Source organism: Martes martes (assembly GCF_963455335.1).
Source record: "Martes martes genome assembly, chromosome: 6".
NCBI classification, from domain to species: Eukaryota; Metazoa; Chordata; class Mammalia; order Carnivora; family Mustelidae; genus Martes; species Martes martes.
This window is the reverse complement of record NC_137893.1, coordinates 77,363,728-77,435,816: the sequence shown is the minus strand read 5'-3', so window position 1 is coordinate 77,435,816 and position 72,089 is coordinate 77,363,728. Positions and strand designations below refer to the sequence as shown.

General features: G+C 38.7%; 1 protein-coding gene across 1 annotated transcript; it reads left to right on the top strand.

Moving 5' to 3' along the window:
• Positions 1–46,925: 46,925 nt before the first annotated feature.
• PKIB (cAMP-dependent protein kinase inhibitor beta) lies at positions 46,926–71,408 on the top strand (the record flags this gene model as incomplete). Its single annotated transcript, XM_080806474.1, has 3 exons — positions 46,926–47,010; positions 64,600–64,776; positions 70,187–71,408. 3 exons carry the CDS (start codon positions 46,926–46,928, stop codon positions 70,252–70,254), a joined length of 330 nt encoding a protein of 109 aa, XP_080662600.1. The 3' UTR covers positions 70,255–71,408.
• Positions 71,409–72,089: the final 681 nt, after the last annotated feature.

The window sequence follows — 72,089 nt, the reverse complement described above, 5'->3', positions numbered from 1 at the left end:
CTCTTCTGTAATCAGCTAGCTTTAGGGAAGTCCTCATGAGACAGTAGGTATGGACTGAGAGAGATTAAGTTATGTAGCCGGAGTATGGGCCATGGGCATTTACGTCACTTCATCCTGTAATTTATTTATGCCTTCAGGCCTGCTTGAATCTGTTCCCATATATGCCTCTTCCGGCTGATACTGGAGTGCTGCTGCGCATGCCCAGGTTTATGGCTTGCTGGGTTAGCAACCATGTGATAAGTAGCTCAGGTGTCTTGGCAGTTTGGTAGCCCATGATAAGGTGTTCGTTTTCTTCCAAGGCCGCATAGTAAGCCAAAAGCTGTTTCTCAAAAGGAGAGTAGGTATCTGCAGAGGAAGGGAGGGCTTTATTTCAAAAGCCCCAGGGTTTGCATTATAATTCACTAACAGGGTTTGCCACAACTCCAGACAACATCCCTGCCTGCCACTGGCACTCATAGGCTCTGAGAAAGATCAACCATATGATTTTTTGTCAGTACAACACGTTCTCAGGGGGAGTTGGCCTCCCCTTCATTCAGAGTGTTCTAGGTCTGTAAAATAGGTCAAGGCTAGGGATTGACTAAGAGATCGTGACTCTGTTTTGATGACTAAAGAGAGATGTCTGTTCATTAGTCCTAGAACACTTAGGCTTATATAGATCAAGTATTAGATAGCCCATCCATTGACTAGGGGTACCATGATCACATACCCAATGCCATCGGTTTCTCTCTGCAAGTCAGACTATTCTTAAGTATAGTTTTGGCTTTGCTGTCCATAATGGTAACCACATCTACTTTGTCTTTGATGACTAAGTGCCGCCACCTGCCCCTGGCATCCAATTTTCCTCATTGTATTTAGGGAATCCAGTTCAATGGCAGCAATTCTCACTGTAATTTCTGACCTATAAGAGTGACCCCAGATTTCTTATTTTTTTATTTTTATTTTTTAAAGATTTTATTTATTTATTTGACAGACAGAGATCACACGTAGGCAGAGAGGCAGGCAGAGAGAGAGGAGGAAGCAGGCTCTCTGCGGAGCAGAAAGCCCGATGTGGGGCTTGATCCCAGGACCCTGAGATCATGATCTGAGCTGAAGGCAGAGGCTTTAACCCACTGAGCCACCCAGGCGCCCCGAACCCAGATTTCTTCAAGGATACTGCAGCTCCCCTCTCAAATGTATTTCTCACATCATAGTGAAAGGTGTGTCCTTTGGGTTCTCCTTGGGGAGGTAAGCAGGTATTACATAATAAGACACTTTAACAATTATTCTATAGTATGCCAAGGCAATCAGTTCTGGCCTTTTGATTTCATTCAATGTTGGTTCATGTTTCAACCAACCAACCAAAATGTTAGACTTTTTTCTAACCCTTGAACTAAAACATTGAATCCAGAATCTCTGCTTAGGGAACCCATATCAATAAACTCATTCAGATCCAACTTTATGTTTTCTGCCACAGTTACCCAACAAGTTAGAAAAACCATGCTTCTTATTTGGTATGTAGCTTGCTTTCTCACAGGCCACACTTTGTACCTTGCCCTTCGGATTCTGCTGCAACACGAGTCTAGTTATTGGTTGGTCTAGAAACAAAGAGGGGTGGCAGGGGTAGGGCCTGAGGGGAATCAGCAGTGTCTTGCAAGGCATCTACTTCAGGAGAAACTATTATAAGACTTCCAAGCAAAGCAGGGGTGGACCTCTTTAGACAGAAGTGGAAGAATGACTTCTACTGACAAAGATGACTCAGCACAATTTAAGGGTTTGACATCCTCAACTCCATTGAAATTTCTCATATGTCTGTATTGCAATTTTCAGAATCCCATTCTTTCCCAATCGTACCCTCACTTTAACAGATGCTCTGCAAGGTTCGGATTTGTATTGTAACTTAGCAATTTACAGGATGAGATCTGGGTTTGAAATCTCGGCCCTACAGCTACAGAAGACAAGTGTTTCCCTCTGGAAAGAGAAGCTTTCAGGTAATTTATGCAGCACTTGAATTGGAACTTTCAAGCCCTAAACTCATCCCTGTCTTTCCCTCCTAGTTCTTGCCAAAGAGAGGATTATATGATTATAGTTTATGAGATTATGGAGGCTGGCTAGACAAGTCCGAAATTCATAGGTCAGGTTGGCAGGCTAGAAACTCTCTGGCAGAACCTGAAGTTTCAGTCTATAAGTGGAATTTCTTCTTCCTCAGGGAAACCGCTGTTCTGCTCTTCGAACTGATTAGGTCAGGCCCACCTAGATCACGAGGATAATCTCCTTTATTTAAATCAATTGATTATAGATGCTAATTACATCTACAGAATTTTTTAAAAAAAGCACCTAGATTACTGTTTGAATTGAATTGACTAGGGACTATAGCCTACAGTAGTGAACATGTAAGACTGACAATTCTAATAGCTCAATTTTGTCCCTGATGACTTGTAGTCATCACACTTATAGGCAGATATAAATGTTGTGTCCATAAAGATTACGGCTAATTACCCACGCACAGGCCCTAGGACTTGGTTTCTTGAAAAACTTCTAGATAATAGTTTGCTTTTTAGTCATTTATTTTTCTTAAAAATAGTCATTTATTTTTCCTTCAAAATATAATGAAGTATTGCAGCTACATTATGATCTTTGGTAGCACGATGTAGTCCTTTTTTTTCTTCCCCAAAGAGAGGTAGCTGTAGTGACTTTTCCTCAACAGATTTTCTCACCTTCCAGAAAATCATCTTATTTGAAGTCTGTGTCTATTAGTGTCTTTAAATTGTAGACACTTTAAGTAGTGTCAGTGCTATTAAAACATCCTTAAGTGGGTCAGTCTTGATCTTTGGGTCCAGGAGTCTTTTCCATTGTGTTCATTTATTGCTGCCTATTGAGGGCTGATTCTTTTAACAGGTTTGGAATTTAGTTTTGTTTATCTAGGAATTCTAGAACTTGAAAATTCCAGAAAGCTGGCCCCTGCGTAGTTGAGTGTTTAAAACGTACTTCAGAAAAAGAAGGTTGATATGTGACTAAAATTCTGTCTCTTCTGAGGGAACCCTTTCCGTCCCGCAATTCCTAAAAAAACGTTTGGTTATCAGTCACAAAACAAAGTGACAGGTCCTCTTGGATTGTTTTTTTCCAGGTGACTACAACCTTTAGCCAAGCTTGTGTGACTTGTTTATTGGAATAATGATGTGTGTTAGGCCACTCTGGATTTTTGCATATGCTTTAGTGCCCAAAAGGTAGGAAATAAATTGCTCTGACAGGATTTCAGTTGCAATCTACGGCTGTGAGATTTTTGTAGGAAACCTTGAGGCCAGCTTATCTGATGCATTGCAATTCAAACTGAGGGATGGCAGGGGAGTCAGCAGGGGTGTAGGAAGGAATGGGAGTAGGAGGAGTCTGGTTTCAAAACATGTACTTTTCCCTCCACATTAAATTCCCTATGCCATTTAGTACAACTGAATAGGATTGTTTGAAGAAAAAAAATTGGGGTGGGGGGTGCTTCCTGGTAATGATCAGCAGTCCTCTCTTCCACTGGGTGCCTTTCCCCGTCTCTATGTATGATCAGCGGGTCATTACCTGTGTTTTAATTTAGACCAGATTATTTTAGTGCTTGAGGACATCCAAATTCCCTCTGTTGCCTCTCCTAGACTTGCCCAAGCCCAACTCCCAATGTTCTGTTCTGGCAGTGTGATATAGTATGAGGAATTTAAGCTCTGGAGACTAACTAGTTACACCAGGATTGGAATTCTTTCTATCTTGAGAGGTTAAATTTTCTAACTGTTGTTTTCTCATAAGGAAAAAATGGAGATAATTCAGATTATGTTGGAATAAGATCATGTGTGTGAAAAGTGCATGGTACAGGGTAGGCACTTAACAATGTATTTTTCTTGCTGCTATCCCCTACTTTACCTTCTGAACATAAAAATGTGGACAAAAATGTATACACAAAGAGTGGAGATGAAAGGTGTCATTCCAGACATTTCCTCTAGTCCTTCAGCTGTGTCTCCATAATTTATATTCTAAAGACAAACCCATAATCATTACTTTTACCTCGAGAATATTATTTGTATTAACAGACATTTATTGAAAGTCTACTATGTTTAGGGTTGTTAGCCAAGGCTAAGGAGAACCATGAATACCAACTGGCATTATTGCGTGATTATACATGTTAAGAATGTAGCCTACATTTTGGTATTCTCTCCTCACACTCTAAAAACAGATATAAGCCTTGTTCCCAGTTATTAGTGTTCTGTTTTTCTGTGTTGATTTACTCATAACCTATTGGAATATATTACATTATCTTTTTAAAAATGTTATACTCTCTCACAATTCAGTATTGGGAAAAGAAATTTTGACATCTGAATACTTTAGATTTATTTTTCTCATGTACAAGAAAAATATGGCTCATGTCAGTTTCCCTTTTTGTTTATACTACTAATATGGTGAAAAATCAAAATAACTTTTTGGTCTCCATGTTTCCTTTCCCACATTTCACTCAGGAATTTAAACATACAAATATCATATATTCAATAAAAATATATTGAGGGCCTGCTGGGGCCTAGGGACATGGAACAAAAGTGGAAATGGTACCCGCTTTCATGGAGGAGGTAATAGTCTAGCAGAGAAGATAGACAAATAAACAGGCAAATATACAGCTACTAATTGTGATGAGTATTATGGAAAAAAATATAAGTTGTTGGAGAGGGTAGATAATACTTAACAGTGCTAATAAAAGTAATTTAATTTTTTTAAAAGTCTGTATTAGAAAGTTCCTAGGAAAATAATCATTTGAGCTTGATTCTATCTATAAAACAGTCAGGAAGAGGGGCACCTGGGTGGCTCAGTGGGTTAAAGCCTCTGCCTTCGGCTCAGGTCATGATCCCAGGGTCGTGGGATCGAGCCCCACATCGGTCTCTGCTCAGCGGGGAGCCTGCTTCTCCCTCTCTCTCTCTGCCTGCCTCTCTGCCTACTTGTGATCTCTGTCTGTCAAATAAATAAATAAAGTCTTTAAAAAAAAAAACAGTCAGGAAGAAACAATTATTTATGGTCTGTCCAGCTGTAGGACTTCGAAATTTAGAAACCTAAGAATGTACTTATTTTCATATTTTTTTCTGCCCTTGATAGTAATTTGTCTTCTGTGGTACTGTGAGGTTTGTTTGCCTAGGTACATAATATTCTTAGTTTTTCTTTTTTTTTTTTCTTCCTAACTAGGAATCTTCAGATTGAACACCTGCAAATGTTTATGCCTAAAAACAACAGTTGGTTATTGAGCTATTGTGTGTGTCAGGAGAATCTGACCAGGGTAATGTTTATCTCCATTAAATAATAGATCTAGCAAATCTGTTATATAAAAGACTATTGTGTTATAGACATTATATCATCAAATTTTCAATGCTTTTTTAAAGATGAGTAACAATAACATAAACCTCACTTTTATTTTAGGTGGACTGAACACTAAGACCTCAAGCATATTCCTTAATAATTGGAAAGAATCAGTTTATGGAGAATTAGGTGAAATTTGTTTACTTAGATTTTTAAATGTAGTGCTTGAATTTGAGAAGAATAAATATGGCCTGGCTATTGTGGTAAGGAATTGCTCCTATAACATCAGGAAAAGCTTTTTAGCCACACTCACTCATCAGTGCTGAGACTTGTCCCCATGCATCCTTATCACCTGGCTGGTTCTCATTCCTCCGAGCCTGACCCCAGAGGGCAGCAGGACCAGGAGCTTGAGCTTTACCCTGACAGCCAGCTAGGAGAAGTGCAGCTGGGAGGCAGGAAAGAGGCAAAGAGGTTGATGGAAGAGCCGGGACTCCCGGGAGTGAAAGAGAAGGGAAACAAGGGCACCCCTCAATTGTAGATGTGGTACTGAGAGTGCAGAGAGAGAGCTGGCATGTAGGCAAAGATGCATCATTTTATCAGTGAAGACAAGGTCACGGGACCCACGCATTTGCCACACGGTGCAGTTGGTATATTTGGCACATGCAGCTCTACCAAGTTTGCCTCAGGGTGCTGTCTCTGATCTCTCCACCCGATTTCGATTGTCCTTGAGTTCTCATTTTCGTCTTCATAGCCTTCATCAGACCTGTAGATTAGCAGGATATTGTCTTTCTTCTTTATCACATTACCCACCTTCCGGTTCTAATTGTTCAACACATATTTGTTAAAGCAGTGGGTGACAATCAAAGCTTTTGATTAGTTGCTCTCGGCTTCCCCCTTTGTCCACTAGGACTTCAGTCTAAAAGTGCTGCTCTTGGTTATTTCTTCATTTGGAGCTCTCATGAGCATCATTAACATGCTTGGAAATGTTAGTGTTGTTGTTTTTTTCTTCAGAAAAATCATTCAGTCGGCTTGCAGTTAGACATTGGTGACTGTTCCCATCCAAAATGCAGCTGCTCATCCTTATGGAGTGTCACCATTCATGTTAATGTTGTCAATTATTTTTATTTGATGTTAAGATGATATTTTAGAGCTAATTTAGCTTTTTTTGAAGCTAATATGGAGAGTTGTTAGTGAGGGGAGTTTATGAGTGACTGATTACAGAAGTATTTGGATTGTCTCTTGTTTTGGGCATATCTGCATCCTGCTTCCTTCTTTTCCATAGTTAAGCAAGAGCTTCTTGGGATCTTTCTTACATTGGTGTTTTCAACAAACTGTGTTGACATATATTGAGCTCTTTTTTTTCAGCTGTGTGTTTCTAAGCTTTGAAAGATGAGGGAGTAATTCAACTTAAACACTAACTTGCAGCCAGTAAAAGTTCTCAGTCCAGCTTCACAGCTGCAGGAATCTGAAGCTCTTGGTACAGCAAGTAAAGGAAATGAATAAATCTAAGAGGCTTATCAATGATCAGATATGTGGTGATGTACATGATAACCCCAAAGAAATACTCACAAGTACTTCTTAAAAAAATATTTATTTATTTATTTATTTTACAGAGAGAGAGAGAGCAGTTGGGAGGGGCAGGGAGGGTGGAGCTTGATCTCACAACCTTGAGATCATAATCTCAACGGAAATCAAGAGTTTGTCGCTTAACTAACTATACCATCAAGGTGCCCCTCACAAATCCTAGTTCATGGCTGTTGTCCTGAATCTCTAGATTAAGTTCCTTACATCCTTACATGTTGATTAGGATATACATTAAATTTACTAATCTTTATGTAAATTTCAAATTTAAAAATGAGCCTGGAGGGTCACCTGGGTGGCCCAGTGGGTTAAAGCCTCTGCCTTCGGCTCGGGTCATGATCCCAGGGTCCTGGGATCAAGCCCCGCATCAGTCTCTCTGCTCAGCAGGGAGCCTGCTTCCTCCTCTCTCTCTGCCTGCCTCTCTGCCTACTTGTGATCTCTGTCTGTCAAATAAATAAAATCGTAAAAAAAAAAAAAATTAGCCTGGAAACTTACTGTGTGAAGTAAGAATTGTTAGAAATATTATATAGTTCTAATTTTCTGGAGGTTGCTGAAATAGTTTTAGAAGAGGTTAGTTTTATGCTGGTCCTGAAGTAATTAGTAGAAAATGTTAGATATAACTTACATTTGCAGAAGTGGTTTGGGTGAAGTCATTTCTATGGTGTCTTGACAACACCTTGCATTTAGGCAGTGGATTAGCTATATAGTTATGGTAATTGAATAATTCTTAGTAAATGATGAGTCAAATTTGATTTACAAATTTAGAAAAGTGATTATTCATATATATTTATGTATATATATTTATTATTTATATATTTATATAATTATAATTAGTATAATTATAATATGTAATTATTTATATACATTTATAAATTTTTGGCTACATATTATTCATGGAATAGGAAATGTCTTGGCTTAGGTTGCTGAATCCTTTAAGACTGATGTAAGTACTATCCTTTGAGATACAATAAATCCAATTGCCTGATGTCTAACTTTTCAATAATTGCCTTCATTCATTTATAAACTCATTTGTTCTTTTTCCAAGCTTGCAATTATTGCTCTCATTATGATGTAATGTGTATATTACCATAGAAATTTAATGAAGTTGGAGTTCAAGCTTGACTTTACCTTAATAGTGGGGAACCTCTATGCAGAACTCTTTCTAAATTGGGGAGAACCTCATGTTCTTGGCAAGAGCGGATCTGACTCGAGACCATCACTGGCTGCTACATCTTTTTGCTTTAAATCTGAACAAGGGGGCATTGAAGACAAGGGTGCGAAGAAAACATGGGTTTCTTTGATAGGGAAGTTCTCAGCATTCATTCTAGTTGTGCCTTTGCCTCTATACTTTGTTACAAAATAAAGATTTTTATTTTTATTTCAGAAAACTATGATAACATATAATTAATTAATTGTATAATATATAGTTAATTAATTATATAATTAATTATTTATATATAATTATTTTTAGACAGGGAGAGGGAGGGAGAGGCAGGGGGAGAGGGAGAGAATCTCAAGCAGACTCCCCACTGAGCACAGAGCCAGACATGGGGCTCCATCTCACAACCCTGAGATCATGACCTGAGCTGAAATCTTGAGTCAGATGCTTAACTGACTGAGCCACCCAGATGCCCCTTAATGAGATATTCTAATGAATGGATTTGGTCAGCTTTGAATTGGATAAAACATGAAAAATTCAGTATTACAAGCATAAGGCACTAAATTACTAAAGACAAATGGGAGAGTTTATACTCCACAAGAGAGTGGAGTGAAAACAAATCAGGTTACCATCAATGGATTTCTTGTCCAGGAATTACTCTGGGTCCACTGTGGAAAAGAATTCCAGAAATATGTTAGTACTGAGTCCCATCCAAACACACTAACCTAACCCTTCTGTTTTTATTGCTTTGATACATATAAGTGTATCACAGTGGTGAAGCTCATAGAGAAGAGGCTGCTTTGGGGAGCAAAGTCAGGAATGGGTCAATTTTAGTTCACCGAAGTTCTAGGAAAGTTTTTGTCCCCAGAAGATGAGAAGTACCAATAATATTTGGTTAGTGTGTTTGAACTGGACTCAAGACCTGAGGTTGAATCTTGACCACGGCACCACCCAGCCTGTGGCTTGGGCAACCTCTCCTAGCCTCAATTTTCTTATCAATGAAATGAGGATAATCATAATCTATCTTCAGGATGTTAGGAGGACTGTGATAATAAGTCACATTAGTTATCTAGCATATTTCAGTTGCTCGGTAGAAGTTAATTTTATTATATGTTTATGCCTTAGCCAGAGTCCCACCAGAAACAGGCCTTGGAACAAAGTATGGAAATACCATAACTATACTTTTCTTTTTTGGCTTATTACTTGAAAAAGCCATAATAAAAACAAGCCTAATAATTGGAAATAATTGAGGGGAAAACAGACTAACAGACTGTCTGCTTATCTACAAGTTGAGAATTGTGGTATCTGATTTATAAGAATATAATGAGGATTAGATGAATTAACGTGTAAAGGCTTAAAACTATGTGTAACACACACAAGAATGGCTCAACAATATTATTATTATGACATTGCTAATATTATTAGTACTATTATTGTTACTGTAGAGTGGGGGTGAAGGTCAGGCTCTGCGGTCAGGGAGAACTAGGTTTATATCCCTAAACTTGCTCAATGGGCCACCTTGGGGATTTACTTATTAGCCTTCTGAAATTAGCCTCATCTATAAAATGGAGATGACAATAGTTTGTCTGCAGTTGGTCTGTTAGAGGATGAAAGCAGTGAAATCGAGTTTAGCACAGTTCCGGGCACATTCAAAGCACTTGTTAATGTTAGATGTTTATATTAACAATGATATTTGCTCATTTATTTAGCACTCTTTGACAAATTTTTATGAAGCACCTATTACCATCTGCCGGGGACTCTCTTAAATACGGGGAACATAGTGTTGAATACAATAGAATCATAGCCTAATGTTACTAACATTTTATAATATGTATATATTTTTAAAAGATTTTTATTCATCTATTTGACAGACAGAGATCACAAGTAGTCAGAGAGGCAGGCAGAGAGAGAGAGAGAGAGAGAGAGAGAGAGAGAGGAGGAAGCAGGTTCCCTGCTGAGCAGAGAGCCCAATGCGGGGCTCGATCCCAGGACCCTGGGATCATGACCTGAGCCGAAGGCAGAGGCTTTAACCCACTGAGCCACCTAGGTGCCCCTAACATTTTATAATATTAAACAGTAAGCTCTATATAATATTTTTAATCAAAGCAATTTTTTCACGAGGAACAAAAACTAAACTTCACCAAAAAGAAGTCATATGGACTATTTAAATGAATAAAATGTTTTTATCTGCATATTATTTACATGGAAATAGGTACTTCTAAATACTTTAAATTAGCTTGTTTTCTTGACAAGTTTGAAGATCTTTACTTCTCATTAGAATTTTATTTACTTCATAAATGTACATAGCAAAATTAATGAGACTATATATATATACATAAAATATACTTGAATGTAGTTTTAAATTTCAAGCCATAGAGTTATTAAATATTTTCAAAATTGTTGATATCAAGAATATTCAGCCCTTACCATGATGTTTCCCTCAGAGATTATGCAAAATTTAACTATGGTTTTAAAAGACATTGTGAATCATGAATCTTTTGATAAATCAAACAAAGTGTGAAATCATTCTGCAAGACTATTTGGCTGTCATATGATTTATCTATAGGTACTTGGCTTACTTTTTTTCCACACAAGCACTGAGTAAGCTTTAACTCAGTAGAAGAGTATATTATTCTGTCATCCTTACTGTTCATGGCAAGAATTTCATGTATTTGAAAGAAGTCATACTCTTAACTAACATCTAAAATTCCAATTTCGTGAACTCTCTGTCTCAGACTTTTTTTGGGTGAGTTGTCTATGTACAGACTGGCATTGATTAAATGAAATAGCAAGAGGAAAATCTGTAAATGCAGAAGAAGTAGTTTCAAAATCTATTAGCTGAGAGATTTCTGCTCAGACTATTTTTGGAGGACACAAATAAGGAAAAAAGTAAGACACAAGAAACTTTTAAATAAAAAGACAGAATGACAGTCATTTGAGTCATTTTCAAAATAGAAAGCACTGCGCAAAAGAAAAAGAAAGTAAGAAAAACATTTATCCTGCGCAGCATATTAAAATATTCTGAAAGAACATGAAAATTAATTATGTACTTCAGTTTGCCTTTACAAATGAGCTAGAAATGTCAAATTTCTGGATGAATGAGAAAGCTAAACACTGAATCATTTTGCAGGTGTTTTCTGAACACAGCAGAACCCAGAGGATTCTGACACGCGTAAGATAAGCCCCACAAAACATGGCAGGTTTATCATACTCGTAGGCACATTGTTGTTGACAACATGGTCAGGAGCAAAAAAGCCCATCTTGTGTTATGGGCTGAAAGACAGTCTAATGTGGTAAAAAGAACAATGGGGAGGCGCTCAGAACACCTGATCTAATTCTGCCTCTGCTCCATATTTTGGCAACTTTTTCAGGAACTATGGCATAGAGGACCTCTGTTCTGAAATTAGAGGATTGAGATTAGAGAGTTAAATATATTCTTCTCTAAGGCTCCTTCCCACTCTAGCATTCTGTAGCTCTGTGATTGGTTGTTCTCTTAGAATCCAAACCATAGACATAGTCACATCCTCCTTGCATAAAGTTCATGGCAAAGAGAGCTTGCTATATGTTTAGAACAGTAATCACTGGAAAGCATGAAAGGCTTGAATATCTTGAAATTTGATAACTACGTGGTTACTTATGCCAAAAAATTCTGGTTCCATCAAGCACAAATTCTTTTTTTTTATTTATGTATTTTTGTATTTATTTATTTATTGATCAAAATAAGATAAGGCAACCCCCTCCCCATACGATTTTATGGTCAAAAGGATGATTGTATCTATGATTAAGGGACCAAAGAGAGCATGCTTTTGCATGGAAATGTGTGACTTCTTCAGGAAAACAGTTTTGGACATGAGTTGTAGAAAGAGGAGAAAATCTCAGTGATTTGTGCATTCCTGCAATCACTTATCTAAAACACTTACCCCTTTAACAAACTTTTGTATATATGAACATTTAGACTTGTAGATTGAATATTCATATTATTTCTTACTATTTTAGAAAAATAATCAAAAGAGAGAGAGCATATACAAGGTATATTAAATGTAACAAAAGGGCATCCTAATTCTACATTCTCTTTTTCAAAAAAAGAATCAAGTTCAAGTTGAGATCTGTTTCTCCAAAATTCTTTAAGAATAAATGACTGTATGGATAAACTTGGGCACACTGCACACAAATCCTCCCTTATATTAGTATTCGCACTGAACGTTAACAACCTCTGAGGATGTTTTGCAGTAAATTTAATGTTGTTTCACGTTGTTGTTGTTGTTGTTGTTGTTGTTGCTGTGTATTGGAGATGGAGGGAGAGAGGCGGGGGAGGGGCAAAGGGAAAGGGAGAGACAGAATCTTAAGTTCTTAAGCAGGCTCCATGCTCAGTGTGGAACTGGATGTGGGGCTGGATCTCACGATCCTGAGATCATGACCTGAGCAGAAATCAAGAGTTGGACACTTATCTAACTGAGCGACCCACGTGCCCCAGTAAGTTTATTTAACTTAAAAAAAAAACTTCGTTGGTGAACCATGAGAGACTATGGACTCTGAAAAACAACCTGAGGGTTTTGAAGGGGCGGGGTGGGAGGGTGGGGGAACCAGGTGGTGGGTATTAGGGAGGGCACAGATTGCATGGAGCACTGGGTGTGGTGAAAAAACAATGAATACTGTTACGCTGAAAATAAATAAAAAATTTAATTAAAAAAAAAACTTCGTTGATATTAAATTCACATACCATAAAAGTGATCCATTTGAAATATACAGTTCAATGGCTTCTAGTATATTCATGCCCCATCACCACAAACAGCTTTAGATCATTTTAATCACCACAAAGAGAAACTCTAAAGCTGTTAATGTGACTCCCCAGTTCTCCCCAAACCATTCCCTCCACACCAGCCCTAGGAAACCACAAATCTACTTTGTTTCTATAAATTAGCATATTTTGGGCATTTTATATAAATGGAAACAAACGTGTTTTGTTTCATTTAGCATAATGTTTTCAAGTTTCATCCATATTATATCATGTATCAGTACTTCATTCCTTTTTCATTGCTGAATAATATTCAGTGGTGAAGACAGATTACATTTTGTTTATGCACTCATCAACGGATATTTGTGTTGTTCCCACTTTTTGGTTATTATGAATGACATTGCTGTGAAGGAATGTTAAAATGTTATGCCCGTATACGTTTTCAGATGAGTATATGCTTTTTTTTCCTTTTGGGTATATGCCTGGGAGTAGAATGGCTGGGTCATACAGTAACTATGTTTAACAATTTGAGGGACTGGCAAACTATTTCCCAATGAGGCTGCACCACTTCACATTCTAACCAGCACTGGATGAGGCTTTCAATTTCTCCATATCCTTGCCAATACTTGTCATTGTCCACAGTCATCCTGCTATAAAGTGATATACTTCATTGTGGTTTTAATTTGCATTTTTCTATTGAATAATGATGTTACACATCTTTCCATGTGCCTTTTGGCTATTTGCATATCTACTTTGGAGAAATGTCTATTAATGCCTATTGCCCGTTTTCTAAATTGGGTTATTTATCTTTTATTATTTAATTGTAATAGTTATATAATATGTCTAGGTACAGGTTGCTAATCAGATATATGATTGGCAAATAGTTTCTTCAGTTCTGTGGATAACCTTTTTACTTTTTGAGGGTATCCTTTAATGGACAAAAGTTTTTAATTTTAGTGAAGTTCAGTTTATCTATTTTTTTTTTCTTTTGTCACTTGCACTTTTGGTGTTATATCTGTGACACTATTGCCTACCCCAAGTTCATGAAGATTTACTTATTTTTCTTCTAAAAGCTTTATAGTTTTACCTCTTACATTTAGGTCTATGATCCATTTTTAATTAATTCTTATGTGTGGTGGGAAATGGATCCAACTTCATTCTTTTGCACCTGGATATCCAGTTGTGCTGGCACCATTTGTTGAAAAGACTATTCTTACCCCCATTCAATTGTCTTGACACTTTTGTGGAAAATCAAGTGAACATAAATGTGTGTTTTTTTTCCTAGACTCTCAATTCTGTTCCATTGATCTACATGTCTATATTTATGTCAGCATCACACTGTCTTGGTTACTAGAGCTTTGTGTTAGGGTTTAAAATCAAGATCTGTGAGTCCTCCAACTTTGTTCTTTCTCAAGATTGTTTTGGCTGTTTGACATTTTCTATTTTCCAGCTGAATTTTAGAATCAGTTTGTCAATTTCTGCAAAAAAAAAAAAAAAGCAAGCTGGGATTTAGTGTTGCTTATATTTGAATCTGTAGGTCAGTTTGGGGAGGGGGGCAGTATTGCCATGTTAGTCATCTTAAGTCTTCAGATCCAAAATCTATCTATAAACTATATTCCTTTCTTGGATGGACCCATTTCAAGGTGGAGAAAAACCTCTAGTGATATTCTCCTTAGCAGTGTTTTTGGGTGAGCTTTGTTTAATACTAGAAGCCTTTTTTTTTCATCTTTGTTGATGGCACAATATTGGAAGGGACAGCATTTGGTAGAAATGATACTTATTTCTGACCAGACTGGTGAACTGAAATCAACAATATTAAAGTTGTCAGCCTAAAAAGTAAATAACTATATTTACGTTCAAAAACGTAACTGTTCAACAACGTGTTGGAAGAGGTTTTAAAAATAACACGTTATAGGTAGTTGATATTTATTTTAGTTTGATAAGAAAAGAGTTAGGGCATGATAAATGGTTTTTTAGATATCTGAAATTCTACCTGTGGAAGATGAGACAAAATGAAGCAGAAGAATAGGATAACATTGTAAGGGTATCTATTTAGCACAGTGAGCATGCTTTGTACATTACAGAAGGCAATTTTGATATATTTATTAGTTTAAAGTATTATGTAAAAAAGATCATCCTAATCATATTTGATATTCAGGGTATGTAATGACCATCAAAAGCTGTGAGAGCCTCAGTGATTAAAAAGATAGTGTCAGGGGCGCCTGGGTGGCTCAGTGGGTTGGGCCTCTGCCTTCGGCTCGGGTCGTGATCTCGGGGTCCTGGGATCGAGCCCCGCATCGGGCTCTCTGCTCTGCGGGGAGCCTGCTTCCTCCTCTCTCTCTCTGCCTGCCTCTCTGCCTACTCGTGATCTCTGTCTATCAAGTGACTAAATAATAAAAATCTTAAAAAAAAAAAAAAGATAGTGTCATATCCAGTATCTTCCATTTACCAAGCAGGAGAAAAGGATTAGAATATTTTAGAGAAACTCTTATCAACAAGATTTGCAAATGATTTTCTCTTTCTGTCCAATTGCATGTAGTCCAAGTAAGGCTACGGCACTCTAGGTATTTTTTAAAGTCGACCCATTTTGCAGCTGACTTAATTTCTTTCTGGATTAAAAATAGATGGCAGAGGTATGGAGGCACACTCCTCCATGACTGAGTGACAACTTAACATGGAGATTAGTATTAATAATTATAACCAAATGCTTTCTTTATAAAGTTGGTAGGATTATTAGTCTCATTTACTAATGAGTGAATTGAAGTTTAGAGAGGATATGTAACTTGCCCAAAGACACAGAGCTCATTAGCGGTGGGGCTGGCATAACTCAAGGGTGTCTGAATTTAGCCGCCATGTTTTTCCACCTTCCAAGAGAAAAACTTAAGCAAGAATTATGAAGATTTAATTTAATGGCTCAATCCCTTGAGCATATTTCTGTCTCCCTTATCCTCATTGTGCCATTTCTTCTGCACTTCCTTTGCTTTGAAAAACTTCATGGAAATAGGTACTCTAGTGATACTAATACAGCTGTTCATTTTTTTGAGTGTGTTGAAACTTTTAGGCATGAATAAATGTGGTGACAGCTTGACATCTGTTCATACTGACAGGTCATGAGATAACACCAGGAAGCACTAGAAACATAAGGTGTTATGGGATATTTGGCTCCTCTCAAGCTATTTTTACATATTTTAAAGTCTAAGATCTTTTAGTTGTGTCCTGATTTTGTTTATCCTTAGAATTATCTACACACTTAAGGATGCTTTAACTTGAGAAAAGTCTCTAATCTGAGTAAACATGGCCCGTGAGAGAAGTCTATGTAGGCACTATGGTTCCCTGGGTCAACACTGTTTATACCCGTGCCCTCCAGGAGCAGCTGAGATTCTTTTACCGTCCCCAGATCGATATACCCCAGAAGGGCTGCCATAGCAAAGTACCACAAACTGAATGGCTTACAAAGAACAGAAACTTATTTTTCACAGTCTGGAAGCCAGAAGTCTGAAACCAAACTGTTGGCAAGGCTATGCTCCCTCCAAAAAGCCTCTACAGAGTGATCCTTCCTTGTCTCTTCCAGCTTCTGGTAGGGCTAGGTACTCCTTGGCTTGTAAATGCATTACTCCAATTTCTGCCTCCATCTTGCCATGAGGTTTCTCTGTATATCTGCCTCTTCACATTGTCTTCGCTCTTTTTATAAGGATACACAGTCATATTGGATTAAGGGCCTACCTTAATTCGATATAACCTCATCTCAACTCGGTTATATCTATAGAGATTCTATTTCTTTCTTTCTTTTTTTTTTTTTAAAGATTTATTTATTTGACAGAGGGAGCAAGATCACAAGTAGGCAGAGAGGCAGGCAGAGAGAGGAGGGGAAGCAGGCTCCCCGCTTATCAGAGAGCCCCCTGCGGGGCTCAATCCCAGGACCCTGAGACCATGACCTGAGCCGAAGGCAGAGGTTTAACCCACTGAGCCACCCAAGTGCCCCTAGAGATTCTGTTTCCAAATAGGATCGCATTCATAGGTACTGGGGTTAGGACTTCAAAGCGTCTTTTTAAGAGACACAATTCAACCTACGACGCCAAATCTGGTATTTGTGACACTGCTGGGATCTCACCAACTGAGGCCAATCCCCCAGAGAAGCCCAGAAGTGAGGGATGGGGCGGGGGGGGGGGGGGACTCATTCTACTGAAAATAGTTTCCTCTCTTAGCAGTTGGAATGATTGCTCTTTCACCAACTCCTTCACGGAATGGTCGTATTTTCATGATGATGTGAATTTTCTCATATTTGAAGGGTCCCCAAGCTGATGTTATTTCAACTAGTGCAGCGTGATATGACAACAGTAGTGCTGCAATGCAACGCAAATATCAACAACCGCGAAATCAATAGACAGAGCAGATGCTGTGACTCAACTAGCTGTGACAATCAGCAAATGATTGATGTGAGAAGCACAGCTTTCGGCAGCAGCTGCTTCACTGAGAATTGGTTTTAGTGAATCACCACCGCAGCTGCCATTTTTCTCTGAGCCAGATAAATCCTGACGTGAATAAGCTGCTGTTATTGGAGATGTAAATGCAGCCAGTAATAAATGTCACTGGCCTAAGTCTGAGACATGTAGTCACTCGCAAATTCAAGGAAGGGGGGATGATTTTGACGTTAAATATATTTTTGTGGAGTTTTGGCTCTTTATTTTTGATCCTGTCTGTAACCCTGCATTGAATTTAATGTCTTAACGTGAAGCTTATCTACATCAGTTCAAGTGAAGCATATGTAAATCAGTTAATTCTTCTAAAAAGCAAATATATTTAATATGAGGAATTGAGTGGGCCTAGTAAACAACACTGAGGAAAAAATAAATCCTTATAAAAAGTATTAAGATTTTCCTTTGTTCTAAATTTGTACTTCAATGACATCAACAGTGTCTTAAGTTAAACTGTGAGTGTGGGACTACGGTGTGAGTGGTAGTTGTGACGCGTAGTCTGCACAGCCTAACGCAGTGGCCTGCTCCAAATACCTCTCCAGTTCTAGACAGACCATAAATTAGAAAAGCGAAGTTTTTTTTTAGTTGACCCATATACCTGGATTAAAGAAAACTCTTTAAAATGACAACGACAACGAGCAAAAACAATGTCAAAAAGAAACAAGACTAGGCTGCATCCCTTAGCAAAGATAGATAGGAAACCGGAAATGAGCCTTACGGCTTAAGTCTCTTTACTGACAAACTGAGTATGAAGTCTTTACTTGGTTGCTTTGCTTTTTAGAGACTGTTTTTACAGTTGGTGCTTACAAATAACTCTTGAAAGACCCTTCAAGAATAGACTTATCTTGGGGACCCTGGATGGCTCAGAGGGTTAAAACCTCTGCCTTCGGCTCAGGTCATGATCCCAAGGTTCTAGGATCAAGCCCCGCATTGGTCTCTCTCCTTGGCAGGGAGCCTGCTTCCTCCTCTCTCTCTCTGTCTGCCTCTCTGCCTACCTGTGATCTCTCTCCTTGAAAAAATAAATAAAATCTTTAAAAAAAAAATGGATTTATCTCAAAATGCTATTTCAGGGTTTTTTTTCCTTAATAATTATTCTAAAATCTGAGACTGACATTCTATATCTTATTCAGATAGAAACATCTCTAAATCTGCAGCATGTTAAATAGTTAACAAAGATAAATGCCTTTTGAATAATGTTCCTCTGTAAATTTCTCTTTTATGTGTGTTTTTCCTAGACTATAGGAGAGAGAAATAGTCATAACTGAGAATATCAGGACAAAGTAGATGCAAGGAGACCTTTAGCCCAAGAACTAACAGAATCAAATCACACAGGAATTCACACAGTTAGATTTGAAAGGAAATGGAGGTCAGGAAGAGAAAAAAAGAGTTGGCTGTAACGTCAGTTTTGTTAGTGAAAAAAAAAATTTAGAGTGCATTTGAAATTTTCTCGGACTCTTTCTGGTCCTATGTTGGTAATTGGTTATTTATTTAAAATTTTTAAAAAAACATTTATTTATTTGAGAGAGAGAGCGAGCAAGGGAGCATGTGCACTGGTGGGGAGGGGCGGAGGAATAGAGTCTTCAATCCAACTCCCTGCTGAGCGCCGACCACTAGCCAAGGCTTGATCCCAAGACCTGCAAGATCATGACCTGACCTGAAACCAAGATTCAGATGCCTAACTGACTGCCACCCAGGTGCCCTGGTAATTGGTTATTTAGAAGCAGTTTGGCTTTAGAGGAAGCTGAGTTTATATTCCCTTTGCCCCACAATAAAGAAATGGCCTATGATCTTGTGCTAGTCACTTAACCTTTTAAAGTACAGTTTCTCCTTGGGTACAAGGAACATCCTAATAATGACTGTCATTTATTAAGCACTTACTACGTGTTAGGCATTCTACTGAGTACTTCTTAGACATTGTCTCACTTAACATTCATAACATATTCTGTGAGGCAGAAGTTTTCTTTCCACATTATAAAGAAAGTTGGGCCAAAGTTATCCAAGTTATAGCTATTAAGTTCTAGAGACCATCTGGCTTCAAAGCCCATGTGTGTAGCATTATACTGTCTTTAATATTAGACTTTCCCAGCTTTAGCCTTCTCTGGCCAGACCTTTTGGACTGTCTGACTTCCTTTGCCCAGTGTTCTCGCCTTTGACACCGCCTCTCAACATGGCTCAACAAGGCTTACTTTGCAGAAGCCCTTAAAGCTCCCACAGGCTAACTGAGCAAATATGGAAAATGAAGTCCGGAGGCTTTACTATTTTGTCACAAATCCTTATGTCCATTTCATAAAAGCATCTTGTCTTACCCAAAAGAACACTAAATAAAGTAACAACAACAATAACAAATGTATTTATAGAGAATAATATATTTTAATATTTTTATATTTAATAATATATATCATTTAAAACTGAGAATCTACTTATTGGTGCTCCTCTTCCACTTCACACCCGTTACTCTACAAGTCTGTGAAATCACTTTCTGGTAGATATGGGAGGATGGAAACACTTTTTTTTTAAAATATTGGTTAATTTGTCTTTATTTTTTAATTTAAATTCAATTAATTAACATTCGGTGTATTATTAGTTTCAGAGGTAGAGTTCAGTGATCCATCAGCCTTGTATAATACCCAGTGCTCATTACATCATGTGCCCTCCTTCATGTCCATCACCCAGTGTTGTCCTGAACTGTCCTCAAGGATATTGTTGTGCTTCTAAAAAACAGAGCTGGCTCCTTTGAGCAGGTCACTGATCTCATCAAGGTGAGGATGGAGCATCTGGTATTAAAACGCAATGCTAATACAATGTCCTACAAAAACCACTTTGAAAACATAATGTGGCATATTTTCCACATATTTACTTTTGGGGGCTCCTGTGGGTTGAATGAATCAAGTTCCACTGCTGTTCATGAGACAGTATGTCTCAGTGTCAGGCAGACTGGGTTCCCATCTTGACACTGCTTGGTGCTGGTTCTATTATAACCACAGGCTCTGTCAGGTATCCAGTAGTATTAATACCTACTTTTGAGGGCTTTTGTAAGGATTCAGTGTGAGAATGTCCAGTGTGAAACATCTGGAAAATTGTGAACACTCAGCAATTGTTAGCTCCCATGTTGGTATATTCACGTTCCTATAAAACATCGTTTTCATTGGCTTTCTTTGTGAACATAAATGCCAGATCTAAATATGCTAGTGTGAATGTAAGAGTGTTGGGGTTAGTACTCAAAATTTTAACTCTTTTTATTAACACTGAAATTACTGTATTAACTGTGATGCCTGACAGTATTCTCTTTAGTCCCAGTTATACCTATTAAAATGTTATAAATCATTTAGAGCACATCTGAGGCTTATGAGATGATTTCCTGGTGTTTGAGGGTTGTGATATAAGCAAGAAAGTACTATAGGCTAAGAAGTTTAATATTGTTGGAAAAATTTAAGATATAGGGTGCCTGGGTGTCTCGGTTGCTTAAGCGATTGCCTTCGGCTAAGGTCATGATCCTGGAGTCCCAGAATCGAGTCCCACATTGGGGGGGCTCCCTTCTCTGCAGGGAGTTCTGCTTCTCCTTCTGACCCTCCCCCCCCCATGCTCTTTCTCATTCTCTCTCAGATGAATAAGTATAATCTTAAAAAAAGTTTTAAATATAACTTCCTTTATTGAAGCTTGGCAAGCAAACATTAAAAAACAGTAAGTAGTTTATAATAAATGTGTAACTGGTGCTTTAGCAATGTAGTTTTCTGATGACACACGATAAGGAGGTAGAGAAAGGGGCTTTCCTGAGTGATCAGAGTGGCTTTCAGTTTATGTGTTCAATGCCAGGAATTTTAGAACCACACAAGCCACACCTGAGGAGATGGACAGGACAGATGGGAGTGAAGCATGACAGTTTTGCATGTTGTATGCTAAGTACCATGAAACACAGTCCTCCTTCCTGCCCGCGCTCGGATACACGCATACCTTCTTCCCTTATATCAGCTCAAGATTAGAAGAAAGCTCTTTTTTGCCACAAGCTAACTTGATGGTGTACAGTAACTTTTGTTCAGGTATTTTGCAACCATTTATAAAGGAGAGGTTATTTTAGGGCAAACCTTTCTACCCTGATTTACTTAAAGGAATAAATAGTAATGTCTGCTCATTATTTAAAGAAGGGGGGGGTGGAATCCTTCAATTTGAGCCAGTATTAAGAACTTTAAAAAAGATTATGAAACTCAAGTATAATGCTAGAAACAATAAGGACAACCCCCCTCCCCCCACACACACACAGTTTTAAAGACCATGGATAATGCAGTCACTATGTGAGGAGGAAAGGATTACTAACAGATTTCTCTTCAAAGGAAAGGAGGGGAATATCAATTCCTCACACAAAGTGAATTAGTATGATTGGTTTCAATAAAAATATAATAGTAAAGAATCCTGGAATTTTGATGTCCTTGGGTAACTACAATGTACATTCTGCAGCCTAAAGCTAGGGAGAAAATAATCTTAAGAAAAAGCTAATATAGTTATCGTCATCAGTCCGAAGTGGATAGTGGTGGCCAGTGGAATGGAGAACAGAAATCTTTGGTCTGATGGCTCCCTAGAAAATGTCCTCTGGTGGCAGAGGCCAGGTGGGGAGGATGAGCTATCTAAGAGCATGGCACACAACGCTACCTGAATATTCTGGAATGCTGGTGATCTTCCAGTAATAGGAATGCATCTGGCAAGTGAAACAGATTCCCAGACTCTTACATTGTCACAGTTGACTTGCCCGTTGCCAACCTTGTATTAACTTCAAAGCATAAATTTAGATCCACTGTGAATTAAATTTAGATCCAGAGTGAAATTGAGATCTACTGCATCTTTGAATGTAACTTAGTAAAAGTTGGGAGGCTTTTGTTTCATTTTGTCATTTCCAGATATTAGGCCTTGTAGAAAGGATGAGAACAGTAACAAAACACTTCGCTTCCACTTCCCTTTACTCCTCTCCTCTTGTTCCTTCCTCTACCGTGAGAATAAGGAAAAGAGAAAATGGTGTAAGGACCTGTTGCTTGTTCTTTTCTGTCTTAGCCTTCTGGACATTTAAATGGAAACTAAGGCATGATTGAGGCTTGGCTTGTTCAGAACCCTCATTAATGCTCTTTTATTTCAAGAAATGTTTGCTTTAATTTTTCATGAGAACTTTAAACAGATTTAAGAAGTATAAGCTGTATCAAATCCCTTTTAAATTTGTTTGTCTTCTTGGATTAAGGTTAATTCTGTTCTTCAGATTTCAAATCACTACCCTTCTCTTATTAAGATAAGAACTTTTTTTTCTTTTTCTTTTTCTTTTTTGCCTTTGCTGATTACTGATTCCTCTTCCTGCCTTCTGGGAGAACACCTGTTAAGTTTTTGACACACTGATCTCTCTGAGCCTGACATTCTATCAATTCTCATTTTTTCAACTATATTCTATACAAAATTGCTGAAGTTTCCATTTTAAATTTTCTCCTCTTGCCTGAGTCCATAGTTCCATGACTTACTGTTCATGTCCCCTGGGCTCTATTGGGACCATTTAAATGTCACCAGCTCTCCTCCTCATCGGTTATTTTATTAGTGGTTCTGCTCTCCTAGTTCCCCAAACATAAAACCTTGGAATTGTTTCAGCTCATGGCTTTCCTTCATTCACTAGAGCTATCACCATGTTCTACAGAGTTTTCCATTTTGAAATGTTTTTTTAGTTTCATCTGTATCAGATGAGAGATGTTTGCCAGTTGTCACAAAGAGCCAAAATAGCTGGATTAAACACGATGCAAAAGTAGTTTTGTGTTGTGGACAGCTCAGGTCGATGGTACAGGGGTGGAATAGTGGCATAGCCCTGCTAAGAATGCAGGCTCCTTCCATCCTTTGTCATCCCCAAAGTCTTGATTGTCCTTGTCTGCTTGATGGGTGATGGCTCAGCACAACAGACACAAATTGGTGTTCAACAAGGGGACAAGAGGAGGCAGAGGCCACATTCTCCTCTCTTTTAGGAAATAACCTAAAAATGAAATACATTACTTCTGCTCATAACCCATCTTTAAATGGCAAAATCCAGGGCCTTATTTAGCAGTGTGGGAGGCTTGGTTATATGGTCTTTAGCTATGTGCCCAGCTAAACTTCCTATTTCTACAGAAGACAAGGAGAAGAACTTTGGGAGCCAACTAGCAGCAGCTGCTACACCTTCCTTACTACAATTTTATTGTCTTTACCCTTTGGTGTGCCTTTATTGCCCATTGCCAAGATTATTGCTAGAGACTTTTAGCTGGATTTACTGATGACTCATTATCAAGCCACCCATTCTTTCTTTTAAAGAGCCACTCCCCCCCCCCCCCCCCCCCGCCGCTGCCCCTTGTTTAACCTCCTGCTCTTAATCTTTAAAACTCTTTATTATCTGGTCCTAGTCTACCTGTTTCTATCTTTTTTTCAAAGTTCATTCATTCATTGATTCATTTATATATTTAGTAAATATGTGTTGAGTGCCTGCTCTGTGTCAGACATGGAGTCATTTATTTTCCTAAACTAGGGCTGGGGATGGAAACATCTTCATGAATGCACGTACTTGCTAATGTCACGATGATTCATTCCTTTGAAGTTTGTTTTCACCATTGTCATGCTTGAGAGGTTAAATACATTTTAAGAAGAGCCTTTTGAAACTAGGTCTTGCAGTTGAAGTAGTTAATTTGCTTTTAGGAATCAGATGATGTTCACTTGACCCATTTCAACTTTCAGGTTTTTATGCATTTTAGAACTACGATTTGCTTTTAAAAACAAAATGAAAATAGAAGAATGTTTATTGAAGCAGCTATAACTGGATTTAGTAGCTCACTGAAATTGTAAAATTGCCCAAATGCAAGCATGAACTAAGGATTACTTCATGTGTTACAGTTGTCCATCTGCTTCTTTGTTCCCAAACACCTTAACCTTGTCCTCAGTCCTTCAGACTGAGGTGTGAGGGTATATATCATAGAACACACCTGGTTTGGACTTTGTCCTCCAGATTACATTTGCTTCTTTTTCTATAATCCTAGGTAATGTAAAGACAGACATTTATTGAATACAAGTAATCTGACATTATATTTATATTTAGTTCTTTATTCTTTCAGAGAAGATACTGGAGCAGGTCCAGGTCCAGGCAAGGTATGTGAAGCTGAGTTGCACAAATTCAGGTCAAATCTTTATTTAAATGTTTGATTATTTTTTATCATAGAGTTTTTATTTATTATTATATATGTATATTTATATTTTATTTATTTGTCAGAGAGAATATAAGCAGGGGGAGCGGCAGGCAGAGGGAGAACCAGGCTCCCCACTGAGCAAGGAGCCTGATCTGGGACTCCATCCCAGGACCCTGGGATCATGACCTGAGCCGAACACAGCCTCTTAACCGACTGAGCCACCCAGGCATCCCTCATCATAGAGTTTTCAAACTAATTTTGATTTTTTAAAAAAATGCATTAAATATTACTTATCTTGATTTCTGAGGATTCAGGGACCTCCTAAAATCTTGTGTTTGAGATGCTCCAGATCCTCCTTCTTTATGTAAATTAATTGTATGTCAACATGGCTGGCTGCTTGAGTCATTAAAACTTGCAAGTTAGGAAATATATATTTCAAAGAGAGAATAAATACTCATTATTTTACCAAACACTAGGAGCAAAAATTATCTTAAATGCTATCAGATCATCATAGTTTAAGTATTTACATTTACAACTGAGATCAGATCAGGATACACAGGGAAGCCTCTCCATGAAAAAAGGCAGGGACATTAAATGGGAAGATGAACAAGTACCCAGTTTGAGTAATTTTAGCTTCTTTTTTACATTCTGTCTTGAAATGGCTGCTCTCGTCCCATCTCCAGCCTGGTAGCCTCATCTCTAATGGCAGTGTGGTTATGTCATTTTCAGACTACATCTTTTGGAGGAGGAGAGGAGGAAGACGAGAGAGTGGGTAGAGCCTGGGAGCTGCTTTAACCAGAGCAGTTCTGTGTGTATCTGTCTTACATATCGGCCATCTGCTAAAGAGTTCATTTGGAAAAAAAAAAAAAAATAGTTTGAAAACCACTGGACTAGATGATTCACAATTCTGAGTGTACGTGGTTCTGATATGATGGGTTTCTGCTGACCTACCCACACCTTGATCTGCTTCTCTTGTCAAGCCTGCAACAAACACCCTTTGGTGAGACTGCTGCCTTCTCGCCTTGAGTATCTCCTAAGCCTTTGTATATAACACTATGTGTTCTCTAGATTTAATAGCAGTTCTAAGAGAGATAGTAGAGAGAATTAGACCTTGTGCAGTAGCAATGTCTTACAGATTCTGCATCTTATACTGAAGTTCAGGAAGAATATAGTAGAATAGCCAGTTATATTATTTTTATTTCATTTTAAATTTCTGTCAATGTATCTAGTATATGTAATAATTTATAATATAACATATAACTTACATTAGTCTATTAGGAGAGTGATACTTATAATTTATAAAAATAAATACTCATAAATAGGAGATGTGTACTCAGACTATTTTGTTGTTATTATTAAGGGCATGCCACTGTTCTTGAAACCTTTTCAGAAATTACTGCTCTTTTGTTAGTAAAATTGTTGATAGTTGATAACTGAGGATAAGCAGAGACTCTCCCAGTCTCTTAATCTTTAGCATAGCCCTCATAAATCTAAATTCTGATCTGTGTGAGTTATCAAAAATATGTATGGAATATTATTTTCAAAGTCCGTCCTATAACTATACTTGGATATAACATAAACTGCAAAGAGGTAGAGAGGGAAAAGTAACTATGTCAGCATACTATTTCTTTTTTTGTTTCTTGGTTCTATTACAATGGGCAGGAATAATGGAAATTCATAAAATGAAAACACTAATATGGTAAAGGTATACAAAAGGGATTTTTTAAAACATGCATTTGAAAGACACAAATAACAATGTTTATTTTTATCAAACTTACTTTAAATTGAGTTCCTGTTTGCAGTTTCTACTAGATCTTTGCCAAGAGCTGTATGCAGATGTTTGAAAAAATTAGAGCTACAAAAGTATGTTTTTGTAATCTTGTTTTTAGGGGTGAATATTTATATTATAGTACATAAATTTTGAAGCTTATACATTTTTATTTTATTACTACTTCCCCCATGATCATGTTTTCATTTATTTTTCTCTTCCTCTTCTCAGTTCCTTATATTTGGCCTTAACAAATGAGACTCAACTGAAGGGAAATAGTCCCAGATACAGAATGAGAGGAACAGTGCAAACCATATGGGAAGCTGGGTACAGGAACTAGTTAAAAGATACCCATTTTGGATTTTAAAATTCTTTCACAGTGATAAAGTATGCATCCAGGCAGTTCCGAGTCTGAAAAATACCTCATGCACCTTGACATTCAACAGATATTTATTTTATTCCTCCTACCATGTACAAAATGTTGTGCAAGAGGAATGAGTCACAGCCGATGTCCTCAAAAGGCTTTAAAAATTGTGTGAGGTGGAGATGGGAAGGCAGTAATCAGAAATTTGTAAGTTCAATAATGGAGATACGCCAGAGTGTTTCAGAGCACAGGGGAGGGAACATACTAGCCCAAAGGGCATAGAAGTCTTCTGGGATAGGGGTGCCCAAGTTAACCCTGAATGGGAGAATGTATGCTAGCCAGGGGATAGGGAGGGGATCGAGGGCAAAGACCTCAGTCACAAGGGCAATATAAATAAGGCAAAGGGGTGCCATTAATTGGGTATGACCTCAGAGCTTTAGGATTAATGCCAGTTGGGCATGGGTGCAAATGAAGGAGAGGGGGATTGGGGCCACCTCCTGGAGGACACCATACATTCTGTGAAAGGGCTTGGACTTGATCCTGTAGGTGATGGAAAGGCTGTGAAAGATTAATTATAGAATGACCATGAGCACATTTACTTCGAAATAATTCCATCTGACATCTGAGTAAAGAATGGATTTGCAGGAAGCAAGAATGCATAAGAGAAGAGTCATTTAGGATGTTGTTGCAATAGTCCTAGAAGAGTAAATGGCAGGCTGGCCGAAGGTAGTAGGAATGTGGTAGAGGGAATTTGCAAAGTGCCCTCTTGCTTTCAGTGGCTAGTATGAATACAGATGGTTCATGCCCTGATTATTTTTCATACTTCTTGTGTCAGATGCTCAACCCTGGGATACAGGGCCCATTTTGTGAACAGAAATTATATGTTCATTGTTTATCTTTGTTTCTAGGAGCAAGATTGTTGGATTCCTTTCACATGGTCCCCATTTGGGTAGTGGAATATTGGTACAATGCCTCAGGGCACTTAAGAAAGATTTAAAAATTTTCTACAGTCCTATTCCAAAAGTATAATAAGTTTCTACACTTTCCCAAAGGTGTAGCCATGCCAAATATTTTCTTACATTTTTGTATGCCTGTAAGTATGTGTCATTATGGACAGTCACTTTTAGATGATGACTTTCTCAACTTGACATTAATCCCTAACAGCACTGATGCAGTAATTATCCACTGCAGTTTGTAGCTGGCAATCCTAGGTACTAACACCTGTTTTTTGAGATAAAGGCCTTTTGACTTTTAACAGAAAATTTTATTGTAGAATTGGAGGTGTTGCTTTTCTTAAGAAAGTCAAATCATGGTGTTTACCAGTTGTAACTCTATAAAAATGAAATGATTAGAATTTGTTAATGTAGGGGCACCTGCATTAATATAGGGGCTCAGTTGTTTAAGCATCTACTGTCAGCTCAGGTCATGATCCCAGGCTCCTGGGATGGAGCCCCACATCGGGCTCCTTGCTTGGTGGGGAGTCTGCTTCTCTCTCTGTCCCTCCCTGATCGTGCTTGCTCTCTCTCTCTCAAATAAATAAAATCTTTTTAAAAAATAAATAAAATTTGTTAATATAACTGAATTTGTTTCTTTTCTGGTACTTAATAGTTTTTTTTTAATTAATTTACAGGAAAGAAAGTTTATCAGAGTTTCTTCCTAAACCTCTTAGAGATAACAGCATATTCTAATCAGAGACTTGTAAGTATCCTTTTCTTCTTTATTTAAAAAATTAGATATTTGTTTTGTGGAAGAATTGGCTCCTTCAAGAATGCTCTTTTTTTTTTTTTTTAAAGATTTTATTTATTTATTTGACAGACAGATTACAAGTAGGCAGAGAGGCAGGCAGAGAGAGAAGGGAGGAAGCAGGCCCCCCGCCGAGCAGAGAGCCCGTTGTGGGGCTCGATCCCAGGACGCCGGGATCATGACCTGAGCCGAAGGCAGCGGCCTTAACCCACTGAGCCACCCAGGTGCCCCGCAAGAATGCTCTTGACAGGATATGGCTAAACAATCTGAGTTGGCATGCAAAATTTGAGTGACAGTAAAACACACAGAAAATCACCTCTCAAAACCCAAAACAAAGAAATCAAAACTGTTGTTAGAAAACCATCAAATCTATCTATAGCTTGTGAACGTTTGACTTATTTTTTGGCAATTTCTCTTTCGTGATGTCATTGTCATTACTTTTTTCCCCTTTGTGAAAATATCTGTGTGTCTGCATATTTTAGGAAGTCTGTAACATCAATGAGAAGGAAGAGGAAAAGTGTAGGGTGTGAACACAGGAAAGGGAAGAATTTGTATTCTGTAAAACGTTACATGGCTTTGGGGCACCTGGGTGGCTCAGTCATTAAGTGGCTGCCTTTGGTTCAGGTCATGATCCCAGAGTCCTGGGATGGAGGCCCACATTGTGCTCCCTGCTCGGCGGGAAGCCTGCTTCTCCTTCTCCCGCTCCCCGCTGCTTGTGTTCCCTCTCTCTCTGTGTCTCTCTCTCTCTGTCAAAAAAATAAATAAAATTAAAAAGAAAAAAAGTTACATGGCTTTGGACGACTTTGTATTTTCCAGTCACACTTTCAGGGAAATTTTGTACAAAATCAGACCTAGGTCTCCTAATACCTAAGGTTCAGTCACTTTCATCATATTTTTGAAGTGTCTGTTACTCTGCTAGATGCAAAACTGGCCAACTCAGGAACAGGGAACAAGGGACACCCTTCCTGCTTGAATATAGCAAGAGGCCAAGACAAGCATATGTTTTCACAAGCAGGTATTTTATCAGGTAAATTGAGAAGACTCAATGAGAAGAAGAAGAAAAAAGCTTTGTCTTAAAAGCGTATCTGTAGCAACAGCATTTAATATTTTGTTCCCTGAAAGACATTTGACATCTAATGGAGTCCTATTCTAGCACTAAGACAAATAATCATCATACTGAGTTGAAGAGTACAGAGTCTAGGGCCCGTGGAGTCGACGGAGACTAATGAAGCAGTCAGTAGCTAAGGTCTGGAGCTGAGAGGTTCTTCACTAGGTGGTAAGAGCTTAGCATACTTCTGGGCTTCTCAACTGTAAATATTTGTGTTGACTAGAGTTGATGACTACCTTAGATCATTTTATGATTCTAGGACATCCCTGAAACTTTGTTGCTTAGTAGTTAATAGTCATTTTATCTGGGGTAATCTATGTTTATTATACTGACTTTAACATGTGTGTAGTAGCTAATAAAACCAACCAGCAGGAACAGAGACATATTTCTAGCTTGCTTCATCAGATAAGATCTCAACAAATTGTTTAATTAGAAGGTGTACTGAAATCTTAATTACACATGCTGTCACAATATAGGTGGTTTCCTAGCTACGTGACATTAATTTTTAGTTCCAATGCATCCATGTTTGAATCTTGTATGTTTGGGCAAGTTACCTGAATTCTCTAATGCTTCAATTTATCAGTAAAATGAAATTAAAAATGCTTATTTTATAGACTTGCATGGGGATTAAGTAAAATGATGAAACAATATAATATAAATAATAATACTGAAATAAACTACTGCAATCATAATTTCCTATCTTTACTATATTGTTTCATAGACTTTGAGGTTTTGCCCACATAATGATTTCATTTGTCCGAGTATATAAACTATTTATAAAATCACTGAAAGAATTGTGAGCATGGAGATTTCTGGCCGCATTCCCAGATATTTTTAACAAGTATCTCAGATAATGCACATGAAAATGACCTACAGGCTACCCTTTGAGAAACACAAATTTTCTCTTAAAAATAAACCTCAGAGTAGTTGATTTATCAAATCACAAGTGAACTTTGTGCAAAATATATATTCTTAGGGCTCCATCTTGGAGATTCCAATTTGGCAGATCTGGAGCAAGGCTTTGCAACTTATGTTTTCAAAAAGTTGCCATGCCGATTTTTATATTTGCAAACCTCTTCTTACAGCCTCACCATATTCTAACTTTTGACTGATAAAGCTTATAGCTGTGCTTACCATATGTAGATGAGGGAATATCATTATGGGTCAATGCTTCAACTAGTCCGGTTCAAGTTCCAGGAGTGAAGGGATGAGTGTGGATGTCTGCATTTGCCTACATGAACAAGGCTGACAGTCTTCTTTACCTTGGTTGTGTAGCTGCTTTAAGTAAATCAAGTCAAGCCCATAAATTGTGGAACCCCTGAATGAGAAAGAGCTTTTGGAGACTACGTAGGTTGAACCTGTGTTTCATGGGAAGAGGACAATGGGGCTCCGAGGTCTCCCGAAGGCCAGAGGACAAGACCGAACTGACACTTGGATTTCTGTTCCCAGCTCGGTTCCATTTCCATTGCAGTTGGTTGACTTTGATTCTGTCATTTCAATGAGGTGCAACCTGTGACACCAGCTACTCTTGTGCTGGCTGTGGGCTTCCCAGCAGGCATAGAAAGTGCTGTGTGAGTCAGCTTTCCTACTTAACTGTTCAGCTGTCTGAAAGTGACAGCTTCTTCCTTTCTATCTCCAGTTCTCTCTCTCGAATAACAAAGAGGCCGAAGGCCACTGAAGGACTAAAGGTACTCCCCAGGAGAGGCAGCCTGTTTCAGCAGTGCACCATCTTCTCAGTTGCCTTCCTGATTCTTTATCTTAGCCAGAGTCATATGCTTCTTCTCTCTTTATCTCTAGATGGCAGAGCCATCATTGCTTTTGTCTGTCATTTTACTCTTGCATCATTTTCTCTTAGCACTCTTTTCATCATGTTAGTTGCCCTCATTTGGACACCATTTAGCTTTGGCGTGCCATTAAGTTCAACAGATATTAAATACTACTGTGTTCCAAGGGCAGTCTTGGGTACCTGAAATGCAAAATGAAGCTAGCATGGTCCTAGTTTCAGAAGAGTTTTCAGTGTCATGGGGGAGGGAATCAATATAACAAATCTGCAGGAGTGTTTGAGAGTGTTACAGTAGCCACAGGTACCATGTCAGGAGAGTCAAAGAAATATTGGGAAAGGAAGTGACATCAGTCTTTTTTGAGTGAAAAAATCATAACCCATAAGATAAATGTGCAACATTTTGCAACCACCTAAAGAGAACATTTCTAAGACTTAATGAAGAGAGCTAATGCCATCAGAGATGAATAAGGTAGGTGTTGGCATGATGGTGAGAAAGGGACACTGTAACATGTAGCAGGAGACCTGGGTCTTCTGCTCACACAACCAATCCCAACCTATGTGACTTGCGCCAATCCAGTAAGACTTCTCTGGCCCCACTTGAGTGCTCACCGAATTCATTCAAATAATGAAATTCAAGTTATAGGCTGTCCTACATTTTTGAGATACAGTCAGGTGGAAGAAAAGTGCCTCTCAGATGAAGTGCTATCTGAGCCAAAGCCTCAGTTTTGAGCAGGTATTGAATGAGTGAAGAGAAACTTTGGAAGGAGAATGCTCCAGCCAGGAGGAACTGCATCCATCCACTGGCCTGAGTCTGGAGGTGAAGGGAGTATTTCTAAGAGCTACAAGTCCTGAGTGGGGAGCAGTTTCTTTCAGCTGTTGGACCACAGGGGAGGAGAACCAAAAGGCAAGGCTGTTATATAAGCAGAATGTAGATCATGCAGGGTGTTGTTAGTCTTGCTAATGAACTTGGTTACTTTTTCTTGGCTTAAGGGCAATGGTCGAAGAGCTAAGATAGTAAGATTTGCGGGGGCGCCTGGGTGGCTCAGTGGGTTAAGCCTCTGCCTTTGGCTCAGGTCATGATCTCAGGGTCCTGGGATTGAGCCCCGCATCGGGCTCTCTGCTCAGTGGGGAGCCTGCTTCCTCCTCTCTCTCTCTCTGCCTCTCTATTTGTAATCTCTGTCAAATAAATAAATAAAATCTTTAAAAAAAAAAGATAGTAAGATTTGCGTGGCTAGCATAAAGAGTGGAAGAGGAAAAGAAAACTGAGGCAGGATGAAGGGGATACTCCAGCCTGGAGATGTTGGTGACCTTAACTAGGTTAGGAAAAGTGAGCAGAGAAGTTGGTCCATCAACTAAATAGCTATTTGAGAATAGAGTTTATATGACTTGATGGTCATAGAGGTGAGGGAAAAGGATGCCTGCTGGGCTTCTGACCTGTGCAACTGGGTAAATTTTAGTGCTGTTCATGGAGAAAGAAACCCAGGGGGTGGAGCCGGCTTCAAAAGGAATTCGGGAATCTCTGACATGAGGGGATGAAACCAGCCGATCTGTCCTGGGGCTCCTCATACTAACTGGCCTTCCACATGCTGAGAATATCACACACGTTGTCACACTTAGTCTTCTCAGCTGTGGGAGGTAGTATTCTGTGCTCAAAAGATGTGAAAGCTGAGGCTCAGAGAGCTTAATGCCTTGTTTAAGGTCCCTTAGCTAATAAGTAGTGGAGCCAAAAGTTCAGACCGAGCTAAACCAGGTGCATTTCATTCTAAAGCACGCGCACCTTCTATTTTATTGCTCCCCTTTCCCTTTGAGCCTGATATGTGTAATCCTGTGAAAATAGGTCACTTGTAGAACACAAATAACTTTAGACTTTATGTATTGTTAAATTGAAGGCATAAACTCTACCTTCTAACTGGTCATTATCTCTCACCTGGAATACTGCAGTTGTCTCCAAACTCATCTCTTGAATCCACTCTTCTTTTCAATCTGCGCCGAAGTGATCTTTTTAAAGTTCAATTTTGATCGTCGTGCTATTGCTTAAAAAATGTCAATGACTTTCCATTGCTTTTAGGATAGAACAAATCCTTAACATGCCCCAGTGATGTGTAGCCCCTCTTAACTGACCCACTTCATCTTGTGCCATTTTCTACCTTCTTCTCCATACTTAGGCCATACTAGCCATCCCTCAGCTTCTGAAGTATGCTATGCTCTTCTCCTCTGCATGAAATACTTGTCTTCTGTCTCTGTATCAACCAGCTACTGCCTTTTCTTCATATCTCAGCTAATCTTGTCAACGAATCAGGTTCTAATACACTCACAAAACAATTTTTTCACCTAAGACCACAATTTGTATTTATACATGGATTTGTGTTCATTTTTTTCCTCACCCATTAGATTCCATAAAAGTAGTTCTATAACTGTTTTGCCAGGCATATAATTGGCACTCAATAGATATTTTCTAAGCAAATTAATAAATTTACAAAAGAATGAATGTATTGCTGGATTAGTTAATTTATATTTGATTATTTATTTGATATATTATTTAGAATTGAAAAAAGAACATCTTTATTCTCATAAAATAAACTAGTTTCAGTTATATACAACATTGTTTTGTTTTTTAAAGATTTTATTTATTTATTTGACGCAGAGAGAGAGATCACAAATAGACAGAGAGGCCGGCAGAGAGAGAGGGAGAAGCAGGCTCCCTGCTGAGCAGAGCCCCATGTGGATCTCAATCCCAGGACCCTGAGATCATGACCTGAGCTGAAGGCAGAGGCTTAACCCGCTGAGCCACTCAGGCACCCAACATTGTTTTTTAATATCTTGTTGATATAGTATTTCCCCTGGTATTATATTATAATTGTTTTTCCCTTTCTGAAGTCAATTTTCTTTTGCACGATAGATGAAGCTAATTCCAACAGCATAGTGGTAATTACTGAATTGACATTTTTTGGATTAAACCAATTAAACCAAAGCAATTAAGACTTGGAAATGGCAACTATAAAAGAACAATATGTCATCATTCAGTGTACCAATGAAGAATGGAAATGTGTTATAATTAGTTTGTAAATGTCACATCTTTATTGGACTTGCTAATTAAATGAGACTTTTCCATCCCAGCCTTGCTGAAAATAATTTGGAATTTTCAGGAGTGATATTTTATTTTTTTTACTCAAGAATGATTCTCTGCCATGTGATGATCATAGTCTAACAAATAAGGCTTGGATTAGGCCCAGTGAAGAATGCCACTAACGTGTGAGCCCTTGGCCCTCAAGTGGTGGGGGACTGTCAGTGCTCAAAATAGGCTACCAGGACTGAACAAATGATTGGGCTGGACTGGGATGGAATCTAGCATAAGATATTTTTGCAATATATTCTACAGATGCATTGCTGAGATCCCCCCAAATTGTCTATGAACATTGACTATGATTATCTAGCATTTCAATCTCGAAGAGCCAACTGAAGGGATTAGATTACATGAGCACCCAACAAAGTTCTTTAGCTTGAATAGCTTATAATTCTACATGGAGGAAGGGACGAATTAAAGGCAGATGGAAGAAGGCTTATATATTAGAGATTAAAGTTCCAGTTGTTACAGGAGATAGGTTTTTGGCCACTAGGACAACAATTTATGATATAGTCCAGCATTACCAACATGGGGATCCTGGTCTTCTAGGAGTCTACAGAATTATTAGAGGAGTCCACAAACCATGTATGCATCTGTGTCTAAATAAATACTGCCGTATATCATATATATTACCATTTTACAAATATATATAGGTTATTGTTATAAAAATGAGAATTTGTATTTCGTAGAATCTTTTCATCTGTTATGTATTTTCTCAGTCAGATATCTAAAAAATGTGGGTTCTTCAATCCTGAGGCATCATTTTGCATTAAATCTCAATGAACAAGTTATATCTGTCATACTATGGGGTATACAAACTGTTTTTTCTCCACACCTAGTATTTCTGAGAATCTTCAGATTCTAGGACTCCATCCTGAGTGCTACCTTCACTTTTCTCATCAGATGCTCTGGTCTCTCTGCTCACCACTTTCTACTGTTTCCTACAACTTTTTTGATGCTGCTGCCAAACTCTCGAGTTGAAATCAGACTAGGATTGTTCTCAGGGTCCTCTCTTTGTTGCCCAAAGCAAAGATATCATTAGGATGGTTGTGGTGTATAGTAAAGTTTACCCAAGACTAGAGGATAATATGAGAGAATTATAGTGCAGAGATGGGAAACCTAGCATTAGGTATTCAACATCATTACTACCAGAGAGTCAATTAATTAATGCCCATTCATGGGAGATCCCTACTGGTTGGCTCTGTCCTTAGCGTCTAGCCTTGTTTCAGGTTTCTACCCTCCTTCCACAGGCAAAGTTGCCTCCCTGGGCTCTAGGCTAGAATCCCTCTCCCTGCACATAAAGAAATCACTACATGTTGTGATTTTATATCCTAGAAGTTATTATGCAATTCAGACCTAGCGTATACAACTTTAAAATTGCAGTAAGTAACTGTTATTGTCTGAATATTATCATTCCCAGGTAGGATTATCATTTAATGACCCTCTACCCCAACAATCTACTCCCAAGCAAGAAGGATTTCCAATCAAAAGGGTGAATGATTAGTTTCACAAAGTCTCAGAAGAACATAGATTGACTTCTAAGCACAGCACAGAGTCAGGATATGGAGATGTCGTTCCCTAAGAGATTTTGCAATCAGAAACCTTCCCATAAGCACATGAAGGCATAACCTTCATGGAATGGGGTAGCAAAAGGTCTACCTTCATCTCCTACATGCACCCAAAGGCTTGGTCTTTTCCTGTTGCAAATTACATCCACCATGTCCATAGGTGATCTGATGTTTAAAAAATGGTTTTGTCCTTGGAAAAATTAGAAATCATAATTATTGTGCGATAAATACCAGCCCAGATGTCCAGTGACATGATGTCTAGACTTGATTCTGAAATTAATGAGATCTCTGTCATACCAGCAATCTGGTCTCCTTTTTCTCATATTTGAAATCAGGATTGCTTTCTTGTTAATTTAATTTTTGTTTATTATTTGCTGATGACTAAACTTCTTCTGACTCCAAAATTCTCAGGTATCTCCAAGTTACTTATGGAATGTCTATTGTTTTGCTTTTCTCTGGACTGTCTTCAGTAGCATTGAGTAGCTTGGCTTTGCATCAACTCTATGAAATTGTAAAATAGAGGACACCTGTGTGGCTCAGTCAGTTAAGCATGGCTTAGTTAAGGGTTTGCCTTTGGCTCAGGTCATGATCCCAGGAATCTGGGATCGAGCCCTGCACTAGTCTCCCTGCTCAGCTCCCTCTGCCCCCTCCCTGCTCATGCAGTCTCTCTCTCTCTCTCTCTCTCTCTCTCACACACACACACACACACAAATAAGTAAATACAATCTTTAAAAAAAAAAAAAAAAGAAACTGAAAAATAGAGAAAAAAACTAGATTAAGTGTGTTGTGGTCAAGGTCAGAATAAACATTTGAATGCCTTGTGCAAAATGTTACATCTCAATTTTTTTAATTAGCCTATTGAAATATTTCTATATATCCTTAAAAGCAGGAAACACACTTATTAATTTTCACCCAGTTACTGAACTTCACAGGTCATTAAAAATGTGTTATGAAAAATTAGTCACTTGCCCCCAGTTATAGATGGTGATAGAATTAGGAGTTGAATCATATGTTTCCATCACTACTCTTAACTTTAAAAATAAGAGTTAACGCTAAAATAATTTAAAGGAAGAGACTGTGTCAGGGGCAGATAATATTTTAAAAATGCAATTTTAAAAAGACCAAAAATTCTAGTTATATTTATAATTATTACTATGTGTATGAGAAACAAAGATGAGAATATTTCAATATATGTTCCCCAGATAAATCTTGAGGCAAATTACAGAAAGTGTCAAAAGAAAAGAAAGATTCTTAAACTCCAAAGAGTTTACTGCATGCATTAACTAGAGGCAAAATGCCTACTCAACTTGATGTTTATGGGAAAAAAAATACTCAATGAAAATATTGTTATGACTGGGCTAGCTTAAATTAAAAACACATCAAAGAAACATGATGTTTTCAGACTACAGAAAGCCTTCTGGTAGGAAACAGGTTTTGAATATTAATTTTGGCAATTAATATCTTAAAATATGAAGACTATTTAAGTTAATGGAAGACAGGCAGCTCTGCTTTCCCTCCATGCCTCATGGATGATTTGCTGGGGAAAGTCACACACATAGGTAGGTATAAAAAAAGACCCATGAACATCTATATTATTTTCATTATTTCCTAATATGAGCTTCTGAAAATGCCAGAATGTTCCTCTTTCCACACAATGTGATGTATGATTATTGTATGTATGATTATTGTCACCATCCTGCAGTCCCCAATATGCAAGACTTCCTGGTTTTCAGAAACCTTACTACTCCGAGGTGGAATATGTAGCTTAGAACTTAAGAGTCATCTCTTCTGAGACTGAAAGACCCAGGGACAGTCTCCTGGTGACACAAGAGTGACTTGAATAAGAACATTCCTCATTCAAATGAAAAGAGCTATCATGTACATACTGATTAGTTTTTCTTTAAGCTCACATTTTTTAGTGCAAGTAAAATATATTTTTAGTTTTTATCCATCTAGCTCAAAAAATTCCAAGTTTTGAAGTTATTGCAATAAGTGTACCTAGTCCATAGATCTTGAAAGTGAAAAAAATTGGTTTATAAATCTTAATAATTACAATATGCTTTAATGACTACTTTCCTGTTTAGTTTCTGGCTGTTTTTGATGAGTGATTGCGAAGTTTAGGTGGGTTTAGACAGATTTGTGTGAAGGTAAGAGGAGTGAAAGAGGTGACACCTAAAAGCAACTTAAAACTCTAAAGATCGGGGCGCCTGGGTGGCTCAGTGGGTTGAGGCCTCTGCCTTCGGCTCAGGTCGTGGTCCCGGGGTCCTGGGATCGAGCCCCGCATTGGGCTCTCTGCTCAGCGGGGAGCCTGCTTCCTCCTCTCTCTGCCTGCTTCTCTGACTACTTGTGATCTCTGTCTGTCAGATAAATGAATAAAATCTTTAAAAAAAAAAAAAAACTCTAAAGATCTAGGTTCTCCTGCCTACACTGCAAATGGAAGATAAAGGATTTAGTCATTAAGGAGACGTAACAAGACAGGGTTAGGGTAAACTGAGGCTCAAAGAGGTTGAGGAATCTGCCTGATGTTGTGTAATTGGTGTTGCTAAAAACACAGATGCAACTCCAGCCTCCCTGCCCCAACCTTAAACTTGGGCAGAAGATAAAATGCTGATAATTTAGGAAAGTCTTCCCCTTCCTTTCTCAAATAACACTTCTTTTCTATTAACTAATTTGCAGAAGTGCCGCCATTAACAATTTGATTCTTTGGTCTAAGACTTTGGAGTTTTTCTTGTAGGGAACCACACAGCATATTTCCGTGAATGAATTAAGCAAATACTTTCCAAGAGTTGGTCTGAATAGGATAAAGAGGAAGAGGACATTGGAAGGTCTACAGCAGGAGTGGGGTCAGGAGAACAGGAGAAAATTGATGAAGGAAGACTGTGAAGGGTGCAAAGCAGTTGGTCTGGGAGAGTCTGCAGTTGACTAAAGGCAGCGCTGACTGTTGTAATGAAATTGTGCTCTAAATGTGTTTTAATGTAATCATGTAATGTTTGTTTCCCTTACTTCACTGCCTTCATAAATTCATTTGCAGTATTTATCCTCTTACAAACAGCTGTTTTACATTCATCACATTTCAAAAGATTGCTTCTGATTTTTTTATTCAGAAGATGCACATCTATAAATGATGCTCTCCAAATATTAGTTGAATTAAGCGAAATCTTCTTCAACCCTGCCTTTTTGTCAGTCCATTGTTTTTTACAATGTCTTTGAAAGATCCAAACGTATCTTGGTCAATATTGTCCAGAGTGTTCTGGCTCCTCAGGTTGACTTTCCAAGGTAAACAAGCTTTGGTGAGCAGTTGTTTCTGCTATATTCAGTGTATCCATGTTTCCATGCTTCCTTCCTCCTCTGCTTCCCCTGCTAGTGAGGATCTTTAGAAGTGTCTATAGTTACACTAATTTTCAGATTATTACAAATGAGCTAGCTTTTTAGTATTTTCTTCGGCTATTTTAATGATGGATTTGGGAGAATTTTTCTATGCTGAAATTCTTCAGCATTCTTAATCAAATATCAAAGGATAACAATGAGAAATGTGATGTGAAATTGGGGTGAAAAAGGTCTACCTTCTTTTGAACCTTCCAAGAGACCTATTTTTTGGTCTCCTTTCCACAATTTAATGTGCCTGGGTGGCTCAGTCAGTTAAGTGTCTGCCTTTGGCTCCGGTCATGATCCCAGCATCCTGGGATGGAGTCCCACATTGGGCTGTTTGCTCAGCAGGGTGTCTGCTTCTTCCCTGCCTCTGCCCCTCCCCCTGCTTGTGTTTCTCTCTCTGTCAAATAAATAAAATCTTTAAAAAAGATAAAAAGAAATACGATGTGAAATGGATCAGAGTGTTAGGTCCTTCTTGATTGCAACATCCTTCTTGATTCAGAAATGTTGCCAGGCCTAGAGTATAAATGTACTAATGCTTGAAATGCCAAAGACTGCTTTCAGGTTTGATAATATAAGCTTCCTATCTGCTCAGACAGGATTTACAAATGATGTGGATTGCAAAGTCAGATCGATGTGAGGTTCATTTGGAAAGCACTCATTGAACAACTACTATCCACCGTCCACACGTAAAATGTATTTTTCTTTCCTTCCAGGAGTTATGGTCTTCTAGGGGTAAAACAAATCATCCACACAGAACGCATCGTGAAAAATATATTAAGCTTATTTAGAGGTGGACTTTAAGGTTGACTGTTAAAGTGAATGGTGAAAAAGCCCAGGGGATGACTAATACAGCCAAGGCCATCAGTATATGTCCTAATAGAGCAGGTCTGGAAAAATTTAATTTTGTGATTTAATTTTTAATCTGCTACAAGAAAATTTGCAATAACCTTGGAAATGGGATGAATAGATCTCTAAGGTTGTGCATGTGCATTGGTATACTTTGCTAAAACAACCATTCTTCGTGGTCATACATGCTGTTAGACCCTGAAGCCCAATAACTTACAACTAACCTTGATTCCAGTTCAGTCATTCCCAAATTTGTGTGACAACATGAATCTCCCTGGGTGCTTACAATGCACATGGTGTCAAACACACTGAGTTGGAGGTTCTAGTCTGTATTGTTAACCGACTACCCAGGTGAGCCTGATGGGCAGGTAAATTTGGGAATCTCTAGTTCATCTGGCATAAGATTAATTTTCGTTAAATAGGCTTTTTACCCACACTTGCCCCCTCTCTTTCTCTATTTTTCTCCCTCTCCCCCATCAAGACTTAGAAAAATAAATAAATCTTAGAAAGAGCTAATTTGCTTTAAATTTACTTTTAGTCTCCAGGCTGGCATAAGTGAGACACAGTTTTCCAAGAGACCTATTTTTTGGTCGTCTTCTTTCCACAATTTAATCAAGTGTTAAGGTGAAAATCTGATTCTTCTCTGTGAAGTGGCTCATAAGATAGAAGAGGAATTAATTTACACTGCCTGGTGTTAGGATGCATTATGATTATGTTGGCAAAGCTATAAAAAGAAAGTATCCAAAGCTTATTAAAAAATTCCATGGAGGTCCCTGTTTGAGCAGATGGATGAAGCAGAGTGCCTGATCATTTAGCAGCTACTGAGCTAAAGGATCTTCGAGCCAAGGTGTATATAGCTGGGGCAGCTTGGCGAAAGTCACCAAATCATAGTTACAGCTTTCAAGGGGAAAGTTCAGAATTTTACAGTAAAATGCGTACTTATTTGTCTTACTGTACAAAAATGACTAAACAGCCTGATAAATACATTGCCGTCACTAGTCAGTTCCCCCCAGAAAATCTAATAGTAGATTTCCTTTGTTGCATTTGTTGGGTCCTCCTCTCCTTTGTAATCAGAAAAGGTCTTTCCACAAAATGCCAGCTAGAACCACAAAGATAGGATACAGGAAAAATAAATAAATAAGCAATTAAATAGTCTAAAATTACCCTCGCCCCTAACAAAAAGTTTTATGGTTTTTACATAAAAGTTTATATTGATCTGTTACTATTTTCATTTAATTCTGCTACTTATGATATAAGATAAGTTGAAAAGTAAAAGTAACAACCTGAAAATAGCAGTAATTAGATTATAGAGAAGATTATACCACCAGCAATAGGAATTTGCTCTCATTTTACTCTGGAAAAGAATTTTAAGACATATGAATGTGTGTGTTCACAGATTATATAATTATACTGTATATGTATGTCATGTAATAGTTAATTAGAAGTATAAAGAGAACAAATTGATTTTTATTCAAAGTGCTTATTATTGCAATTATATGATCTTTGTTTTTAAGATTCAAAATTGAATGGAAATTTTCATATTAGATGAATTGTTTGAAAAATGTTATGAGTTTGTCCAACACTATGGAGAATAGTCAAATCAAGAAAATATTCTTGATAAGGTGATTCATGTGAATGGTATATGACGTAGTAGGCAAATTTTAGGTGGTGTCTGTCCCTAACTTTATAATTCTGGGCATTTCTATGCTATCTAATCTCTTCTAAACTTGTAAGGGTCTATGATTCTAGAAGGGAGGTAATAAAATGAAACGATGAAAAACCATGTTTTGGAATCACACGTAACAGGGCTTAAATCCTAATTTGGAGCAAGTTCCAAATATCTGGAAGATTCAATTTTTGGTTGTCTTGTTTGCATTATGGGTATAATTCCCACCCTATCTCATCTGACCTTGTATCTCTAACATTTGTGGTAAAGAGTAAATAAAATAATGTATATAAAGCAATCCATTATACTTAGGTAAGTAAAGGCTCAATTAAGAGTGGCTGTTTTGAAGGTGTACAGCTGATAATTAAAATAATTCCTCCTTTATACTTCCTTTAATGCTTTCTATAGACATTGTTTGTTGTGTAATGATACATGTTCACTTAAGTTTCTGATTAGTTTTTTTTAAAGATTTATTTATTTATTTTTAGAGAGAGAGCAAAAGCAAGAGGCGTAGAGAAGAGAGAATCCTAAACAGACTCTACACTGAGCATGAGAGCGCAACATGGGACTTGATCTCATGACCCTGATCATGACTTGAGCCAAAACAAAGAGTCAGATGCATAACCTGACCTACCAACTGGACCACCCAGGCAGCCCTGATTAGTTTTTTAAAATGCAAACGAAAAGCCATAGTGTCAGAAGTCAGAGTTGTCTCTGGAAATAACCCGACTCTTTGAGAGAAAGGATTTTTTAAGGCATCTGAAACTGGAAAGTTGAAAACAGACTTCAGAGTGCGAAAGAGTACATGACAACATAATAGTTAGGTTTTGTTTCTGGCAAGAGAATTGAATCATTCATTAGCTGGTGAGAGAGCAATTCAAGATGTGACAAGGCCCTGGGTATTATCTGAGTCTCTGGGAAGATGCCCAGAACCCCAGTTTTCTGGGTTGAGTTACAGAGGAATTAAGTAATAGAAATTTGATGAGGCTAGAAAATCCAAGTATAGACAGAACTGTGACTTAATTCTCAAGGAAACATAGTACCTTCAAGAAGCTTCATATTTAGTAGAACCCTAGAAAGATAGAGGAGCAATGATGAGGAGAAGCGCTCCAGCAGATGGCCATGTGGAGCTCCCAGACCCCCAAAGGGGTGCAGGAGAAAGACTGAAATGAATTCAAGAAGGGCACAGGGTGGTTTAAATAGACTCTAAGCCCTCAATACCCTAGGGTTGAAACAACGAGGATGCAGACGCCCATACCTCTACCTGAGGTCCTGGCCATGCATGAGACGATGGCAGTGGATCTCAGCACACAATGATGAGCAAGACAAGTTGTAACTCCATGAGGGTACGCATGGTCACAGGCCATCTGCAAACCGGATGCCTCTCCTCCCTAATACTTAAGGCTCCCTTTCAAGAGAGAAAGGAGAGTGGTGTTGGTGTTGGTGTTTTAGTTGCCTCATATTCACCCCATTGGTGAAGGAGAGATTCCCACCTGAGGATTGTGGGGATGGTAAACACATGACACCTGACACTGGACAGAGGAGATTGATGAAATCAGGAGCAGTTTATTAGTCACATATATTCACAGCTTTGGATAGGCAGACACTATTCAGGACTACCTAGGGCATGCACTTGGGAACAGAGTGAACAACAAGGCTGTGGGAGGCAGGCTCTGTAGTAGTAAGAAAGTGGGGTTCCAGGGCACCTGAGTGGCTCGGTTGATTGAATGGCCTTTGGCCCAGTCATGATCTCAGGGTCCTGAGATCAAGCCCGCTTCTCTCTCTCTCTCCCCCTGCTCTTGCTTAATCTCTCTCTGTCAAATAAATAAATAAAAATCTTAAAGGAAAAAAAAAAGAATCTGGGGTTCCTCTTGGTTCATGTGGGAAGATATGATTGGCTTGTCTGAAAAATTCTGCAGGCAGTCAGGAAACTGAAATCTGCTACTCAGGGATGAGCGGGAGTTATGCCTGGTCCCTTTGATAGAGGGAAGGTTGTTTGGCAAAGGGGCCTTACCTATGAGGGCAGTGTGGGGAGGGAACTTGTGGTTAGGCCGTGTGTGGTCTATTTTATCACATGGCAAGGCAGAAAGCTGTGTGGCACTATTGTAGAAAGTGGATATCCTCAGGGGTCGGCAGGCATGAATTTTTTACTTTGTGACTTAAATAGTACTTTGAGGAGCCCATTCAGCCTCTCAATTAAACTTGCTGCCTGCGGCTGAAAGTTTGAATGCTTTCTTCAAGATTCCAATATTACGTATTCTGACAAGTGAAATGAGTGCTTTGGTCACTATTAGTGTACTTAGAACTCCAAAGGGGATAAGGGGTATCCTCGTGAAGCTTTGTATTGTAGTCTTAGTACATGTAGAGAAATCTGTTACCTTGATTTTTATTTTAGGTATCTGTGAAGAGATTCCCAGAGTTCTTTACAAAAAAGGAGGCAACTCTTAGGCAATGTACAAAAATGTACAGATGGGACCAGTTGTTATCACCTAAGGTGTACCAATCATCCTGACCCTTGGGTTTTCCCCTTTATCAGGGACATTCTGGTTAAGGGATGAAAACAGCAGCTTTCCACTGGTGTATGATGGTGGTGATATAATCAGTAAAATGTACGAACTCCCACCTCTGGTGATTCTTTTGATTCTAATGGGCTCGCCAAGTAGCTTAGGGCTCTGGGAAGGACATGGTCTCCATCAGCATTGTGGCATCTGTCGAGAGACTAAAGACAGGACACCCCTTCTGCGGGTGGATTATATCAGAGGGCCCAGGTTTGACTTTATCCAGTAGCGAGGAAGGCTCAGAAGCTATGCTGAGCGTTTGGGGTGCTGCTTTAATGACTCAAGGCATAATGGCTAGCCAGGTACAAGGGGTCACAGGCTCAAAGTTTGTGAGAGCTTTATTTCCAGAAAAACCCACTATATGGCCAATAATTGCCGTTCTAATGGTATGTAATGCCAAGCCAGGAAAGGCACTTTCTTGCATCAGAAGCCCATAGGCAACTTACCAGCATAGGTGGTCCAGAAACCCTAGGAACCGTGAAAGATGGTTACTGAAGCCTCTCTGGTGAAGAGGTTTCTGAGGGCACAAACTGGAGTGCTTGTTGATTTCAGTTTGGATAGATTTTTAGAGACCTTTATTGGTGGGATCCCCTTTCAAGGTGGGCTAATTTTTAAATAACAACTTTAGTGACATTAAGTAAAATTTGTCATTGAAAAATATGGTACCTCCAGAACCCAAAGGGACTAACGATGGTGAAATTGTCTTAATCATGTGAGTGCTGAGAAGGTCAATACCTGTTTGTTTTTTTTTTTCCTTTTTAAGATTTTATTTATTTATTTACAGAGCATAGGAGTGGGGAGGCACAGAGATAGAGGGAGAGAGAGAATCCTAAGCAGACGCCTCGCTGAACATGGAGCCCAGTGCTGATTGGATGGAGTCAGCAATTTCAGTAATTATGTTGTTGGCTGTAGAGACCTTAATGGAATGGCACCATGGCATTACAGTTGCAACAATCAACTGTAGGCCACCATGAACAAGCCAGATAAGGCTGTTAAATGGAATACCAGTGGAATCAGGGAAGGATTCACTCATTACCTGTTAAATCACAAGTTTTTAATCCTTGAGGACCTTCTTTTAAATTACATTGAGTCGTGTTAATTATTTAATGGGTTGGGGGAGTAGGGAGTGAGGGATGGGTCATGAGTTCTTACTTTGTTAAGCAAGTAATTTTCATCTATTTTTTATTGGGTCAGAGTATACATGCTCACTATGGGATATTTTAGGGCAATGAGTGCTATAACCATAGGGAATTTAAGCTAGACAAAATTTCCTATAGTTAAGGAGAGTCATACCTATTTTTGTTCTACCTTATATTCAGTAACTCCCTCATTATATACCATGTTTACTTTTAGTGGGATTCAAGGTATAACTGTAATTTTAGCCTTAGTATTTGTTAAGATCAGTTGGTGAATTTCTGCAGATTGTAAATTAATTCAGGGGTGCCTGGGTGGCTTAGTCAGTTAAGCATCCAACTCTTGGTTTCAGTTAAGGTCATGGGATTGAACCCCATGTTGGGCTCCAGGCAGAGCAGGGGGGTCTGCTTAGAGATTCTCTCCTTCTGCCCCTCCCTCACCTCTCTCTTTCTCTTTCTCTCTCTCTCTCTCTCTCTCTCTTAAATAAATAAATAAATCTTTAGAAAATTAATTCAGAATCTAGATTATAAAGGCACACAAATCAGTGTCCTTTTATCTTTTGCTATATAAATGTTTCTAGTAAATTTTGGATTTCCAGTGAGGTCAAATTATGGACCTTTGTTTTAAGTTGTTTCTTGTTGGTTTTCTCTCCCTGTATTCAGGGTTCTTTCTTTCTTTTCTTTTTTTTATTTATCTTATTATTGTTTGGTCACTGGATATAGGTGAGGAATGAGGGTGAGGTGGGGAATGGTGCTCTCTACTATCATATTTATAAGTTTCTTCCCCCAGAGAACCTCAAATCAGTATCGTCAGGTTTGGGGACATTCCCAATAGCAGTAGTTGGTTTATAGACCATGGGCTTAAATTCAGTTTGAATTAACCCCTTCATGATACCACAAGGGTGCCGTGGGTGTTTTGTGGAGGATTAGGATCTTTGTTGCAACAGAAACATGGGGAGCAGAGGTGTGTAGAGGAAGAGTTGTGGGTCTACTACCAGGTTTGTTGGATCAAAACCCTCCTCTGCTGTGGCCCCACCACCTCTGTCATGTGGAATTCTTTTTTTTTTTTTTTCCCTCTGTTCAAATTCCACAAATTTGAAATACTTTAGGTTTTTAGCCATGTAAAGTTGCAGCTTTCAGTTTCTGTCTGCACAATCACCTATAGTGCACACCTTCAGGGTATTTATGGGGAAAGTTTCAGGAGCTTGGTAGCCTCCTTTGTTGGGGATTACCTCTTTGTCCAGGGAATTCCAGTCTTCCTGGAATCAAGGTTCATATCCAGTAAACTCATTTTGTCTATGGCTTGGATGGAGACCATAAGGCCAATGATTGCAAGATTAGCCCTTTGGTGTGTTGGTAGGCAGGAATACTGAGCAAAACCTAGGTACATTGGCTGCGAGTTTTGTTTTGGGAGAGCAGTTGAGTACCAATGTTCCTTCCTCCCCCTACCTTTTTTTTTTTCACCAGCCCCTGGGCCACAGGCCAAGATGGATGTGCACCTCGATACTCCTGAGGGTCAGGAGAGCGCAAGCAACAGTGGCAAGGGGAGCAGCAGCACAGGAAACCAGCAAGGTCACTACCCTTGCATGAACAACTGGGATGCCATGCTTAATTCTCTATGGGGTGGTGATCTCCTTTCTTTCCACAAATCTCACAAAAGGCTATCTGTGGGCCTGTCCCAGAGGTGCACAATTACGATGTCTGTAGAGCTTCCCTAGCAGCTGATGATAGTCACCAGGCCAGACACAGTGACTTAGGCTGATCCTTGGTAAGCAAAGACGACCTGCCAAACAGACTAAACCTGACATCACCAGGTTATAGCAGGATGCACTAAATAACAATTCTCCTCTTGGGGACAAGAGAGTTTTAGGATGGAAAGTGATGGCAACACCTAGCAAAGACAACAGAATACCACACAGGACATAGCCCAGATCTGCCAGCAATTAGCTATTCCTTCCCAAGGCAGCCTTACCATATCACAGAATCAGTTTAGTTAACCAAGAGCAGTTAATTGAGGCTGACCAGGTGTCCTCAGTCCTGGTGGAGCATGTCATGTGGTTTGGGACACAGTGGTTTCTTATTCACCCCATTGGTAAGGGAGAGATTCCTGCCCTGTGGATATGGGAATAGCTAAACATTCAGCACTTGTCACTGAACAGATGAGATTGACAGCATATTTTTAGTCACATGTATTTATAGCTCAGGGAGAAAGATACTGAAGGCCATGCAGGGCTTCACAGGGATTGTATTTAGACACAGAGTAACCAACCGAGGACAATAGGAGGCAGACTTTGTAGTAATAGGAGTGTGTGGTGCCTCCTGGTTCTTACAAGATGATATGATTGGTTTGGTTGGAATATTCCACAGGCTTGCAAAAGGATAAATAGGAACTGTGCCTGGTCCATCTGATTGTTTGGCTAGCATACCTTATCCTTGAGAACAGAGTGGGGAGGGGAAATTTTATATTTAGGCTATTTGAAGCCCTCCCAATTTTACCATATGTCAAGGCAGCATATAATATTGAGTCTTAATTTTAGGCTTTACATCACATGGAGAAATGAATTCTGTGTATGATTGTGAATTGGTTGGAAATTTACCCCAGAGAGAATAAATTTTAATGTGGAAATGAATGATTACACTTGAAATCACAAGACTGTTTTCTTCTCTGAAGGGAAAACAGGGATCTGTGAATTAAAATCAGTTCTGTTAAAGAATAATGCATTTATATCATTGCACATCTGTTTTTTGACTGAATAAAATGCGTATCTTGCTATTACTTGGATACAAAAATCATTGAGGAACACCTGGCTGGTGCAGTTGGTAGAGAATCCAACTCTTGATCATAGGGTTACAAGTTTGAGCCCCATGTTGGATATAGAGATCACTTAAAATATAAAAATAAAATAAAACCCCTTTGTCTCCACCACTATACCATCAAACAAGACAGTGAGCATTATTTAAAAAAAAATATTGAAACTTAACTAGAACTCCCTTTTGTAAAATAATGGAAAACTTAATGTCCTTTAGAAAGCCCTAGTACACAATGCTCTGCAATGTAGGATATATTTAAAAAAATTTTTTTTAAAGATTTTACTTATTTATTTATTTAGAGCATGCACACATGCTAGGGGCAGGGATAGAGGGAGAGGGAGAGAGAGAACCTGAAGCAAACTCCATGCCCATCATGGATCCCTCTGCAGGGCTTTTGCTTATGACCCTGAGATCATGACTGAACAAAAATCAAGAATTAGACACCTAACTGACTGAGCTACACAGGTGCCCCCTTTCCAAAACTTTTTAAAATGGATGCTCATGGTGACAAGATTATTTGTCATAATCCCAGAACAATGAAAAATCACAAATCTAGAGGCATGTGAATGGTGTACTCAGTTCCCTGAGTTCCCCAGTAATTCACAATTTCTGTTTTAAAAAGCCATGCCCTGGGAACAAGGAAAGAAACTTAAGAACCACTCAAGTTGGGAAATCAAATTAAGTCCCTAGTATAAGGCTTGGGCTATTGAAGGGTGACATACTCAGTCCAGCGACAATGTGACAAAACCCTAACCCTCAAAGGAAAACAGTATGGATACTTGCCAGTCTTGTCCTTGACTTGTGTGGAAAAGGAGGGAAAATTCTCCTGATCACTTAGTATAAGGGGTTGCAGGTTTGCAACTTTGTAGTGTGAAAATTTTCATGCTGAGAATTTAAGGCTAACCAATTTGGTAGTGCTCCCAGACCCCAGTAGAGGCAAATTCGGAGCCTGTATAAAGGAAAACATTTTAATTAGGGTCTCAGGTAATTTCAAGGAAAAAGTTTTTAAAAAATGTAAGTTTATAACCATAAATCATAAAACATGCAAGGAAATAAGCCACAATGAGATAGATTATACAGTTTATAGATTATACAACATAATTACAGTTTAGATTATACAGTTTACAGATTATACAACACAATCACAGTATCTAAAGAATTCAGATATTAGGATTATTCATAAAAATAAAAAAAATAAACAATATATTTGAAAAGATAAATGAGGGTATTTAAGTTATGTGTGAATAAAGAACAAAATATAATACAGTGAGGCAGACTTGAAAAAGAGCAAAACAGGTTGTCTATAAATGGAAAATATAGATTAAAACTTGATGTGTAGTTTATGTAGCAGATTAGACATAGATGAAGCGATAACTAGTGAATGGGAAGATAGGTCTGAAGACATTACGCAGAATATAGCACAGAGAAACGAAAGAAAGGGAAACTATGAAAGGTTGAGAGACATGGTTAATAGACTGTCTGTCTCATGTGTCTAATTGGAATTCCCAAGGAAATAATAAAGGATTAAAGTGGTATTCAAATAAATACCACCTGAGAATTTTCCAGAATCAATGAAAGTCTTAAATTCAGGAATACTAACAAATCTTAAGAAGGATAAAAAAAAAGGTTCTTAGGCACCTTGTATGACATTTCAGGACACCAAAGAGATAAATCCTCAAAATAGGCTAGAAAAATAGACTCCACAAACTACCAAAAATGGTATACCATTATACCAAAATGGTATACCAATTATACCATCAGTGTATTGGTCAGGGTTCTCTAGAAAAACAGAATCAATCGGGTATATATTTATTATAAAGAATTGGCTCATGCTATTATGGAGATTGAGAAATTCCAAGGTCTGTAGTCAGCAAGCTAGACACCCAGGAGACACAATGGTATAGTTCCCTTCCAAGTCTGAATTGCCTGAGAAGCAGAAGAGTGATGGTTTAAGTTTCAGTCCCAGGCTGAGTGTAAAGACAGCAGAGAGACTGATGCCCTAGCTGGGGCCTGAGACAGGCAGAGAGAGAAAATTCTTCCTTACTTAGTCTTTTATTATATCAAGGAATTAAGTGGATTGGACAATGACCATCCACACTGGAGAAGACAATCTTCTTTACTCAGTCCGTTGACCCAAATGTTCATTCCAGAAATACCCTTACAGACATACCCAGAATATTGTTTGAACAAACACTAGGAACCCTATGGCTGAGCCAAGTTGCCACATAAAATTATCGTATTCAGCAACTTCTTAACAACAAAAATGGAATAAAGTATGTTAATATTGTGAAGTGCCTGGAGAAGGTAACTTCAACCTAGAATAGTGTATGAAGATGAGGATAAAATAGATCTTTTCAGACATACAAAACCATTGGTTTCCCCAAAGGAATTTCTAAAAGCTATACTTTAAGGGAAAAGGGGAATTATCTCAGAATTGCAATGTATATTAAAAAAAATGTCATGGAAATACAGTGGTAATATGGATATAAAGAAGACAGTAGTTCTTAAATACATGCTGAAATATTTGATGTGAGTGTTATATCAGAAGCTTCCTTTCAAATGACTGACAAAAATTGTGTGTATGTTTACAGAGAGAGAGTAAATATAGCTGTTAACAATTCTTGAAATCAAATGGAGGTTACACACTGTTCTTTCAACTTACCTATATAACAATATTTAAATACAAAATTCAAGGGAAGACACCATAACTTGAAGTCACTTATTTAATAATCCTAGAATTTTGTCACAAATTATTACAAGCCCCATCTGTTTTTTCCATAATGAACAATCTTCCCATCAATGTCAATATCTAGTTTTCTGGTGTTTCCTCTCTGTGAATCCTTGAAGATCACCAGCAATGGTTCAGTGACCACATCACTAGCTTTGCTTTTTTCAGCAATCAAGGACCCATATGTATATGTGTCTATTTCTGGAATCTCTATTTTATTCTATTATGCTATTTATCCTTGAAGAATGCCACTCTATCTTAATACCTAATATTTGTAATGAATCTTTATATCTGATGATCTAAGTCCTTAAACTTTATAATGAGTCCTCATTGTAAGTCCTTCTACCTTTTTACTTCCTTTTTAAATAAGAAGTTATTCTTGGGTATGTTGCATTTACATATAAATTTTATAATCAGCATATCACTCATGCAGTGGATTTGCTTACAGAACTTCCATTTTTAATAGCCTTCGAACAATACTCCTTCACAGTAGTCTCTATTTACACATAATGCATCTTATGCATACTTTTATTATGTGACCTAGAAATGTTCATGGTTCCTCAGTGCTCAGAGGGACAAACACAATCTCCTTTTTTTTTTCTTTTTTAAGATTATTTATTTTTTTGAGGGAGAGAGAGAGAGCTTGTATATGTGAGGGGTGGTTGGGGGTGGGAGCAGAAGGAGAGGGAGAGAGAGAAGAGAGAAAAGCACACTTCCTGCTGAGCATGGAGCCTAACACAGGGCTTGAACTCACGACCCTGAGATCACAACCTGAGCTGAAATCAAGAGTGAGGAATATACTTAACCAACTAGCCACCCAGGTGCCCCCACGATTTCCTTTTAAATGGCATTCATTTTCTTTGCAATCTGGGTTCCAGTGATGACTATGCTCCAGCTTATTTTTCCAACTCTATATGGCTTAACATTCCATCAGAGCTAGATATTTCCTTTTCCTTTACTTAGAAGTTGCTTTGTATACTCACTTCTTCATGAGTTAGCTTAAATTATTTCCCTGGCTTGGTAAATCTTTCATGTTTGTTTTTTTTTTAATCTGTATGAACCCCTCCCAGATATTAGGGTCCGACGTGTGTTCTATAGCTTCTAAGTCTCTTTTAATTACCGAAATTCAATAGACATTTCCCTTTTATACTTCTATAGTGTTTTTCATTATACCATTTACATGGATATATCATATGTGGACTTCTGTTTTTACATTCCCTTTCATGTACATGTATTTCATCTGTACAGTGAGGTCACGTACTTTTTCAGAGTAAAGACCATGCATTATGCTTTTGGTGTGTGTCCACTCTGGTAATTACAGCGTTCGGTCTTATTTCTCTAGTATCTTGCACTGAATGAAGGATGCTCAATAACAGTTGTCTGAATGAAGGCTGAGTCTCTGTTCAACAAATATTTGGTGAGATGTAATAGAAGGAGCAATGTATGAGGAGTCAGACGGAATGGGCTCTGGTCTTGCCTCTGTCACTTGCTAGCTCCGTTCCTTAGCCAAATCATTTCATTTTTATGATCCTCAGTGTTCTTACCTTCAAAATGAAGATAGTATTGATCACCCCACGGTACAGAATCACTTGCGCTGTATCTCACTAAAGTGATTTAAAATGGTGTGTGTTCAACACATGCTTATGCCTTTTTTCACATAATGAAAATCTTCATCATAGGAAATTTAGAAAATGCAAAGTTAAACAAGAGAATGGAAATCATGTATAATAACACCACTCACAAAGAACTACTGTTAAAATTTGGGATATTTCCCTTATCATGTTTTTCTGTGCAACTGTTTTGAGAATTATTGTATATACTGGCTTTGAACTTTTTTATTATGCCTATTGAATATATTTTAGATACCATTTTTCATGAAGATTCATTTTTTTCTAATGAACTGACATAATATTAAAGAAACGTAGTAACAGAATGTATTATTTTTTCAAAAGGCTTTTGTAAAAAGTTAGATGCACCCATATAAATAATTTCACTTCTATTAACTTAATTGTAGACAAACATCAATATACATAATTTGATGAACAAAAATATTTCAATGGTATAACTTTTCTTTCTGAAGTTACTCGCTATTTGGTTGGGAATTTTTTTTTGCCTATATGACCCAGAAAATCCTCAAAACAGCTTAAAAATTTTTGCTACTGTGATTTTGATTGAATTTTTTGCTTGATGAAACACTAAAATGGTTTCTTCTTTGGCAAAGAAAAATAAAATACTGAAAAGAACTTAGGAAACAAATCAGAGCTTGAAAAGGCCCAATCATTTCCTCATTTTTCTCAGTTGGAAGAAAAAAAAAAGAGATGAAAATGAAATCTATTCAAAAAGGGACTAAAAGACAGCCCAAAGAATTTTTTTTTTTTATTTTGATGAAATAGGAGAAAAAGACATTACTGGAACTTTTTAAGTTGTTTACATTTAAAAAAGCATCTTACCTATAAATCAACTTTATCCAATTTAATTAAGGAAAGGTTTGTGAATGATTTCAGTCCTCAGTCATGTTTTTCATGTTTGAGCTCGTGGCTCTGTCTATTTTAAATAATTGGTATATGCCCTAGAATATAGGGCATATTTCTAGAAAATTCTAGAATTTTCTTTTCTCAAGTTTCTAGAAAATTTTCTTTTTTCAAACTTTAAAAATTCAGAATTGTGTTGGCCTGAAAACAATTATATTTTTAAGAGATATGATCAAATGATTTATAGAAAATAGGAAAAAATGATATAAAATAAATATATTCTAACTTCAAAATACAGACATGTATGATATTTGGTACATCTATGTATGTGAATGCTGAAAAAAGTCTGGGAGGATATGTGCAAGAATTATAGTAGTGCTGTCACTGGATAATGCGTAAAAGGCAACTTCCTTTTTTTCCTTCCAGAAAAATTATCATTTTTCCCCAACAAGGAGCATATATTATTTTCATATGCAAAAAGAAAATAATTCCTTTTGAAAGAGAGACAAGGAAGGATAATTGTTTCATTCAGTAAACAAACTCTGTATCAGAGTAGCTACTGAGTGAATGACAGGCATGACTTAGTGCTGTGGGTACATCAGTAAAAAACCTATAAAAACCTATGCCTACGAAACCTGTGCCTACAGAAACCTATGCCTTTATGGAGCTTACATTGTAGTAGAGGGAGATAGTCAGTAGGTAGCAGTGCAATCACAGCAAGTTACAATATACGTTAAAGTTGCTAAGTGCCAAGGGAAAGTAGAGCAAGTTAAGGGAGGTTAGGAGCAACAGGGAGAAGACACTATTTCAAATGGGCTGAAGAAATAGTGAATACTGAGAAAGCAGAATTGTCTCACGAATTTTGTGATTCTTCTTTCCTCACCATATAGTGTCGTTATGTTATTACTCAGATTAAGAATTGTTTTTCAGGTGTCATGAAGAAATTGAGAATTCCAATCACATCTTAACTAGTAATGAAACACTTAAACATGGTTTGTTGCTGGAATTGCACAAAATGTTCACCCTTAGGGAGAAGCCATGATGAATGGTGTAAGGGAGTTTTGGTCTTCTGTGACAGGTGGCTTATCTAGAACAGATACTGCAGAAAGGTAGCCAACTTGGAAGGGCTTCGGGGGGCAGAATGTAATTTTTTATGCTCTTTTCCCCCCTTAAACACCAAATTTCCAGAAATATCTCTGTGTTAATCTTTTCTTGTCTTTATAACTTACAATGTCAGAGGCTGTTTCTAGAGCCAAAGGAAAAGCCTACTTTAACAGGATAATCAATGTTTATAATGATAATCTATTATAGTGCCTATGAATTAATACGATCGATTTCTAAACAAATTTCATTTGTGTGGTCGTTAACTGAGCACATTTATATCCATTAGTTTGTTGGGTTCCAAGGTAGTAAAATAGGTAATATTAATTCTACTTCTGATAAATGTGGAAACTTAATTAACAGAGAAGTTAAATGTCTTATTGAAAGTTGCAAGTTTATTAGAAGGCAATGCAAGATTCCGCTACATGCTCATTTTTAGGTGACCAAAATTTCCATTGCGCCATTTGGACTGCTTAATAAATATGAGGACTAATTTAAGGGCAGCCATTCCAAGGATATATTAAGGTAGCTCAGTAATGCTGTCATTGCTCAAACCTCTGCTTTGAAATCTCAAAATAGAATTCTTTTGAGTATATGCAAATCTAAATTACTTAAGGAAGCTTTGGGAAAAACCTGAAGTCATTTCAGTACCAAAAAATGGGTGATCAGTTGGGATAGTTTTTAACTAAAACAGTTTACTATAAAATATAATGTTATGTTTTAAATGTAGCATTATTCTTCCATTATATTATATAAGAGTATAAAGTGGGTTGCACTGATGAAATCACGAAAATATTTTAAGAGGTGGAATACATGTGTAGCTTCCTAAAGGAATAGTTTTGATGAATATGGTGCGCACGAGCACGCGCGCGCGCGCGCGCGCACACACACACACACACACACACACAAATATATATAAATTTGTATACATTAGTAAAATTAGTTCTTTTGTATCACTGTATTTTTCCTTTTGAAGACAGATAAGCATATACAAGTTATAAAAATTTCCTGAAATAAAAGCATGCAGTTTAAAGTGTCCAAGCTTGGGGTGCCTCGGTGGCTTCACTGGTTAAACGCCTGCCCAGGATCCTGGAATCTGGCCCTACATAGGGCTCCCTGTTCTGCGGAGAGCCTGCTTCTCCCTCTCCCTCTGCCTGCCGCTCTGCCTCCTTGTGCTCTCTTTCTCTCTCTCTGTCAAATAAATAAATAAAATATTTTTTAAAAAATAATAAATTGTCCAAGCTTACGCTATTCCTTTAGATGGCCTTTACACTGAAGAAAAATTATGGAACTATTTTTTGTCATAGATGTACCACTCTCAATAATAATCTCAGGCAAAGAATATAAGCCCAGAGGATAAAAGGCTCTGTTTTCCCCCTTGTTGAGAATGAAAATGGTAAAAGAGTTAAAAAAAATGAGTTAAAACTATAGGATCTGGGCTATTTAAAGTGTTAGAGGACTGGGGCCCCTAGGTGGCTCAGTGGGTTAAGCTTCTGCCTTCAGCTCAGGTCTTGATCTCAGGGTCCTGGGATCGAGTTCAGTATCGGGATCATCGGGCTCTCTGCTTGGCAGGGAGCCTGCTTCCTCCTCTCTCTCTGCCTGCCTCTCTGCCTGCTTGTGATCTCTCTCTCTCTGTCAAATAAATAAAATCTTTAAAAAAAAAATGAAGTGTTAGAGGACTGCATATTTGTACGAGGGAAAGCTGATAGAATTGTGTCTACCTGACTTTGGTAGGGGAGTCTGTTCAGTTTAATGTTTATGAATCCCTTCGAGAGACCCGATGTCTGAGGAGTGGAACTATTCAGATGCCTTGGGGGAGGGTGATTCCAGAAGAGTTTCTGCATTAACTTCTGCTCTGCATGTGACAGTTAATGTTACCCACACGGGCAAAGCATTGTATTTGCCACTAGGCTACATCCTGCCCCCAAAGCTACTTTACTGATAATGTGATAAAATTCATTTTAATATTTGATTAACTGAACTTTCAGTCTTTATTGAGAATATTAATAATTAAAAGCACTATCACTAGGTATGGTTGCCTGCCCAAAATTTATAGATATCAGCTATTAATTCAGTATTTATTGAATTTATTAGATAACTATGTGTCAGCCAGGTAGTAGGTAAAGGGGTACAAAGGCATTTCTACCATGACCATGTTGGTCAGATTAACTTCCCTTTTCCTCCTTCCTACTGATGTCATCAAAAGTCACTTGACATTTTAAAACCACCGTCTCATTAAAAAAGGAACTGACTTCTTAGAACTTCCTTTGAACCCCCCTGCACAGACAGACTGTGTTCACTCTGACATGGGAGTGGTGCACGCAAACCATAGGATCCTCAGAATTATTTCATTTTCCCAGTAGTGCAAATTCAGTTCTTGGGCTTTTGTGAGCTTGGAGAAACTTTGTGACTCTTTTGAAATCTAAGAAGACTTTGTGTCCGAAAACGGTTGGAGAAAGCGAAGATGAGAAGTGGATGATCTGAGAGCAGTCTCTTGCTGGAATTTGCTCGCTCTTTCTCTGGGACCCCCCTCTGCCGCTCTGCCCCCTCTTCTCTTTCGGAACTAACCACTCCCTCCCCTGTTCGTGTCCCAGAGCTGCCTGGCCAGGTCTCCAGCTGAGGCAAGGGAAATCCTTACTGTGGCAAGCAGCAGAGTGCTTTGCACACAGTTGGTGTTAAATAGGTACGTTCTGAGTTGAATACAAGTACTTCCTTTAGTAGCCTGCAGTACCTTAATAAAATAAGAAAACACGATATTTGTGTCCCTTGAATGGAAAGGAGAATGTGAGAAATACGTGAGAATGAAGGAGTACAGGCAGGGTGTGAGGTAAAGTGGGGGGAAAAATGAGAACAGTTCGTTCTAATTCAAGCTAAGTGGTCTCAGTTCTGATCACTCAGAAAGATAGAAATAGAAAGGTGGGAAGTAAAAGGCCAAAACTACGTCAGACATAAGATAGGAGGGATGCTCTGCTACAACTTACAACCATTTAGAATGACGTTCATCTAAAGGAGAACTGAAAATATCACTGTGTGTCCTGGATACCACCCATCATGCATAACACCCACATGCACAGATGTGCTACCCAAGATAATGTACTGCTAATGTACTGATTAGGGAAATCTGTTTTGGAGAGGAGCAGGGGGAGTCATGATAATGGCAGAAAGAGGACTGTCTGGACTTAGAAAAGACTTTGACACAAACTGGCTGCGTTATGGTAAATCACTCAAGTGTCTGGGTCTATACCATTTGCACGGAATGGTCTTTGGGGGAAGCTGCAAGGGGTACAGGGAGGCCTGTGGCAAGCGAACTCCCTATAATCCTTGATGGAGGGTGTGTTTCCGGTAAGTTTTTCTAGCAGGAAATGAAAACGTAGCAGTACCAGTTAAATGTGGACCCCACCACTCAAGGAGGCTGAGTGCTTAGTAAAGTTGAGGTTCTTATCTTTATCCACATCAGTCCGCATTATTATTCTAAGCGACCCTGTCTTAGCGTAACAATGTTACTGTGTCAGAAGGGTATTCAGATATGTGAATTACTTTATCTGGAAGATTATAGGAAAGTCAATTTGCTTTTATATTTAGGATTTTACAGGTTTCAGTTGTCCAAAAATTCTGCACGGTAGAAATAGCTTTCATGGGCCTACAAATGTATATTGAAGGGTTTAATCATTTGTTTATGTTTAAATCATTATCAGGAAAGAGTCTAAGCATGAAAAATAATATATGTGTCAACAGACAAGAAATTGAATTTCCTTTGGCTTGTACTTGAGGCACAGAAACTCCCTATGTGGAGGAATTACAAAAAAAAAAAAAAAAGAAGAAGGTATCTAAGTTAAAAAAAAATCATTTTTATACAGGCATATGTTTCATGTTAGCTCTGTTTAGCCTAAAATGGTCTTAGTACTTAGGTGAGTAGATGTGTTAGGATTCCCATTTTTAGAGGTGGATACTTTTACTTTATTTCAAAGAACAGGATTTGAGGTCAGGAAAGCTACTGAAAAGATTAGAATGTGTTTGATCTCACCAGACTGTGGGTTCCTCTTTGTAGCTTGTGGGCCTAGCACAGGGCCTGGCACTTAATAATTTAGCAGGAGCTTGATAAATGTCGACTGGATGAATAAATAATTATCTGTTTTTGTTGGTCCACATTAAGAGGCAATTACTAGGTTTCTCTGACCTTGTTTGGAAGAAGTTTTCGTCCTCCAGAACAGAAAATCTTGCAAAATAGGAGCTGTAGGCAGAGAACTGAAGAAATATAGCATGAGGTATTAAGGTGCTGAAACCTGGAGAGAGAGAGAGACATCAACGGAGACCAGTCTGTGTCTCGCTCTATCTCATCCTCTCTTTCTTATGACCAGGAAAAGCATGAATTTTCCAAAATACATGTTCTTCATTGTTACTTTAAGTGTTTTTTCAGAGAGCCTGACTCACACCTCCAGGGAACTGATGAACAGGTAAGAAGTTTATTTCAAGTCATGCAAGCAGAATGAGTTTCACTGTAGGAGGTGAAGTGAGTGATAGGGATCCAGAGATGAGAGAAAGGGTAACCAGCTCCTTGCAGTCTCCGCTTCAAGTAAGGGAACTTGAGAAGAGAGTGAGTGTGAGCTCTGAGGCTGGAACATCTCAGCTAGGAGAGAAAGAAGCTGCACAAACTTTAGTTCCTGATTATACTTTTAACCTACTAACACACTCCTTTCTTAGCTCACTGGGAGCTGGCCAGTGTTTTTATATACATAAATACACGTGCATACCTACATGCGTGGATATAAGTACGCATGTCTTATAGATAGGTATTCTTCCGGTGCTTCATTTAGCTTGAACATGTTTATCCTCTTCATGCTGATGTTGCATTTTCGATATGACAGAGCTGCAGATACTGGCATGTGTGTCTATATGACTGGGTAATGGGCTTTTGCTAAGGCACCTTGAAAATTGTGTATTTCCAAAAGAGATGAAAGAGATGAAAATTACATCACCTTGCTAGGGGCATGCAAGGACTTCTGTGAAATCTCCAAATGTCCAAATGGTTTCCACTCTTGTAATCATCCACAGTTGACAAAGCAGAACTCATCCAGACTCCCTACTAATTCTGTAGAAGAAAAAGAGGAAGAGTTGCTAGTGAGTCAGCTGCCTTAGTTAGCAAACATAAACATGATTAGCTTTTCAAGCCCAGAAAATTAGAAGAACTTGGAAGTTAATCTCTCTTCTGTGTTTATTTATTAGTACTATTTCTTCATCTTTCTATGGGTTATGTTACAAAGCATTTGAAGAGAGCAGTTCTCTCTCCCTATAACGTTGACCAAGAAAGGATTCACCGAAAATTAAAGCAAACAGACGTTTATTTGGGCAATTAGAATTGCAATTCGGGAAACACAGATTCAGGTAGACACCTAAATTGTGTTCCAATGAAGACAAAGTGGGGGCAGAGATATAAAGATGGAAGGATAGGAGTGTAGCTTTCATTTAGGTCGTCCTCTGTGCAAAAGAGGAATTGAAAAAATAACTGGGATTGGTTGTATATGCAAATGAAGGACTGAAGCTTGTTAAACCGAATTGGCTCCTTTAGAAGTGAAGCACCACGGGTGATCCAGTTGCCATGGTGAGGAGGAAGTTAAGTCCAGGCTGAGGGCTTGCAGCTGGCTTAAAAGCTCAGAAAGTTCGGGCACCTGGGTGGCTCAGTTGGTTAAGTGACTGCCTTTGGCTCAGGTTGTGATCCCAGGGTACTGGGGGATAGAACCTTGCATGGGGCTCCCTGCCCAGTGGGGAGTCTGCTTCTCCCTCTCCCTCCTGGTGCTCTGCCTACTTGTGCTCTCACACTCTCTCTGTCAAAAAAATAAATAAAATTTTAAGAGAAATTTCATAGTTTCTCTGTTGAGGATGTGCATAAATTCCTCTCCTCTTATGGCCTCCTAACAACTCTATTTTCTGTTTTTTTTTTTTTTAAAGATCTTATCTATTTATTTGACAGAGAGAGAGAGGGATCACAACTAGGCAAAGAGGCAGGCAGAGAGAGAGAAGGAAGCAGGCTCCCTGCTGAGCAGAGAGCCCGATGCGGGGCTCGATCCCAGGACCCTGGGATCATGACCTGAGCCAAAGGCAGAGGCCCAACCCACTGAGCCACCCAGGCGCCCCCTAACAACCCTATCTTAAAGGAGACTCTCTTAACTAGGCTTGCTTGCTCCATTTTGAAATCTTCTTTTACAATGTATATAATCATCCCTCTAAACAAAAATCAGACATATGTAATCAATGTTGCATAGGACAATAATGACAGGCAGGTAAGATGACTCTTTGTTACAGGAAGAAACTTACACTTACAGATACACTATTTTCAGTTAAATTGTCAAAGTGTGACTTTTAGAGACTTTCTGTGCTAGAATATCTGTGTATTCTTAATTTTGTCAGGTGACTGTATTTCAGTACTTTTAAGTTACGATAATAATATATGCTCATTATTACAAGTTAACATATGTAAGGAAGTACCAACAAATGGTTAACATTCTTCTTGTTCTCTCTTACATTTTCAACTAGGGTTTTTTATTCTTTTTACAAAGTTGAGATCATATTGCATTCATTACTTCCCCTCCCCCACACTGTGTTACTTTTAAAATTTGCTTCATTTTGCAATGTGTCATGGATACATCTCTGTAGGTAGATCTAACTAAACTTAACACATTCGTTATAGCTGTATAATGTTCCATAATATAACATAGTTTATTCAACCATTCTTCCCTCACAGACTTTTAGATTATTTCCAGTACTACATTAAATCTCCTTGCCTGGGAAATCAGAAGAGCCCATTTGAGAATCACCCTGTGGGTTCCAGAGTTCCCGCCACGCAGTGAAGTCATGGACACATTCTCTCAGGAAGATGAGATGACTTTTCACAGCAGACATCTCCCTCTCCCCACAGCCCTGGAGGGCCAGGCTGGGTGAACTGCTCTTTTGTGGAGGAGCCTGGCATCCTGGTCACTCAGCCCTGGTGTCAGTGGCAGGCTCTGAAAGGAAGAGCATCCTGGGAAGAGGGAGAGCTTTGAAATGACGAAGTAAAGCTCCGGGGTAAAGCAGGCTCTCGTGGCTTGGCCTCCCTGCACATCCAATTCTGTTTCTGATCTTAAAATGGTAGTTAACAGATATAACTTTGACAAACTTTTAGAGAGTTTTGTGATGATCTTATTTTCTAACACTAATAGACAAAAAATGAGTCATTTAGAAAGACCATGTCTGAAGTACTAATGTAAAGGTAAAAACAAAAACTTCTAAAATAGCAGCCAGTAGCCAAGAAGCCTTGAAATAAACTTGGAGACCAGAATTTCTTCTTCCATGTTAATGGTCTACTCTACAGGCCAACTTTTGGAAGTTCCCTTTTGATATACAAATGCTAATTCAATACTTCTTTAACATAGACCATCTTACTAAAGAAGTTTCCTCACTTCATTTAATATAAAATATATAGCATTTAAGTATTCTAAATAGCATATCTTAATATCTTTATATGTGTTGTTATCTTCAACTTTAAGATTTTAGACTCTCAGGTCAGCAGTCATCAAAATATTCATAGAACTGGTCCTCGAGTCTTAGCATAGTTAACTTATTTGTGTGACACAGGAGAGTGCTCCATAGAAATAAACATTTGATCATGGCCGTGGCTCCTGATATGCTGTTAACTGGCTGAGGCCACACTGGAAACCTGTGAATGGGGTCTCTTTCCAAACTTGGTGTCAGGCACCTCTCACGAACTATAGAGAAGAGCTCTATAACTGACATTCATGTATTGTAGATAACTAAACATTTAAGCCAGAAAGGAATACCTGTGAAGAGATAGGGAATCTCTCCTTCTCTCTCTCTCTCCCTCACAAACCCACACACGTATATACATATGCATATACATAATTTTCCCTATTTAAAGAGTAATGAAGGACAGAATCAAAAATAGCTATTGTATGTCTGTCTATACCTATCACAGGGATTTGGAAAGATAATTTTGTAGTAATCCATCGTGCCTTAACAGTGACGTGAAACCAGATTTGCTTGCTTGTGTGCTATAGTAGCAGCTGTGCGACTCCCAGTTAATCATTTAACTTCCCTGAGCCCTGGGCTCCGTATCCATGTAGGGAGGGTTGTTCCTTACTACCTCATAGGGTTATTAGGAGGTTTAAAATGAGATAATAGATATAAAAATGTTCATGTTGAATTGAATAAACCTAGTTTCCCTCTTAGGAAACTTAAGTGGTCTTCCACTATGAAGATGTTTCTTGGTAGGATTAAAGGGATACATAGAATGGCAGTGGAGTAAATAACACTTTGCAACGTGAATGATGATACCAATAAACAAACATGGTTTTAGAGTTATGAGGCATTTCAATATGCTTTATCTTATTATATGTTCTTATATGTTCTTATATGTTATTTATCTTATTATATGTTCTTATATCTTATATCTTATTATATGTTATTATATATGTTATTATATGTTCTTCACAAGAATACTGTGAATCAGGCTAATATTTTTACACCCATTACACAGGGAGGAACTGTGACTCAGAGAAATTAAATGAATTAGTATCACCTGCAAGCCTGTAATGGAATGAAATTCTTTTTGACTAACAGTCCAGTGCTCTTTACATTACTCTATGCTATCTGTCAATGCCAGACAGTTGGCAAATACTAAACAGAGAGAAGTCTAATTGGTTCCAAAGTTGTGTCTGAAAATCTAGCTGTGTTCTCAAATTTTCCACGGTTCCTGCAAAAATGCGCCTATTTGGGGAAGGAGCCTCGCCTACTCCTGGACTCCCGAGGCCCACGCTTAGCTCAGCATGAGTTTCTTGGGTCTGCAGAACCAAAGGAGTTGTGATTCTAATATGAAACGCACTGTGTTTTGTGACTATTTCACTTTATTTTTAGCATTTCCTGAATCGAAGTTAAACAGTTGGAAAGGGCTCCCTTCCAGCAATGGTGAAAAGCTTGGTTTGCTCTGTGTAGGTCAAGACTTACCTATTTCTGCCCTCAAGCACCATAAGTGATTGTCTCCATCCCTTGGTTGATACTCAGCATATTCTGTGGCATGATGGTATCTGTCCTCGCATGTATACCTTCTTTCTCCTCTTTGAGAGCACAAGTCCCCTAAAAACGTAGAGTCTAGTGTCCCTTTGCACTCTCAGGGCCCGGCGGACAGCCTAGGGCTTCATAGGTTCTCCATAGATGCTTGCCCCTGCTGCTGCTGCTTTTGTGATACCACTCAGCGTTGTCTTCTTAGGGAAGATTCATCAGAAAACAACCTATGAAAGAGGGTTAGTTTCAGAATAAACAGTGCCTCCCTGCCTCCCTGCCTCCCTGTACCGTAAATGATTTCCTAAGACTTCTTTCACAGAGACAATTACTAGAAAGATAAAGGATGCTCCTGAAAGCACTAGTAATTACCAGGTCCACTTAAAGGCAAGAGAAGGCGATACAGATTCTACTCTCCAAAACACGAACATGAGGCTGTTGAAAATTAGCTCTGAGACTCGAGCAGACCGAAATACGCAGCTGTCACTGGGGCACAACGCCTTTGAGATGAAGTTGAACTTCTTTTTTCTAAGGAGTAGAAGCCGAGTGTGTTTTGTTGGGGCCTTGCAAATTATAGTGATTTGGTTTCAGCCTGAACAAGCACCACAAACAAATCCTGGCAGGCCGGCTCTCTACAGGAGTGGCTGGACAAGTCAGTTTTCATTTCCTTCCAAGCCCTGGTTGGGCCGATCCATCCACAGAAAAATAGAACAAAAGGCAAGAGATCACTGCCCCCTAAAGCATCCTAGTGGCTTACTCGGCTCAGGGGTTATTTATAGCAAGCTGGCTCGCACTGTGCACTCCCGGTCTAGGCAGCGAATGTGCGAATGTGCAAACGGAGGCTTCAGGACCACGGCAGTAGACATAGATGCAAGGTGTGAGCAATGATTCCGTTCGCACACCTGTCACGGTTTTGGCCTGGCCATGCCTTTCACCACCACTGTGAACGGTTTACCTCCCAATAGGCTCATCCTCTTCTTCATGTGCACCTTCTATTTGCAGATGTTGCTATGAGGACAGATTCATCCGAAATGACTGATGTGGAGTCTGTGGTCAACAATTTTGCCTCTTCGGCCAGGGCTGGCCGCCGGAATGCCGTGCCAGACATCCAGGGCTCAGCCGGGATGGGCGGGTCCGCAGAGCTGCCCCTCAAACTGGAGGCCCTGTCCATGAAGGAAGGTAATGCACAAGTTCTCTCAGAAGCCGCAGCCCTCTCTTCTTAATCGATCCTTACCTCTGGAGCAGACTCTCTTATAACTGGTTATAAGTGCTCTTTTTTTTCTTACGTGTTGACTAAGATCTCTCAGTTTTTGTTGCAGGCTGAGTGTCATTTTTTAGGCTTTCTGAAAGTGACAGTTTTATCTTTTCCTCTCCCAATGCATATGTGCAAGGTGAACATTTATGTATTTGTTGGACATGTCTAGTCACGCATAGTACTCGAAATCGGGGATAAAATGTGAACAAATATAATCCCTTCCCTCAATAAACTTAAAAATTCATCGAGAAGTGCTCCGAAATAAAATAGTTTCCCTCCTGTCATCCCTTAGCAAACCGCTCTGGAGGCTTGTGCTTTGCTATAGTATTCTATAAGCCCTTCTATGCCTCAGATCTAAGAAGAAGTTTATTATCAGTTAAAGATGAGATCTTTAAGGCACGTATTTGTATAAAAGGTAACCATTCTTCAGTGGAAAAGTTGAATTAAGGACAAAGGGGAGCTGTCAAACCAATGGAGGAAAACTTGGGTTTGTCTCCCCATTGCTTACGTATAGTTCATTTGGCTTCCAGAGTTCAGTCTTCTGGAAATAAACATAAAGATACTTTCAATAGAGTTTTAAAGAAGTCTTTTTAGTCAGAAAACATTCATGGAGGTTAAAGACAATTTCAGTTCCAAGTCATTACCAAGATACCTGGGCCTTGTGCCCCATCTAGTCCAAGGTGGACTTTAGCATGGGTAGAAATTTATTCCCGCTGCAAGGAGGCAAGAGAGGCTGGCAGCTGCTGCAAGGAGGCAAGAGAGGCTGGCAGCTGCTGCGCGCCCACTCTGTTCGTGCAGGTGCAAGAAGAACGCTCTCGGTCCTCTGCCTCAGGACATGATTTGTTACCTGGTAAAGTTACAGATGTTCCTCGTTTGATCCCTATGAAATGCGGACGTCTTTGTTTGGCCAGGGACACCTCACCTGTTCCCAGAGGTCATTGCCTTTCTCATATGAGACCCCACAAGTAAGAGCAAAAAAGTGCCTACGTCCATACAAACTATTATCAGATGAAAAAAGGGAAAGAAAGAAAATAAATTAAAAAATGGGTGTAATGGTTTTGGCCTTTTAAGTCTGAAAATGGAATGTGGCTATCAGAATGTGATGTTGCTGTTGAAGGGCCATCCTCAACGAGAGAGGCAGAGAAGCTAAGTTACCTGTTAGTGCGACAGGCCTAATTAAAGTTTGCATTCCCCGGACACACACACAAAACCGTACTGATTCTTGACATTACCTCGTTAAATGAAAGAGAAAAAAAATATTCTGTGGGAGAGCTGGTAGTCTTCACCATTTTATTCTGGCCACTAAAGAGACCGTTATCTGAAAGAATGTTGTTACTATTTTTATATGTTAAAGAACAAAAATTCAACTAAGTAAATTTGAAGACCTAATTGGCCTTATAAAGGGATTCATGAATCAGGCAGCATTCTATCTAGCAAGCAGAGGGGAGCCCTGAGGATCTGTACAAATGGAAAGAGAGTGGGGCAGGGAAGTTACTAGCAAAAGAAAAGAAAGGATTGTTCCAAGCGAGATCACATGCCCTTAGAGGGAAGGGAAAGGGGATTATTAGGTGGATTACTATGTGGTTATTAGGTGGTTTCCATCAGATCTGTCCTCTTTGGTTTTTGGTGTGTTTTTGATAAGTATTTTTAGGTGAGAAGAACTGGAGGATCTCAGAGGTCCTGTATCCTGCATGAAATTAACCTCCCTAAAATTTGTCTCATTCATAATGTCTTAATCTATCTCTTATAAATTAATAACCATGATAGGGAGGACAATGATGCCTGATAACATATCGGAAAGAAGTGACAGAGGGTGACAGCTGTAAATGTCACAAATTATTTTTAAAAATTATTTTTATTATCATATAATGTATTATTCTTTGCCCCAGGGGTACAGGTCTGTGAATCATCAGTCTTACACAATTCACAGCACTCACCATAGCACATACCTTCCCCAATTTCTATCTTCCAGCCACCCTATCCCTATTACCACCCCCCCACCCGCAACCCTCAGTTTGTTTTGTGAGATTAAGAGTCTCTTAGGTTTGTCTCCCTTCCGATCCCATCTTGTTTCATTTTTTCCTTCCCTAACCCCCAGGACAGCCTGCCCTGCCTCTCAAATTCCTCATATCAGGTAGATCATGTGATAATTGTCTTTCCCTGATTGACTTATTTTGCTCAGCATAATACCCTCTAGTTCCATCCATGTCGTCACAAATAGCAAGATTTCATTTCTTTTGATGGCTGCATAGTATTTCGTTGTGTATGTGTATGTGTGTGTGTATATATATATATATATATATACATATATATATGTATATATATATATATATATATATATATATACACACACCACATCTTCTTTATCCATTCATCTGTTGATGGACATCTAGGTTCTTTCCATAGTTTGGCTATTGTGGACATTGCTGCTATAAACATTCGGGTGCACATGACAAGGGTCTTTTCTTAATACCCTCTGTCACTATTCATTTGATCCATCATTCAGTTTAGTGCCCAACAGGTGCTAAGCACCATTCTAAAAACTAACAGTGTAGTGGTAAACCAGACAGACAAAGTCTTACTGTCATGGATCTTATATCTCCAGTGGGACAGTAAAATTATCAACAAGCAAATATATGTCAACAGTGATACGTTCTATCAGAGAATTAAGTAGGATTTGGGGGTAGAGTTACAGCGTGGCTTTAGACTGAGAAATTAGGGCAGCCCTAACTGAAACCTGAATGAAAAAGGTGTGTTTTGAATCACAACTGAAGGGAGCAGCAGTCACACAACGATCAGCAGTAAGCGTGGTCTTGGCAGAAGGAGCAGCTGGTAAAAAGCTCTTAGAGTGGACGTGCCTCCAAATCCTTTGTCTCTCTCTCTCTCTGATCCTCACCACACCACCCCTCTATTTCAAGATCACAAACGACACTGTCTCGGATGCAGTCAGTGATCCGTTCTTAGTCTCCACCCTACATGATCTCCTGGCAGGTGTGTCTTGGTCAATCACACCCTCTTCCCTTGGCTTCCTGGACCCTCCCCTCTCCCGGATTTCTTCCTGCTTCACTGACTGTTCTTCTCCCTGCTGTTGTTTCTTTATGTCCCCTGCCTCTGAATGAATTAGATGGTACCAGAACTCAGTCTTTGACCTCTTCTCTTTCAGCATTCCCACCTCTTGAGATATCATTTGATTTCACGGGGATAATATCATCTTCCTGATTACTCACAGATTTGTTATCTCTACCCAGAAGCTCCTCAGACTTCACACTCTTAAATCCATCTGCCGACTTGGCCTCTCTGCTTGGCTGTCTAACAGGAATCTCCAACTTATGGGCAGGAAGGAGAACTCCAGATACGCTCCCTGACACCTGCTCTTCTGGTCTCCTCTCCATCTTGGTGAATGGGATTTTGGCACGTCCAGTGGCTAGAGCCAAAACCTTGGGATTATCCTTGTTTCCCCTCTTTCTCTCGACTTTATATCTAATCTGTCTGCAAAAATTGTCAGCTCTACTTTCACATTTGTCCAGACAGCTGCCGTTTTTCACCTAAACTGTGAGGTCTCTCGGTACCTCTCTAACTGCATCTTCCGGTCTTTTTTCTCCCTTCGGTTCCACTTGCAGTTTCTTCCTGCACGCTGATGCCTTCGACGTTGCTGTTTCCTCTGCTTGGGATGAGCACTCTCTCTGCTACTGGCATAGCTCACCCCTCCCCTTCTCAGGTCTTCACTCGCATGCCCTTTCTCCCCTGCCAATCCTACGTAAAGCCGTAAGCTCCAGGCCCCAAGACTTCTTGACAACTCCTATCCTTTTTTTTTTTTTTAAGATTTTATTTATTTATTTGACAGACAGAGATCACAAGTAGGCAGAGAGGCAGGCAGAGAGAGGGGGGAAGCAGGCTCCCCGCTAAGCAGAGAGACCGATGTGGGGCTCAATCCCAGGACCCCGAGATCATGACCTGAGCCGAAGGCAGAGGCTTAACCCACTGAGCCACCCAGGTGCCCCAACAACTCCTATTCTTTAATTTCCTCCATAGCACTCAGGACACCTCACACACCACACATTGTGCCTGTTCTGTTTGTTCCTCATATCCCTCATTAGACGTCTCCTGAGAGCTGGAATTCCGCCCCCCCTCCACTGCTTGGCACATAATACATGCTTCACACGTATTTCCTGAGTGAAAGTTGAAGAACTGAATGGAGTCCATCAGATTAAAACTTCAGAGATGCCAGCGATGATTTTAGTAAGCACTTTTGGAGAAGCAGCAGAAACTTAATCATTTCCATTTAAAACAGAGACAGCAAACGATGATACGTTTTAAAGCATAAAAGACAAGAGAGTCTGTAGAGGAATTGCGGTTGAAAGAAGGCCTTTGTTAGTGTGAGGTTGGTAGTGACTTGGGGAAATGAGGAGTGGGAAGACAGGGAGAGTCAGGTGAAAGGGAGGCAGGGATGATTGTTAGAGTCAGCTTCCTGAGGAGGCAGAGACGGATAGGATCCCCGATCGTGAAGGAATAGACCTGGGACGTCTGAGCAGCACCAGGACCGGCTCCACAGGTGTGGGTGAGTGCGGTTGCACAGGGCCCTGGGCTCGGAAGAGATTTGCACTTGGTGTCATGCTCTACTGTTCCTGTCTTGAAGTTGTTTGTCCGTGTTTTTTGAGCAAGAGGTGCCGCATTTCCACTTTGCACGGGGCTCCCATAAATTGTGTAGCTGGTCCTGAGGATCACCTTTCCCATCGTAGGAGGAGGAAGGGCAGTAGGAATAAGGACAGACAATGGGTTTTAAAGGTTTGTTGGCAGAAAGTCGAGGGAGCTTTTATCTGATGATAAACCTGGATGATATTTTTACCCCTGTGAAGTAGAAAGTCAGATCATCTCCTAAGAGCAATGGAGTTAGAAAGTGTGAGGAAGTGGGAGAGAGTGTGATACACTATGGGGAGATCATTAAGGGGGTGGGCTATGGAACCACTTAGCAAGGTCCAAATTGTGTCTCTGTGCTTACTAGCTCTGTGACTTGGAGCAAGTCACTTAACCTGTCTGTGCTTTGATGGGCCAGTCTATAAATGGAGATTGTAATAATACCTCAGGAGACTGCTTGGCATGTAATGCTTCTGGAGAGTCGGAGAGAAAGGTAACTAGGAGAATGTAGATTCCCCAAACAACGCATATTTCTTTTCTTCGTGTAGTGTCCATATCTAGATTGAGGGGAAAGCGTGTCTGAATCAAGGAGAAAATGATTAAGGTGCATAAAGGAAATCCCAACTGTTTCATTGCAGTATAATATGAAATATATTTCACTATATTCTATAAGTGAATGAGATTGTTTATTTTTTTTAGATGTACAAAAGAAAAATGAAGAAACAACACAAAGGCAATTGGAAAAGCCAAAGAAAGAAGAAAAATGAAGGCTCAAAAACTATCAAAAGTACTGAATTTCTGTACATTGAAAGACTTAGTGGCTCTGCATTCCTGAGATATTTGATCTGGTAGTAACTATGGTAACATTGTAGCCCTAAGCAACATGTGTGTATTAGACAATTTTCTTGTGATGCTACTCACTTGGAATGCAACCATGATGTCCAGTGTAGGTTATTAAAAAGCATATTACTTCCAAATTGCACCCAAGGAAAAGGCTAAGAATGTATGGTCACTTAAATCCGTATCATTATCTATAAACCCAACAAAATCCACTGCCCTCTTTTGGATTTACTTAGCCAGATGTATTTTTAATTCCATTTTTATGGTAATGGATGACTTGTTTCTTAGTAAATATAAAACAAACACAATTCATTTAAAACTTTATGGAATTTCTAGGACATTATGGTTTTTTGGTAGGAAGGAATAATGGTCAAAAACACATAGAGAGTATTTGTTTTTTAACCAGAAATGCACCATTTTCCCCCAAACCCTAAAAGGATTTGGAAAAATTGCAGAAGTTGGACAACCTAAATATCTCTAGGATGTTTTTGTTTGATGCATTTTGCTTCTAGTCTATGCATACTGTGATTTTTCATGTGAACTCTTAGAACACGAAATTTGTGACAAATTGTTTATATGGAACATAACTATTAAATGAATTTCACTATCTTCCTTAACTCGGGTGTATGTGTGTGCATATGTTTTTCTTTAATATTACTTATATAATACAGAACACTTTACTATTTGCTTTATATAATGTCTTTTTTTTTATTCTTAGGGCTTTTGTGTATTGTGACTTGTTTCTAAAATGATTTCCTCAGGAATGCAGACCTTCATTTTTATATCTTTCCTAAAGTAGCTAACGTAATACCTAAATATTTAGTGAACGTTGTAGGTAGAAATAGCAAAATATTTGCTTTTAATATATATTTAAGCATATATTTTGAAAGGAACAAAAACAAAACCAAAGTTTTAGTAAATTTTGATTTATTAGACATTTTGGGAAATAATAAAATTCTGTATTTTTAAAAAATGGGCTAATGAATTTATTTTCATTTTCAGATATATATGCATGCTGTTACATTTTATTTGATTGTTGACTTAGGCCATGTCTGTATATAGTTATCAAATAAACTCTTCACTGTTCAAGAAACTTGTTACCGATACAAATCTTCTTAATTTTATCTTCTCAAGTATACTAACTGAAAATTGGCAACACATTTAAAAGGAGGAAGTTAGTAAACTTTACAGTATAAATCACCTCCTATGTATTATTTCATTGACAAAGTCTAACTTAATATCTTACATACGCCAGAGGGGTAGATTTTAAAGAACCCAATTGTTTTCTCAAATACAATTTTTTAATAGGAAAATCTAAATTAATATCTTCAGTGTAGTACTAAATTAATATTCAACAAAATGTATTATAGCCATTAAAACTATTTCAGAGCGTTATTGAATGATATGCTATTATGCAAACAGTATAAAGAGTAGAACAATGCTTTATAACTTGCGGGACAGTGACAATTTGGCCTCACAAAGGACATTTGGCAATATCTGGAGACATTTTTGACTGCCCCAACCAGGGTGGGGGCCATAGAGAGAAAGCGCTACTGCCATCTGGTGGGCAGAGAGTAGAGATGGTGCTAAGCGGCCAAGCATCATTCAATCCTTGGGGCTAGACGCTCCCCGCCAAGAATTATCTATGCGTGTCCGTAGTGCTGAGCTTGAGAAACGCTGGAGTAAACTGCTAAGCACGTGGATTTTTTTAATTAAGCATTAGTACTTCATTGTCTATGAATTCTTAGATAATTCCTATTGT